Source organism: Phoenix dactylifera, chromosome 9, assembly GCF_009389715.1.
Source record: "Phoenix dactylifera cultivar Barhee BC4 chromosome 9, palm_55x_up_171113_PBpolish2nd_filt_p, whole genome shotgun sequence".
NCBI classification, from domain to species: domain Eukaryota; kingdom Viridiplantae; phylum Streptophyta; class Magnoliopsida; order Arecales; family Arecaceae; genus Phoenix; species Phoenix dactylifera.
This window is the reverse complement of record NC_052400.1, coordinates 17,883,642-17,938,224: the sequence shown is the minus strand read 5'-3', so window position 1 is coordinate 17,938,224 and position 54,583 is coordinate 17,883,642. Positions and strand designations below refer to the sequence as shown.

The 54,583-nt window shown below is 37.8% G+C and overlaps 3 protein-coding genes and 1 long non-coding RNA gene across 13 annotated transcripts; 1 reads left to right on the top strand and 3 right to left on the bottom strand.

Annotated features, from left to right (window-relative positions):
* Window positions 1-1,316: 1,316 nt before the first annotated feature.
* On the bottom strand, window positions 1,317-10,753 carry LOC103708524. Of its 5 annotated transcripts, none has more exons than XR_005513409.1 (6): window positions 10,506-10,753; window positions 9,973-10,201; window positions 9,527-9,695; window positions 4,638-5,299; window positions 4,260-4,368; window positions 2,120-4,010 (listed from the first exon to the last, which is right to left on the bottom strand). It is a non-coding gene; the product is annotated as an uncharacterized LOC103708524 (long non-coding RNA). The 5 variants fall into 5 exon arrangements; XR_005513411.1 differs by having other exon boundaries at window positions 4,638-4,883; window positions 4,949-5,299; window positions 9,973-10,685; XR_005513410.1 differs by having other exon boundaries at window positions 9,973-10,171; window positions 10,506-10,682.
* Window positions 10,754-15,776: 5,023 nt separating this feature from the next.
* On the bottom strand, window positions 15,777-23,122 carry LOC103708705 (jasmonoyl--L-amino acid synthetase GH3.5-like). 4 transcript variants are annotated; one of them, XM_026806212.2, is made up of 5 exons: window positions 21,867-23,122; window positions 21,430-21,784; window positions 21,226-21,327; window positions 18,858-19,681; window positions 15,777-16,482 (listed from the first exon to the last, which is right to left on the bottom strand). In XM_026806212.2, the coding sequence occupies exons 2-5, from the start codon at window positions 21,720-21,722 to the stop codon at window positions 15,938-15,940; spliced, it is 1,764 nt and encodes a 587-aa protein (XP_026662013.2). In that variant the 5' UTR covers window positions 21,723-21,784; window positions 21,867-23,122; the 3' UTR covers window positions 15,777-15,937. The 4 variants fall into 4 exon arrangements, with proteins under 4 accessions (XP_026662013.2, XP_026662029.2, XP_008792017.2 ...); XM_026806228.2 differs by having other exon boundaries at window positions 22,808-23,122; XM_008793795.4 differs by having other exon boundaries at window positions 22,817-23,122.
* A 15,998-nt stretch (window positions 23,123-39,120) lies between these two features.
* On the bottom strand, window positions 39,121-48,818 carry LOC103708791 (crooked neck-like protein 1). 3 transcript variants are annotated; one of them, XR_604364.4, is made up of 9 exons: window positions 47,510-48,818; window positions 47,353-47,418; window positions 45,975-46,119; window positions 45,650-45,868; window positions 40,896-41,118; window positions 40,612-40,810; window positions 40,251-40,485; window positions 40,079-40,150; window positions 39,121-39,974 (listed from the first exon to the last, which is right to left on the bottom strand). XR_604364.4 is itself a non-coding variant. In XM_008793981.4 (7 exons), exons 1-7 carry the CDS (start codon window positions 48,664-48,666, stop codon window positions 40,368-40,370), a joined length of 2,127 nt encoding a protein of 708 aa, XP_008792203.2. In that variant the 5' UTR covers window positions 48,667-48,818; the 3' UTR covers window positions 40,188-40,367. The 3 variants fall into 3 exon arrangements, 1 of the variants encoding a protein (XP_008792203.2); XR_604360.4 differs by having other exon boundaries at window positions 40,366-40,485; XM_008793981.4 differs by lacking the exons at window positions 39,121-39,974; window positions 40,079-40,150 and having other exon boundaries at window positions 40,188-40,485.
* Window positions 48,819-50,313: 1,495 nt separating this feature from the next.
* LOC103708939 lies at window positions 50,314-54,357 on the top strand. The gene is made up of 2 exons (XM_008794093.3): window positions 50,314-52,105; window positions 53,894-54,357. Exons 1-2 carry the CDS (start codon window positions 50,793-50,795, stop codon window positions 54,078-54,080), a joined length of 1,500 nt encoding a protein of 499 aa, XP_008792315.2. The 5' UTR covers window positions 50,314-50,792; the 3' UTR covers window positions 54,081-54,357.
* The last annotated feature ends 226 nt before the right edge of the window (window positions 54,358-54,583 follow it).

Below are 54,583 nucleotides of genomic sequence, written 5' to 3'. Positions count from 1 at the left end.
TGGAAAAAGACTTGTAGGAGCTGCTTGTTCTTCATTACACTTTGCAAGATGGAACCAGCCCATCCTTGTATTTAAGATCAAGATGTTACTGTCCAAATGGGCCCCTCACGATCCAATTCGAAGATAACGGGTTCAAGTTAAAAAAAAAAGAAGAAAATATTATGAGGGGAGACAGCTCATGCTAGCCTAGCCGAAAAAGCGCGGTCAATCGGCGATCTTTTCCTTTCCTTTTTTTTTTTCCCTCTTTTTTTTTAACAAATCGATAAAGTACGGTTTTGGCAGTTGAGTTCTTCTGAACGACATGAAGAGCTGAGAAGCGGGGCGGGAATCGTGTCCTACTTCCGAGGAGTCGGACTTGAAAAAGAAAAGGTCCGAATCCTACCAATTCTCGACTTTATGTCCCGTTACCGGGCCCGGTCCAGACCAGGCCCAATCTACCCTTCTTTCGAAGACAGACGTTCGTTCCGTGTCTGATCTTGCGAGGAAGTTGCATTAAAGAGAGCGAGGACGAAGGGTGTTTTAGGGAATTGGGCCAGGATGGGCAGGACAGGCTGCTGCACGTGGCAATGCCAGGCTTTACACGTGTCGGTATCTGGTCTCGCTGCTTCATCTGATGCAAATGCAGGACAGGGTAGCAGCGGGAAACACGGTCAAAGAAGAAGAGGGCGCGGTACACGAGATAATGGTTGTCAGTACCGAGGATCGAGTTGGCAGCCTACGGTTTTGGGCGAACCCCGCCAAATACAGGCTGCTTCCGGAGTCCGGCGTAGGGCCAGCTAGGCGTAGATCCTATGGTTGAACAGTCGCAGCAACGGAACAGTTGATATGGGTCCAATTATTTGAAGCCAATCATGCAACCATTCTATAACAAGTATTATAAATATAATTGTAAAAAGAAAAACCTCAACTTTTCCTCATAAAAAAGTAAAAAAAAAAAAAAAAAAACGAATGTAAGTGTAAAGTTCATTGTTTTACTTAATATATCTAATTGTCAAGTTCGAATGTTCAATATGGCATAGGCTCGGTCCGACCTTAGGAAAGTTTCTTTCTGCGTACCCATAAGATTTATCTCATGGTATATGAGCTTTTTTCGTATTTATCTAGAGAGATATCTGCAAAGACTTAATGCATGATGTTTTACATTGTTTTTAATTTTTTAAAAAAATTAAAGGTTAAAAAAACAATTGCGGAGGATAGTTTTTTTTTTTTTTCCTTTGATGTAGTATATGCCTGTTCCAACAAAATGATGAATAGAATGATGCACTCCCTTTCCAAGTTCAGACTTCAGAGGGGTTCAAAATAGTGTTTGATTATAAAAAAAGTAAACTTTTGGAGATATGTCCCCCACTGTACCAAATAGGACCCTATGCATTTATTTGGAATCCATACTCGATTCAAGAAGGCTATAGATCTCAGTTGAGTCTAAATATGTTCTGAATCTGCAAGCCTCAATACCGGTCCAACTGGTTTTTGCATTTGATCCTTCAAGATCATTTGTCAAAGGAAATCGCTAAATTAAGTCTTGATACTAACTATGATCAATATTTATTGAATGCAGGGTGGTTGCTCCCGTGCTCTTGCATCCAAATTTTCACATGTACCAGTATGCAGGCGGACAGCGGCACTTTGGCACTGGATAAATAGATGGCGATACCAATTTCAGGCAAAAGTGGGCTTGTGATGAGGGTTTAAATAGGAAAACTGCTCCTTTTAGAGGTGCAGGCCGAAGCCATATTATTTCATGCAATGCGCCATTCTTCTGCTATCTTGTGCCTCGTTGCTGATTCGTTTCGGTTCGCAGTGATGCCCGGATCATTCATCTGCCTGAGTTGACCCCTATTTGCGAGGCTTTATTTTTTTCCTCTTTTTCGACCCACTACTGCAACCTTTGCAGAAGTAAAGAGAGACATGGGATCTGCTGAGAAATTTCATCATATAAAGGGAACACATTTAAGGAACCGCATAAGGAGCAAGCCATGGTGGTCTCAAAAGCAGAGGAAATGGAAAAGACCAAATCTTTCTTTGATCCTTTAACTTTAATCAGCTTTGTTTAAAGCTAGTACTGGAACACCAACTTTAAGACCGGACGGGAATTTCCTACATCCGCTTCATTCTCCCATTAAAGGACGAAGAGAGATCAGCTTGTATTTTATTACTAAGAAATGGCGACCACAAGGTTGTATGCTGTCCCATTAACCACAAGGTCTGTTATACATAAGCAATAACTTTTAATGACGACCAAGTACAAATTTCTATCATTAGTACTAGCATCATTGATAGCAGCTTTCACATAGCAATTGAGAGCTCTACATAAGCTTAGCCTAGTTTAGAAACTCTCATCATTAATATGGATGCCATTGATCCAAAACCATGTAATGTGATTTTTCCTCTTTTTACTAACTATTTTCAATATGCCATACGACAGTGCAACAAATATAACAAATATGACGTCTAAATAGTCAAATTTCTGCTGTATATTAAATAATGGAATTCAATAATGATTGGAGATATTAATATCTGCATCATTAATATCCATTGTATAATAAAAAATAAAATTTAACAATGACCAACAAATTAATGCTAACATCCATACAACGAATAGAGACCTCTACAGAAATTAAGCCACCAAGTATAAATTCTCATTATTAATACTGACATCCAAAGTATGCTGCCTCGGTATCGAATCCTATAGTGATGCCATTCTATTACTATGCCGGTACACCCAGTGTAGAGCTAATTCAGTATACCGACACTTGGTACACCTCTTGTATCGCATACTGGTTCGGTATCCCTTCTATATCGTATACCGATAGCGTCAATATGCATTGATACCAACCGGTACGACAAACTTTGTCGTCATCATTGATATCAGTGTCCATATGGCAAATGAAGAACTCTACATAAGCAAGCTTTTATGTAAATACTCTCGTCATTAATTCTGGTGTCTTTAATTCTGGCGTCATATAATGAGTACAATTTTTTTAATTTTTTTATCTATTCTTGAAAATATAATAATATAATATAGTATATTATAATAAATAAAAGGCTTCAATGTCGCATAGTAAGTAATAATTTTTAGTGATAGATAAGTACACTAATATCATCATCATTAATATTCATTGCATATTAAGTAATGAACTTTAATAATGGCTAGCATATTAATATTAACATCATTAATACGGGAGTCTACATGATGAAAAAGAACTAAGCCTCCATTATATACATGTAGGATGCATGCACCGTGCATCCATTCATCCATCCATCCACACACACACACACACATATATATATGCGCGTGCGCGCGTGTGAGATTATGTATATATACGCACATGTATATACGCATGTGTGTAAGCAGGTACGTATGCAGCAAATAATTCAAGCTTTGATTGTCCTCATGGAAATATCAACTGTACCCTTGAACTTTATTATATAAATTAGTTTATTTAATCACAAATTAAAGTTGCGTTCTGTTATGCAATTCAGAGGCGAATAATGTCCACCGTTGATAAACAAATGCATGATATTTTTTTATAGTTTAGCATGTTTCATCTGGTTAATAATAGAGTCGTAATTGATGGATGAATTATTTCTACCATAACACATATTAAAGGACCTTTGTTCACAGTCATTGGTAGGGGTAGGCTATGACTCTTAGCTATTTGTAATGACATTTTTTTATTCCGAGCAAGCATTGGCTGGAGACTGGCAAGGACGAAGTATGAGTTTAGAGAGAACAGATAATTATTAGATGGTGGTGGTGAGCAAGACCAACACTTATATAACCAAATAGGACAAATATAGCCAAAAAAGTCAAAGAACGTGACAGTATCAGTTCGTGCCTTCTTGGAGCCATGCCCCTTGCAATGATACTAAGTCCTTGGCCTTCCTACCCATGGTGACATCACCACCCTTGGAATCCATAACTATGGTAATAATGATGTCTTCCCTCCTCTCCCCTCCGATGCTATGTTCCAAATTACCAACACCATTGTTTGATCCATCCATGTCCCCTGTTAAGATTAGGTGAGTCATATATCTTCCCACAGTCGAGCTCAATTTCTTTTTCCTATGTTTTTAATATTCATTATTAATTTGCACAGGTTTTTATGGTGGGATATAATTGGGAATTGTTTATGGCATGGATTTAAGCATCTTTTGGATGAATAAAGTGCTAGTTTTGGTGAAGTTAAACATTGTCTCTGGTCTTGAAATTTAGTTAGAAGTCTAAAAAAATATTAGGCTCTTTAAGGTAAAGCTACCTGTGATTTACCGCCATCTCAGAGACTTTCGGGAATAAACATCTTTCCTTCCTTGGAAGCTTGTACTCGAGTACAAGAAATGGTGTGCTCCAACAAGCCATGCATATACCTGCACATGTAAGGATAAATTAAGTTCTGCAATACTTGTTGGAGAGGTATAAATTCTCCACCGACCAGAATCAGTTCCTCAGTGTATGGAGTCAGCACCATTTCTGTCTAAGCTTGGAAATTAATGCGGCATGAACTTGCGGAAAAAACAACCATACATTGACACCAAAACTTTAGAAAAATAATGCAGGTCTGAAATGTGAATATGAGACTAAGATACCAGCTTAATCAGTAGAGTTTTCAAAGCTAACCAGTTTTCTATTCAACTACCTTGAGTGGATCGTGAATCAGGCAAAACCTTTCGCAGCTTGGAGGGTTCCAGATTCAGTATTTTTTTGTCCATTCCAAAGAATTTGGACTCCATAATTTCCTTGGGCAGGTTCAGAGTCTTGACTTGTCCATAATGCGTGAATCACTATCATACTACACTCAGAATGATCTTCTTCATGCAATCATGTGGAGTTGGCATAACCAAGTTTCAATCAAACAAGCACAGAGGTCGATAACACCCCATGTCTACTATTCCAATAATCAAGACTAGAGCATTATGCATGTCTCAGAAACTGATCAGTGGTGCATACCTGCTGATGCAGCCGAAACTATATGCAGGAAGCCAGTAGCAACAATTACACTGCGCTTTTCACCTACCCTGGACTTGAGCAACCGAGCAGCAACCTTAATTGAATCACTTACAGATGAAATATGACACATAACCAACATTGCTGGGTTGTGATCTGATGATCCTCGTGAATCACTGGGATGACCCTCAAGAGTCTTCCTATCATCAATCATCCCCAATATCCAAAAAAAATCCATTCCTAAATCTAATGTAGTTCTGATCCAGACATCTTTTAATGTCGAAGCTGAAGCGACATGAGATTTTCCTCCTGCAATGCTGACCTCTGTCAACAACCGAATCTCTGGCATTCGACCTGTAAAGAAAAGTAGAGCGGGCATAATCTTAAAAAAAAAAAAAAACCATGTTCACTTGTCATTCTGATTACCTAAGAGATATAGAACCAACCAACTTTCAATTTGTTCTCAATCTCTAATGTCCTTAAATACACACACGAAAGGATGAAGATGAGAATTTTAGCAATTCACTTGTGTTATCATGCTGTCAGTTTGACTTGGTATAACACTTCCTCAGAATAAAAGATAATATTGAAAATTGTTATGTATTATCAGTGAGGAAGTGTGGTTCATATGTTAGATTTAAAATGCATCTGAAAGAAGAATAGAAAATTAAAATACTTGGTTTCACAGCTAAGGCAAAAGAAAAGCACCTAAAGAGAAAAACCATTAGAAAAAGAAAATAATACAATTAAAAAAATAACAAAAAACATCAGCATTGCATCAAAAGAGCAGACAAAAAAGAAAATGTACAATGGATAATACAATATGGGATAGCCTACCAGAAGAGTTCCTGAAAGTTATCTATCATTATGTAGTGAGTCACAGTCTTTTTTTCAGAGTTATGAGAGATTCAACCATACTTCATTCGCTAATAAAAGAAAAATATTCTTTAAATTACCAGATCACCCTAACCTTTATAATTGAAAAAGAAATTAGAAACAAAATGTATATGAAGGATTAACAGAGGAAATTGAAGTTTTTAAAATAATTTTAATGTCAATATTGATGACTTCTCTTTTATGTCTAGAATGAAAGCTCCATCCTATTTCACTTACAAGAAATAAAAGAGCAATTAGAAAATTAGATAGAGTAACATGACTAAGACAACTGAAAAAATTTATGAGCTAGAAATTTACAATATAGAATATAAAGTAGTTTAAGACAAATACATTGTAAAAAGACTAAATAATAAAATATGCCTTGTTTCTATAATCCTATGGATATGCATGTACTGCAAAAATCCTAATAATTTGTGGTCCAAAAGTAGGAGAATATTTAACATGTATATACAAAAGTTTGTGGATCTAAGAAAGGTGAGAAAAAGAAAACAAATAGAGATGAAAGGAGATAAAACAAATATAGAAGAACAAAAAAAAGAAAGATCCTTATTGATTCGTGCTAAAGGTCTACGAAGTCGTTTCTTTTCATTTTACTCTTTCCTTTTGAAAGCCCAAGCTGGCTCGCTCACTCTCTCTGACTCTCCCTCCCCCCCTCCTCTCTCTTCTCTTTCCTTCAATAGTTCCCAAAATTGGTATTGGAAGTCAAACAGGACCCTCTGTGGCAGGCATAAAAGGAATTCTCGATGCTCGGGGGGTCCATGGCCCCTCCCCTGAGATCGACCATTGGATTATATAAATATTTGGGTGGCCAGGAATACCATATTAGCCCCTATTACCAATGTATCTAATGAATTATGGCAAAGAGTATAACAATAATTTTATGAATATTTTGGTTGTGATTATCGAAAAGCTAAACTGGAATGGAGGTCAGATGAACAGTTCTATCATCCTTGGCACTCTCGTCCTGCCTAGACAGCCCACTAAGTGAGCACTTTCTTACGGAACTAGGCACCTGTTTAGGCAATGGGCCGTCACCTCGACCATCCATTTCTATCAAGTGCTCACCCAACCCAGCCCAAATATACAGGACCTGCATGACTCAATGTCCAACCCAGTTGAGCATAGGTTCAGTCAACCCATTAAGCAAAACCTTTTTTTTAAAAAAAAAAAATTGCAGCATTTTTCATTACCTTTTCCCCCATTTTGGAGTTACAATTGATGTTATCAAGAGGATATTTCTCTTCAATATTTGTTGGTGATTCCTCTTTGCAGTTTTTTCAAACAATATGCTATTTCCAGTCGGCAGTTGAAGTCAAAATTTGTGATTTGCATAAAATTGAGTTTATATTTGTTGTTATCTTTATCTGATTGTGCTTCGTAATGATTCTTCCATAGGTCAAGCAGCCTAAGGCAATTTCTTTCTGTTCTCTTTTTTGGGAATATGTTAACTTACTTGTTTTCATTTTCCTATTGCTTCTCTTGTATTGTGCTCTGTTTTCATGTTTTTTATAGTGTATATGATTGATAGCAGTAAAATACCAGCCTTACTACTGTTATCGTAGTATAAACGTCATGTATATCATATATGAACCCATATTCCACATCCAAAAAGAATGTGCTCTACAAGTGGAGCCAAAACAACATTGAAGTTGAATACTTCTATTCCTTAAGATTAGTACAAACAATAGTTTCATGATAGACTTGGAAGTCTTCTTTCTTTTTTTTTTCCTTTATAAAAAAAGGTAGATTTCATGCATTAATTATTATCAATGTACCCTAAAATCACACAATATGGATAGCTTATTGAAACAATGCAAGCTTCGACCAACATTTGAAATACATGAAGAAATTTTTGTATAAAGTCTGTTGCCCTGGTGGTTGCCTAATTGCCATTTCAATTTTATATGCAATCAAAGGGTACATTGCCTAGGGTCTTCTCCTGGGCTATTTGACAACTAGGGTGGCACTATTTTCAATTTGTTCATTTCAAAAATGCCATGCAAATGATGCCTGTCAGTTAGACAAAATGTTTTGCATCAGATCTTGTCTCACTTTTGCAAAATCTAAAACTGCCCGATATCAATGAGATAACCCAGTTTGGACTCATGATAATATGCACCAAACTTTTCGCATAGGATGCAAAGAAGACCACTATAGAACTATTAAAGTCTTATATTGTGACAACTTAAATTTGAAGAACATGAAATAGAAAACTGAATGATATATAAGCTTGCATTTTGGAGCCTGTACCACACAAATTCTATCAGTTTTATATGTTGAAAATACATGCAAGAGAGAACTAGATTAGCATTCGAGAAAAAATTGTGGATTTCAAAGTTTTACATTATGGTGAGTCAGAGACAAGGACCCAGTGAAAAATCTGCCTCCTCCAACTACCCCCCAAAGAGAAAGGGGTTCAGCACAAGACCTTACCAATACATACTTCTCAGGGGTAAAGCAGCCATCAAAAGTCAGGATAAAGCTTCACAAAAGCAGATTTTATTTGATGAGATTGTAGAGAGGTGAAAACTGAATCAGATTTCAGCAGCACTTTATAGGATAAAGGAATAATGATCAGATTAACAAAGTAGGAATGTAGAATTGCTGTATTATCATGAAATATCAATTGGTGTTGGCTTTTACTTAAAAGAGATTCATCCAGATACAGATAAAAGGTATACAACAACCTCAAATAGGACTCTTTGGATTTAGCATGAATCTGCAAGCAAACATTGTGACAGTATGGCTGGCTCTATTCTACTTGCAACTGAAGCATATTTGGACTTGGTTCATAAGTCCTCTTTTTCCTGTTTTTTTTCTTTCTTTGCTTTTTTGAGTACAATGGTTCAAAGGTCCTTCACTAGAGAAGTAAAATGGTGGATATGATATATCAGTGTTATCCCATTATCAATGTTGTAAGCCAATAAAAGTCACCAAAAGAAGGGAAACAGAAAAACAACATTCATGTCTCAAAGGTCAGACTTTAGTCAAATGAAAAAGTCAGCTCTCTTGGTCGAAACGGAGATAAGTCAGGTAAAATACCTTCAAACAGTCCATAAGTCCCCAACCTCTCATTGAAATCTAAGAATTTTAGAATTCCTCTTTCATATTTCCCACCAACTGGCACCAAGAATGACTCTTCTAGCATTCTAGACCAAGTCAAGTACAAAATCTTAATTATATGCAAATGAGAGTTGCTTGGACTAAGAAATAAGACAGGATCAGGATCTTAAGTTTCATATATCACACACATATGCAGACCTGCTTGACCAAAATCTGAAAAATTGACCAAGATCATGATCTTGGTGTATAATTGGATTAGGTCTTAGCTAAGCCTAAGACAACAAATGATCTATTGATGTTCTTAAAGCAAAAGTTGCCTTTGCATACAACAAACAGATAATATATATATATTGGTGTCTATAGTAGATAAAGTAGAGCAGATAATTGTTGGTACGCCCCTTCATGCTGTTGCATTTGTCTCCTGAAAGAAAATTTACTTATGAAGGCAACAAAGACTCAGATATGCTATGTAAATTATGCAGCTGAATTTAGAGCACCAAAGATACACCAGTTATAGGAAGAGCAGTTGTCAACATGAACCCATCAACCCATCCGAAAACATACCCGAAAAAGAGAAGGCAGGGCGTTAAGCCAAAAGATTCAAATTACTCTGAAACCAACCTGTTCATTAGTGGACTGGCTTCAAATTGAATTCCTACACGATCGGGTCAATATGGGCAGGTGGAGAGAGAAAGCAAGGGGGGAGGGCGGCTGCCACCCTCAATCTCCAGAGCCAACAAGCCCTCCTTTGAAACATCTCCTCTTGTTCCTACTCTTCTTGGCTTTGGCCCTATTATTGCCAAAATCATGAAGAAATGGGGTTTAATTTTTATTTATTTTATAAACTAGTATTTAGGACACGCACTGACATGAAAAAGATATATGATCTATAATATCTCGCCATTATACAACTTCTAAAGTAGTATATGAACAAATTCTCTCTTTCTCTCTCGTGATGGGATTCATCTAGTGATGCTTTGATAAAACCATAAACATAAAAAAGATTCAGCAGTCGGTACAGAGAAATAAATCAAAAAAAGAATTCTTTCCCAAAGATTCTTGCACACCTTAAATTGGGCGTGGGGGTTGCCAAGTCGTTGCAGCAGCTGCTTCATCCTCCCAAGATCCAAATCATCATCAGTATCCGTTCCAGTCCCTTTAAGCACACCCAATCGCTCATAATTCTTGAGCTTCTCCATGTAATCCAAGAAATCGCCGAGCTCCGGATCCTCCGACATTGCCGACCGCATCGTCGATCGCAAGAATCTCGCAACCAATCAAGAAACTTCAGTCCCACTATCAGATGGAAACACGGGAAAATCAATCCGGCAAGGCATTGCCTCTCTATTTTCACCGCATCAAAACTAATCACGAAGTTATTATCGAAATCAAAAGAAACCAAAAGTGGCTGTCCCGATCAAGAACTCGAATAGCGGGTTTCTTGGATAATTTAGAAATTTGAATGGCATCCGATGGAGACAATAAAACTCTAGAAGAGACGGGTAAAACAACGATATCCAATAAAAAAAAATTTTATCGAAAAGAAAAAGAATAGAAATTGGGCATCGAATGGAAGAAAGAAAGACAAATACGCGCAAACCTCTTCATCTCCACAACGACTGCTCTCTTACTCCATCATGGAACGCCTTATCGCCTCTCAATTCAGAAACGGAAGAAGATCAAAGATGAGCGAGAGTGGGTTGCAATGAAGGGGCTCTAGCGGGCCTCTCATGGGAATCAAGATTGCTTTCATAACAAATGCGGGTTTTAAATTGACGCGACCCGCTAATGATCTTGGGTGATGGGCCCGATCAACCTGCCGGGCTTGCGAAACGCCAATCGATCCAAGAACCAAGAGCGGGCTGTTCATCTAAGGATTGAGGAATCAGGAGAGTATTAACCGAAACTGGGCCAAGTAGCGTATCCTTCAAGCATCCAGCTGGCTTCGCGTGGTGTGCGTATGCGTGTTGACCAATCTATGGGCCGTCTTGGGTCGTGCAAGCACCGGTCCAATAGTTAAACAACGACCCACCTACGGTTGGAGACAAAATTTGGACCTTCGGATGGGCCTGCTTGACATGCTGGGCTTAGGTTATACCGCCATAGTTGACTGAAAAGCCCAATATATACCCCCTTTTTTTTGGTTAAGGCAGTTAAAGACATATCCATCTAGTATAAGTATATCCAACACAATCAGAGATAGAATGTCCCAAAAATGAACCCTGGATCCTCTTATGTGATGCATCCAAAGTAATCAGCTATGTAAAATGCCATCCAATCGGTAGCTCTATTCATCTCTTTATATATGTGGGTGGCCTAGATGGAGCTGCAGTTACTAACTATCCTCTAAACAGTGAACACCAACGGACTGGTGCTGCCTTGATATCCACCAAATCATCATCGCTCAGTCTCCCTCTAAAATAATATAGCTCACTCGTAAGATTAGCCGTGCATTCCTTATGTTTTTCCATGCCGCTCTTAGCTTTACTTTAGAATAGAAATATCAAAAATTTGACACCACCTGTAGCTACGAACCCGGAATCCTGTCCTCTGATCATAAATCAGGATCGACCTCTCCTACCTCCATCTACTACGCTACTGCCGAAATTTATCTTGAGAAAAGCCATCCGAAGGCGAACAGTAAACATAGAAATTTTCTTATATAAAAATGGGAAAAAGAAAAAGGAGGGAAGACCATGAACTTCTCCTAGCATGTTAGGATGGCCGCTTCAGTTAACCGCGAATAAACTGCCCAAACGAAAGGGAAAGTAGCTACCAGCTTTGACTTGTGAAGCCCATGCCAAAGGTTTGAGACCAATCAGCCATCCAAACATGGAGCTCCACCTCGGATTTCTTCTCAAATGTGGTTGTCAACATTCCCATTTTATTAAAATTTTATGATCTAAAGTTTCCCTAATAGGTAAAGACCTCTCCTACCATGACCGTCTACTTCTCATCAACAACCATTGGTGGAATATTCTTGCAGTTCCTTAATGATGCAATGCCTTCTTTTCCCCGAATCACCCGGCAAGATATGCACCAGAACGACCAGACCTCCGCTTAGCATGATTATGTGAGAAGAGGCCTTCAGGTAAAAGTCAAGATGCAACCAAACTTTGCCAATGCAATAACATTCAGGAGATTTCATTAGGTGCAAGTGGATTGTTCATAGAATGAAGATAGCATTCGTAAAAAAGAGCCAAAGGTGACTTATTTGTACATAGATTACTTGAATATACATCACATGCAAAGAGTCCTATAGTCTAGGGAAACATTATTTACACTATGTAAGAAAGCTTTTTTCACCAAATATCAAGTGTAGCTACCTTGGGGAGTAGGATTACCAAAGTGACAGCGAAACCAATTTATTGGATAAAAAATTCTGATAAGGATACTTTTGTTTTAGAATAACATTATTTGAGCATTCCAAACATTGCCTTATAAGAGTGCAGTTCATTTTCAGTTGTTATAGTTCAAGGTGGCCTGCTACATGGTTAGCTATTCGCTCTACATGGATGGGGGCACCACCCTGATCCCGTATCATTTGTCTTGCTATCTCACTTGCCATAGAAGATAACCTCAATGTGCATTCTTCTAAGTATCTTACGAAGTTGCAACTGAAAAAGATTCGATGGCTAGTCGAACCTTCAATTTGTTTGCTGTTGATGAATTGAGAACTATTGAATACTACTAAAGCAACAAAAAAAATCACATAAAAAAAAGTTAATATGATTGATATGTAACCTTTTGATAATCCAACAACCAAGTGCTTGTATTTAGTACCATACAGTGATTTTGTAAATAGATCAACCAAAAAACTACATATCTAGTAAGAACTTCTTTGCATGAGATTTCTGTATTTCCCCGGAGGCTCAAGCCAAATTAACGGGAAAAGGCCGTGTTTCGATTATGCAGCGGGCCACGTAAGTGGTCCTAGCTGTGTTCAAACCATAGGCTTTGATCCGTGTCTCATGCAAATAAAGTCTCATTTGGTTAGTGGGGAGGGGAGAAAGAAAAATATAGTGACCAAAAAATTGAGGAGTACTTTATATTTAGTTAGAGTTGTCAAATAAGAGAGATAGAAAAGTAGCTTTTCCATAATAATAAGATTCTTATATTTTATGAAAAAGAAAAATCTATATAGACATGAAAAGGTCCAATTTCTACTAGCTGAAAATTAAAAAAAAATTTTCTAGAAGTGCCTTCAAGCTTTTAGATAGAATGAGGTAAACTATTTTTTTTTATCAAGTGCATAACAAGTATTTTATATAACTTTTCTAGAAAAGTAGACGCTCGGCCAAATATAAACCAATCTGTAATGTGATACATTTTTATGGTCAACCAAATATACAAAAACCAATCAAACACACAAAAACTACTTTTTTAGACATCATAAACCCAAGCACTAGTTTTTCAGAACCAAATGAGTCATACTTATTTTCCATTGGATGGATGTAGATAAAAACAAGCCAAACTCATTACTATTTACAGATGAAATAAGCCAAAAGTCTATTATTGTTTGAATTCTTCCAAATAGTAAGCGACAAGGCATCCTATTTTTTATTTAGAAAGAGATAGGACTCATTTTGAGATTGAATATTTGTATGAGATTGAATCTTCTTCCATCTAAATTAATTTTCTACCCCTGATTGGACCGCTATTTAATGATTAGGGCCTAAATATTACTTTACACCATATTCAGATCAATGATTGCAATCTAAATATTGATTAATAGCAGATATTGGAAGGTTAGCCGGTATAGATAGTAATAAATCTTTAAAAAGAATATTTTATGCAAGCCAAATAAAAGATTTTAAAAGGACGCTAATCTTCAATTAAGTACCAAGTTGTAGATTAAGAATTTGGTCAAGAGGCTGAAGTGCTCGATTAATAAACCAAAATTATAGTCAGCCAGTAGGCCAAGTTGTCCTTGATACTTAGTCATTAAACCAAAGTACTCGGCTAGTAGGCCTAAGCATACAACTACCAGGTTGAATACTATTAGAAGAATACCAATCTTGGACCAAGTACTAGAGAAGTAGGTAAAAACACGACCAAAATACTAAGGGTACAAGTCGAAGTATTAGAGTGTAGGTCAAAAAAGTATTAAGGGTGGAGGTCGAAAGACCAAGGATGCAGGCTAAAACATCAAGAGCTATCTATCTAGAATGAGGTTTTTAGTGGAATGCAACCCAAAGAGAGTGGCTGATCGGTAGTTACCACTCCCTAAAATATTGGAGAATAGGTAACACTATGTAGAATATAGGAATAGTTGATGGAAGATAACTACCATGTATGGTACGTAACAGTGGCCCACATGATGCAAACTAGTAATGATGAGTGTCAAAATTAGATAGTAATATTTATCCTAACAATTAATAGGAGCTACTTATAAATATCAAGCTATAGCTATGGAAGGAAAAGCATCAACAAATATTTTTCCTCTTTATCTTTTTATTATCTTTTTATTAGTTTCTAGTCCTCAATAGCTTTGGTAGCATTTTGATAGTTGAAGTTCTTGAAGTTCAATATAATCAAACCTATCTACTGCCCTTCTTTGTTCTGATAATCATGGGTGGCATGCATGCAATTATCCAATTCAATAATGGACATGTTCTTTTTTCCATCCCATCTCGAGAGAAAGGAAACAGTTTTTTTTAAAAAAAGTTGTTGGTTCAATCTATATACGGCTTGTGATGCTTATCCTTTTTCTCCGCAAAAGAAAGCTAATGCTTTTTCTTGTTTTTAAACATAGGTTGGGGAAATGTTAAATTGAACTCGGAATTAGAGACTAGATGAGAACTTTTTGTCAGAAGGTCTTAATATGGACATATGTTTAATCTTATATCGGTTATTTATTGAGTAGATTTTGGGTACTTATACCGGATCAAGAAACCCAAATAATTTATTGCGGCTAGTATTTTTGGGTAAGGCCCTGGGTTATTACAAAGAATATTAAAATGAACTGGCCCATGACCTATGTGGACCAAAAAATGATGCACTATGAGTATATTTGAGCTGATCGTGGTATTAGTGATTGGATTGGAATGGATTTGGATTCTTAACTTGTCGATGACACTAGGGCTTAAACGGGAGAAGTATGCGAGGATCCATATAGGCATGTTTTTAGTTCCATCTTGGTTATTTATTAAATAGATTTTGCGTATTTATATAGAATCAAAAAATTCAAATAATACCATTCGGTTAACTTTTTTGGTCGAGGCCTTGCGTTATATACCATGATTAATTTAACTCGCTCTAACTGGCAAACAACTTACCATTGATAAAGCTCTCGAAGTCAGAGCTGCTTGGGAGGAGGGAGTTTGTTTAGCCAGTACGGTGCTCCCAAGTACCAATCATGGGTTGACCATAATCTCATCTCGCCCGAGCCCTCATTCTCCTACCCATAATATATTGCTTCGTGATATTTGGGCTAGCTGCGGCAATCTTTTCACACTTCCATGCTTCCTATGCTCTCTGTGGGGGAAATCAATTGGTGGGTTGGTTGGCTCCTGCAGCATCTCAGGCGACCAGGATTTTGTTGGTCACGCTCAATGCCTCTACAAGCTGATGAACTTGATAGTTGCTGATTGCCACGGCTGTCTTTCTATCAGAAGTTAATTTGTTTCTTTGCTCCTTCCTTGCGTACCTTGTTAAGGTTTGACCACCTCCCTCTTACAGCAGCTAGCTGCACCATATATATGTGATGCTTTAATTATTCATTCCCCAATCCTCTCTAGCATACTCAACACTAACTAATCCTCGATGAAGAACGTTCATTAAAGATTAGTGACAGTCTTCATTGAAGGCTATCTCTTCAACCACTCAGCATATTGTGTCCATATATCAAATGCACCACAAGAACAAGAACTCGAGAAAGTTGCCAATTCTTCCTCTCATTTCTTATATGACAGTATAACAATGGGGAAAGTTGAGGAACACTGCACCACTTGCAAGCTCAAGATACAAAGGAAAAACTAAACAAGAGATGCAGCAGCCTTATTACAGGATAAATACATGGCAAAATTGCTATCAGCCATATGCAGTGCTAAAATAGCTCTTCATAGTATTGCTGCACAGGATCTGCAGGACCTCGCTGTTAGATGTTCCCACGCAGCGCGGTGTCTTGAACTGGCTCACTGCAGCCCCAAGGCACAGGTAGTGGTCCAGAATCTTCTGGAAGGTTCCTCTTTCCACGACTCGTAGCTCGAGCGGTCCAATGGCCTGTGCCTTCCTTGAACTAATGTAGCCAGCGTCGACAAAGGATCGGTCCAAGCGGTCACAGCAGCTGTGCAGCACATCGTCGCTGCAGGCGTCGGCATTCAACTCCCAGAAGATCACGTAGCGACCAGGGTCTGCCGACATGTCAGCATGGCTTGTGAAGTCCACCAGCTCGAGCTTCTCTTCTGCTAAGAGCTCAGTGGCTTCTTCAACTGCTGATTGGAGGTCCTTCTCAGTGTTTTTATCAATGTTGACTGTAAGAAGTAGGCCTCTCCGGCACACAAACTTAAGCTTTGGAGTGGAGTTGTGGAAGCCTGCTACTTTCACGACATCGCCGAGCCTGTACCGGTATAAACCTGCCATTTCCACAAGAACCATGCATCTGAAAGATAATGGCTGAACATGTCCACAGCAAGAAATGATTCAAGGAGGATTGTCAATGTGCTAAGTCTTGGCTAGCCCATTATTGATAAGCTTTCTAGAGCAAGTGTGATTAAATACTTCATTCATGGTCAAAATGTAGGGCAAGAAGAAGAAGAAGAAATTACAGGATGGCTGGAAGAGGAGGAGGGATTTTCAAATGATCTTATTGCCACATATTTGAAGAAATTTATCAACACTACAACAATGTTTGGGTGGCATGCTCATGAAAAAACAATAAAACCAAATTTGCAAGGTTAAAGAGGGTTGCAGGTCAGGTATTTATGCCACCGGCACTTTGTGAGCTTGTATTTTTTGATTTTCTTGGATGTATTCGTACATTATTGTAAAATATTGCAGGCTGTACGAATTCAATTCAAGGCAGCAAGACCACAATTTAGAACTCTGTAGTAACCTAGGAAATTGTGGGAAACCATCTCGACTAACACCAACCCTCAGGTTGGTTGTCCTAGTGAAAGATGACCATCTCCTTTGACAGCAGGCCTACTCAGTTGATTTTTTCTATTATAATAGCTAATTAAGCATGCCCAGTATTTTAAATTCATATGATAAAATAATGCAAAATGCGTATTTGCATGTGGTTGGTTCTAGTTTCAACTTAGCGTTGCATAATTGATATTTATACTTACATTAAACAAGTTTATAAATGCAGCAAAACCAAGGTACAACAGGTTTTTATGACATAAACTTGCTGGTTGTAACATTTCAATGCATGGTAAACCTAACTTTATGCAATTTAGAATCATAACAAGGATAATTAAAACGATAGAAGGATGCTAGCTAGATTAGTTAGCCAATAAACTCATAACAAATAATGAAAACACTCACTAACCGACCATCCTCTAAACAATAACTTTCTGCTCCATACCTAACACAACATAAACCACGGTCTTAATAACTTAATTGACTTGCCAAACACATCGCTCCAGACTTCGAAAAAAAACCAAAAAGGCTAGATGACATGTGGCAAGTTAACCGACTACTAAAAGATCACCATCATAATCTTTCTAGCACGCAGAATTGTTTTACCATGTTCTTGATAGTTGCATGCTTGTAGCCTAATTTATAAAAATCTATTCAATAGATCGGCTGAAAAATCAAGAGTAAACTATCCACTTCAACAAACTAATTCCTTCAAAGTTTATCAATTATCACATTAGTGATTAGAAAGTTACATGCTCTACATCCAAGCCGGAGAATGTGGCTCGGTGAGCTGGTAGTCCAGTCCACTCCTAAACCAGAATAAGACTTACCTCTTTCTGGTCTCAACTTCATGTGATTTAATCTAACTTGTTCAGATCAACTTCGCATATATTTGATACTCGTTCTTGATAACAAAGTCAATAATTTCACTAGGGCTATTGAACATTTTGCTTATGACAATATCTACTTAAAAGCCCTGGCTCTTATCTAAGAACCAAAGCCACACCTATCTTAATCTCATGCTCAATTAAGTAGTAAATTAACAGATTTTTTTGAGCAAAGTAAATCAACAGAATAATATTATATTATGTAGTATGCATTTGCATGCCTCTATGTGACTTACTTGGTTGACATGTTTGATGCATCTCATTATGGGTGCGTCAAACAAGAAGCTACCTTCTAGAAATAACGTACCATGCTCCGCCACCAACAACTACAGCAATCTATGGTTTAGATGACCAAATTGACCCAAAAATTAAAGAACCAACTTTCAAAATAAAGCCTTGTTTTCCTTGCAGTAGTTAAGAAAGGCTTCCAGCCACTTTCTTTCTCGCGGAAAAGGCTCTTCCTATCACCTTTTTCTCCCTCGTAGTTCACACTACGAAGTGCCTCTGCAGTTGAACAGAGACGGCAAAAACAGGTCCCAAGAAAGAGGTGAGGCCTTGCGAAAGAAGCAGTCAATAGTCAATAAGCGCAACTATAAAAGTCTATCATGCTTAGTTCAAGAGGAGAAATAAAGAAACCAGCAACTGCATGCTTTCCCAAGCAAATGATAGAATTTAGAAAACTGAAGGGCCACTTTTAGGAAAATTAAAAAGATAGTAAAGCTCCAGCATCTCTGGATTTTTTTTTTTTTTTTTTTTTTTGATGCAATCTGCATCTCTGTTGTTATGCTGAAGTCGGTAATCAATTTCAGATTAGATAACAACACACGCAACATTGTGAATTTATGGTGCCATATTATCTGTCAAAGTTGTGCGTTAATTTCATTATCTTATACTGCACCTAAAAGTATGGAAAAAGAAGACGCTGGAGGGGGGCGCACACACACACATATATATATATATATATCAAGCAAGCATAGTACCTGCGAAATTTGTGATGATGATTTCATACTCTTCACCAACCTTGACTTCTGTGAGACCCACTGGCTCTGATTCTGTATAGTGGATAGTTGGAGCACTTCTCTCCAACTCCTGCTCCCTTGGCTTCTCCCTGAGAGGAATAAATTCAAAATAGCCAATATCAGGGAGAACAGCAAAGGTTGCAGATTCAGGAGGCAGTCCAGGGTCGGCATTAGCGCCTATCCACCCTTCAGAAGATCCATATTCAGCACTGATCAATGGTAGATTTCCTGCATAATGTCTTAATTTCTTCAAGTAAGGCTCCATGGATCCTGTCATGATCCCATACACATATTTGGCATTTGGCCAAAGCTCTGGAATCACACCATACCAGTTACTTAGACCCACGCATTTCTCGTATATCGAATCAGCCAGATCAGGATTGGGGCTTAAGAGTCCAGAAACTGATTCACGGATAGATGGAACAGTAATCCTGCTGGAGAGAACTCCCTCCCTGACGTCTGCACAAAGCTCTTCCCAGACCTGCTCGAATGTACGGAATGCATGAACGATGCTGTGGGCGAAGGTGGAAGAAATGAACTGGACTTCATCTGAGTAGATTAGCCCGCATAAAAGGTGGCAGTACAAGGACTGGTGGAAGTCGGGACCAAATATAACTGCATCAGGGCTGCAACATTGTGACTGGATATCGTTCATGGTGGATTTGAATTGTTCGCTGCGATATACATTTGTAGTGGCCGTTGTAGCGATGAGACCCCCTTTCGTTTTGAACTGTTTGCTGCTATAGATGAATTGTAGAGCTTTTCCATTCCCAATGGGAAACTCTCTTCAAGATTCAGAGCATCTCATTGTTAGTCGCACAACACCATGAAGCTAAATGAAGGTTAGCGTCACAAATGCAAGGCCTTGGTTTGAGTAGAATTGCTAGTTCCCATATCAGGAAAAAGCAAGGAAGGGATCAGCCTCCCTAATTTTGCACAATAAACATGCATCTAAAATTTTGTTTGCGAGTTGTCCCAGGAGGAATTCCAGGGTTCAAATCCTGAGTATTGCCCATAAATATAAATATATATATATATATATATATATATATATATATATATATATATATATATATATATATATATATATATATATATATATATATATATGTATGTATGTATGTATTGAAAAATAGCAAGAGAAAGCCACCAAGGTGGTAGCCCAGTTGGAACGGGGCGTTTGCTTCCAACCAAGTGGTTCCAGGTTCGAAACGCACGGACGTCGATTAAATTCGGGGACCGGATGCCCCATGCCTGGACACGGGGTCTGGAAGCGCTACTGGTCGGCTGGTAGCCTGGGTGGTGCCAGGTGTGACGTACTCATACGGAGGGTCGGGTCGGATAACTGAGCCGGCCCACGGGTGGGGATGGTATGAGTAAAATAGGTCGGGGTGCCCAACACACGACTCGGTCTACCCGCATCGAACATTCTCCTGGCGGGGTGGGGGCCCAGTGGTCGGGGCTGCTACGCGGGGGTGGGCTTGTCCCTTCCTCCCCCCTTCCCCTTTTTTTCAGCAAAAAAAAAAAAAAAAAAACAAGAGAAAGTGCTTCTCAGGAATTGACTTGCAATTTCATTCTAAAACTCCGAGAATGCATGCTTGGCTTGGTTTGGTTACTGGAAAACTGAGGGAATAAAAAAAAAATCAATATTGAATTTAAACTTGGGTTTCCTGTCCCTTGTTTTCACAGCATTCAAAAATCCAATTATACAGAAGAGAACATAGATCAATAGCCATTGGTATACCAGAAAACTAGAGAAGAGTAACCGAAAGGACCACTGAATGTGGACATCCAAACTTAGTTTCCTCCAGGTATAAAACATGGGACTGGGAAGCATGTTAAAGGTCTTGATAAACTGAAAAGAAATTGTTTTCAGCATGGAAAGGATAAAAGTGTCTAAACGTAAGTCGCAAAAACTAGGATTAATAAAGGCATCTAGCAGAAAAAAAAACCAACACATAGGTGGGGCAAAAAAAGAAAAAATCATTTTGCAACAACAATTACACATAAAATCAACATGATGCTTGCTTTCGAAGACATGCCCATGAATGGAACTCTAAACTGAAGGAATATGAGAACTTCCAATTACACAGTCGAGCCCTCAGTTTGGTATCGAAAATAGCAAGACCCATGATACTTCCATAATAAAACAGTTACAGGAAATAAATAGAAATGGCAGCTGAAAAGATAAAATATGTATTTTGAAAGAACATTGCATTAGAATAGCCGATGTAAATACCCTTATATCCTTAAGGACAGACAGATGCTTCATAACAATGTAATGAATGAAGTAAACTACAACCCATGTTCAAGAAGATTAACTCGGTACCTGTTTCTGAAAGCAAATGATAACCGATATATCTGCATTGTGGAATAGACCAATTCCTCATTGAACAGCAGAAGTTTGGGCTTTCCTTGTGTAGTGCCAGAACTATAGTGAGGGAAAATAGGGGGGTTAAAAAGACTAAGAATTATTAGCATGCCAGGCATACATCTTATAGGGAGTAGGCCAAAGGAAGTATCCAAAAGGTACCTCAATGATATAGATGTTACCGGCTTTCCTGTGAGAATGGGTGAAGCATCTCCATCAGCAATTCTCTGGATGTAAGGTTCGAGATCTTTGTGAGTAACCAATGGAACACAGGCTTTAAAAGTCTCAGGATCAGTTCTCCCTCCAAGACCCAGATTTTGCAAGTACTCTGCCTCGCCATTCTCCTCGAGAATCCTTCGAAGGGTCTCTCTCTGAACCCTCCCAGCATCCTTTGTCAAGGCTTCAAATTCCTCAATCACACCATCAATATTGAATTCCCTATTCTTCTCCGGCATCCTAAAGCTTATGGATTACCGTACCAGAAGTTACACCCAGCCGAAGCTAGACCTTTAAAATCCTGTGAAGGAAAAGGGAAGACTTCAATCGATGAGCATAGCCAAATATAAAAATAACTGTAACTGACATCACCAATAAACTACCGGGTGGGTCACACCTCCCGCTTTCATCATCAAAAAAGAAAAAAAACAAAACTGTAGTTGGCGTGAAGATACTGACAAAGGCATCATAGAGGGAAAAAAAGAGGTGATTTTCTAAGTTTTACAAGAAGCATTTCATCAAAATTTTTTTACAGGAAGCATTATAGTTAAAGAAAGTAATGGGTCGGACAGAAAAAGGTAGAAACACCATAAAATAAGGCTGAAGTCATCCTAATCAAGTCAAATATGAATAAAATTCGAAAATAAAATGAAAAAAGCAGCAAGAGGTGCTTACTTAGAAAATGAGAACAAAATCGGAGAGAAAAGTAGAGCGTTGTAAGTCCTCACTGAGGATCCAAGACCCAAAGAAAACTTTATACTGCAAAGAAGAAAAATACGTCGTAGATCTTTTGAAGTGTGAGCAAGTGGATGGCAGAATCGGAACAGACAGGAAGGGAGGAAAAGAAAACAGAATTATGGGTGCAAATCTGCAAAATTCTGCTACGATACGAGATTCCACCAAAAATCATCAAACAGAAACGGAGAGCTGCGAATCGTTAAACAGAAACCACATCGTCCCTCAATGAGAGAACAAATTCACTAGAAGAAAATATTGCTACCCAGATCAACAGAGAAACAAAGCATGCACTTTTTTGTTTTGATGTAAAAAGGATGTAATCTTTTACACAGCAACCACGACGTCTTTTAAAGAAAGAAAGAAAGAATCTACTCGTGAAAGATGTAATCTTTTACACAGCAACCACGACGTCTTTTAAAGAAAGAAATAAAGAATCTACTCGTGAAAGATGTAATCTTTTACACAGCAACCACGACGGCTTTTAAAGAAAGAAACAAAGAATCTACTCGCGAAAATAATGATATGATTCGAAATCCTTGAAAAGAAAAACGATGAGAAAAGTTTGTCTCTTGTGAATGCTTAGTACGAAGCGAACAGGAATCGAGCCGTCCGCTCCATCTTGACTGCGAGCAATCCGAGGCACCGAGAGGTGCGCTCCGTGAGCTGAGCTCTCTCAGGTCGTACTCGTATTATCCGGATTGGAGTCGGGGAGGAGCAACAGGGACCTCTCGATTCTATGCCGGCTTCCTTCCAAAAGGAGTCGAAACAGAGAACAAGACAAGGAGCAGCATCTACTGTTTGTTCGCGTGGGACTGGAACTCGGAACTCAACACACGCACGCAGAGAGAGAGAGAGCGAGCGAGCTTGCTTCTCCGATTTGGTGAAGGATTTCTGTGTTTTGGGGGAAGATTTGAGGAGGGAAGCGCCAATATATGGCCGCGGGACGGAGATCCGTGACGGCCGTTAACCTTCATCCGGAAATGCCTCTGCTTATTACTAGAATTGCGAGAATACCATTGTTCGGTTGGGGGCAATTGAGGTGTCGGGCGACGTGGACGTTTTTTTAATCGCCGGTTGGAAATCATGGATACCAGCCCCCGTTCGCGGTGGGATAGTTACCGGATAGCGTTATCCCCACCAGGGATAGCGTGAGCCGGAATATGCAGCTTTTCTTTCCGTTGGAGTTGGATTCTCCTCTTCCGGCAATAAAGACGCCGCACATCCGAGTAGACTGACCCAGATATGGGGTGTTGTGGTTCAAATTTGGCCCGAGGGTGACCACGCCGGTGGAGCCGAGGGAGCCGCCGGTGCTGAAAAGGGAAAGATGGAAGCCATCTCCTACGCGACGGCCGCGAACTTGCACAAAGCCTCACCGATGTTCTCGGTAAGGACCCTCCGACGGTTAAGTTAGAGTGGGTAAATTTGGTCTAGCCAAAGATTCCTTAGAAATTACCTGACCGAGCTATTTATAGCCTCAGTGGAGTGGCCCAGATGGCGGAGGTACTGTTAGCCCTCATCATGAGGGGACGTGGCTCTGAGCCGGACGGCGCGCAGCTCAGGCTGGCTGGTGGCGTGCGGTACAGCTCGTTCTTGAAAACAGTAGGATGTTGATAGTCACAGCAGGGTATGGCCGGAGTAGTCAAGGTACTGTCTGACTGCTGTTGACCGGTTATGGTGACATGACACGGTAGTATGGTGAAGTACGGCCATGTAGGTGGGCGTAGGCCCGCACATGGGTGTGGTCATTGGCGAGGCCGAGCTCGTTAAGTAGTCGCGTCATGCGTTTGACGAGGTCGGCTTGGCGGGTGCTAGGAGTAGCTCGACTTCCCGGATTCCGAGATGTGCTCGGTGGAGCGCCCCGAGCTCGAGAGTTGGAGCGTATTGCTGGGGTTGGCGCCCCGAGCTTAGTCGGGGCGGGTCGGTAATTGTCTGGAGTACCCCGAATTTGGTCGGGGGAGTCGGCGAATATCCGGAGTTGGTGGAATTTTCGGCGGAGTTCCAAGGACGAGCGGGCCCTGGACCGAAATGAAGATTCAGCCGATTGTCGTTGATGTTTACCGGACCGAAACTGGACGGCCTTTTAGTTGTGGGCTGGACGATCCATTTTTCTTTCTATCATAGGGATATTGTAATTTGTGATTGGCCATTGATGAGAGATGAATGTAATTATATTCTTATTTAATTTATGCAATAATAAACAATAAATTATCGAGAATTATTAAATAATAAATTATTTAATATTTGAGAGCTAGCTTTCTGTGGGATTTATACTCAGGTTACCTTATCGAACGGTTAGTTTCAAATGATTTGAAAAGGAGGTTATGTTGGCCCTTTAGTTTCAGATCAAACCACGCAAGGGAATGAATAGTTTCGATAGCACGAGGGAATAGGAGTTTCTGTTTGGCTAAGATAAAATATGCCATTTGACGGAGTTGTGTAAAGGCTGCAATGATTGGGATCTACCCAATTTTCTCCAAGAAAAGTTTGACATCGAACTTGCCAATTATGATACGTATGAGGCTAGACATGTGAATAAGGATACTAGTTTGCAGGATATCTATATAGGTTTGGGTGTTGTTTTTTTTTTCGTTATAATCCCAGCTTTATTTTTCCAACTATTAAGGAGTTAGATAGAAAGCGACTATATTTAATGCTGGGTGTGATGATTACAAAAGAAGGTTGTGGGTGCTAGTCAGCATTAACGTCTTTCCACAGCTACTAAATGATCAGACTCTCACTCAAACAAGGATTAGTTGTCTATGGAGGGAAAAAAAAAAAGGTTTTTTTAAGAAAAAAGAACTCCGACGAACAAATGTCGAATGTATTTTCTGAAAACAGAGAAATTTATACATGAATTTTATTTTTCAGACAAGCATTTCTAAACATTTGCGAAGAGTCCTCTCTAGGGATTCTTAGTGGAGGAAGGGAAACAAAGTAGTAGGAGTCAATGGAAGTTGACGTACACTTCTCTCATTTTTTAGATTTTCAAGATATAGCGTACTTGAAAGGAAGTCTTTAGAGTTTTGATAATGTAGGATTTATGGACTTCATAAGCACTTTAATTTTCTGGAGGTGTCGGATTTATGATTAAAAATTTTTTTGGCACACTAGTAGCAGCTGACGGTCGTCGTACGCCAGAATTTACCGTTGTTAGGGTAGAGCTCCGGGCAGCGTGGGAAGGCTTATCTTATACGAGGCAGGTACTTGATGCTGAGCGGATGCATCTGGAGGGAGATTCATCAATGGTGATCAACTGGATACGGGAAGCAAACAGGTATGACGATGGTCATCCTCTCATCCGCGAGATCCATAGACTGGCTCGGGAGATGGACGATTTTCAGATAGCATGTAACAAACCAGGACCTCACCCAAAATGGCTAGCCGGAAGGTATTATTTGGGTTTCTTGATCCTGTATAAGTATCCAAGATCTATCCAGCGAATAACCGATGTGGGGCTAAACACACGCCCGCACGGATCCTCACATACTCCTTCCGTTCAAGCCCTAACGTCCTCGTCAGGCTAAGGGTTCAAATCCATTCAAATCTAATCACAAACACTATGATCGTTTCATGGTTAGCCTCAATGGATCCGTGCTGCAGTGTCCCCTAGTCCATATAGATTATGGGCCGGGTCCGCTCTAATACCATTTGTAACAACCCAGGACCTCACCCAAAATGGCTAGCCGGAAGATATTATTTGGGTTCCTTGATCCTGTATAAGTACCCAAGATCTATCCAGCGAATAACTGATGTGGGACTAAGCACACGCCTACACGGGTCCTCACATACTCCCCCCGTTTAAGCCCCGACATCCTCGTCACGCTAAGGGTTCAAATCTATTCAAATCTACTCACAAACATCACGATCGGTCCGTGGTTAACCCCAATGGATCTGTGCTGCAGTGTCTCCTAGTCCACATAAGTTATGGGCCGGGTCTGCCCTGATACCATTTGTAACAACCCAGGACCTCATCCAAAATGGCTAGCCGGAAGGTATTATTTGGACTTCTTGATCCTGTATAAGTATCCAAGATCTATCCAGCGAATAACCAAAGTGGGGGTAAACACACGCCCGCACGGATCCTCACACAGTACATATGTTTAGGGAGGCGAACCGGCCTGCAGACTGGGTCGCCTTCTTTATTGGCCGGCATGCTGGGGAGGTCCTTTGGACTTTAGCAGTAGACGCTCCTCTCTTCTCTATGTTCTTTACTTTCTCGTAATTTGGCAGGATGTACTCACATTAGAGCTTTATAAATTGCCGTCTTCACCACAAAAAAAAACAAAAAGGGTGATGGCAGACCTTATTATCTCCCCCTCCCTCCTACACACCCCCCCCCCCCCCCCCCCCCCTTCTCTCACACAGGCAACATTAAAGGTATTTTCAATATTTTGCAAAAACAATGAAAGTATTATTAATGTCAAACATTTGAAAGCACCTTCTTTCATTCAAACATGCAGGTGGTGGAATTGCATACACATATATAAGCTAATCGGCAGTCCAGGCATGTCTTAGATTTGATATGATGTGCAGTGTTCTAAGTATCATGTTGAAATATTTAACAGTAGTGCTAAAGTGAAATATAGACTTTAGCTGCAATCTTCGCAATAGGAATAAAAAAAAATACTTTTACTATTGGAATCTTGCAATGGTTACAAAAATTTTTAAAAAATTCATATTGGTATTTTGATGGATAAACACCCATTCTAACTTTTGGTATCGATACAAAAAAAACTATAGACTATAGTCTTCATGCACCTTGTTGAAAGCAACTTTATTTGTCGTGCATCTATTTTTTTGATAAATATTTGTCATGCAGCTAATTAGTTTGAATGTTACAGGCCTTGTTTTTGAATACATATTTGTCATGTATATAACAAGTTTGAATTTTACGAGACCAATGTAGCAACAGTCTTAGTTGGCGTTTATCACAAGCTGTAATATTAGTGGAAGTGAGGTCGTGATGAATGGAGCCAAGGGTCAAAGCTCTTTGAATTGCGTCACTTTAGAGGCCATGTTTCACATTTGTTTGTATCGATCATACTCCGCTGGATACGGCTAATAATCCCAGCCCGTCATCAAATACCGATACTATCTTTCATTTTATTTTTATTAGATAGAATAATAGATTCTTTGGACCGTATAATCATTTTTATGAGAAATTTTGAAGGAATAAATAAAATTTTAAAATATTATTTTATTCAAAGGGAAGTACAAGTGAAAGTGGTAGCCGTTATCTATCCTATCCTGGCAGGCGTAATTTTTTTCAATACAATGTTCAAAATATTCATTTTTATGAAAAAATTAAAAAAAAATCTTTTCTTCATTGTTATTTCCAATTGTAGAGAGAAACAGTGATAGTTGCTCCCACTATTCTTTTAAATCCACCAATACTATTTTTAGAGACTTTGAGATTTTGAGATAGAGCTGAAATCAGATTGGATATGGATTGGATACTACCACATCCATGTCCATATATGTTTTACTTGAATATAAATACAGGTGAGGATGTTAGTCGGATGCAAAAATTCATTTCCATATTATTTTAAATAGATATGGATACAAATCGAATACTAAAAGTATGGATATAAATCAGATAATTAAACTTTATGACAATAGAATCAATGATATTACTAAGTGAATGATAAATTAAGTTAATAGTATGTTAATATGGTTATTTATATTTTAAAAAAAATTATAAATTTTATATAAAATTAAATAAAGTTACAAATGAAATTGGATATTCGGATACGAATCAAATAGTTGTCTATCCATACCCATATCCATTTTTTTTTACATATATGGTTACAGATATGAATATTAGTTGGATACTTAAATTTCTATTGATATTCGAATAGACTCGGATACAAAAGTGGATTCGAACGAATATTATTCTATCCACTTTCGCCCTTAGTTTGAGACAAATAATGACTATTGAAATTGTTAGAGAGTAATATCTTGTGAAGCTAGTAAGTTTTGCTGGTGTTGATATTGCGATGATCCGTGCGGCTAAGTACTTATGCAAGACTAAGAAATTCAAAAAAATATCTTTCGGGTAGTCAATTTGGGCGAAGTCCTGAGTTGTTACAAATGGTATCAAAACGGATTCGGTCCATGGCCTTTGTGGACTAGAGGATGCTGTAGCATGTGCTCGTTAGGGTTAACCACAGGCTAACTATGGTGCTTGTAATTAAATTTGAATAGATTTAGATCTTTAGCCTTGCGATGACATCAGGGCTTAAACAGGAAAGTATAGGAGGATCCATGCGGTTGTATATTTAGTCCTACATCGGCTATACACTAAGTAGATCTTGGGTATTTATACAGAATCGAGAATTCCAAAAAATACCTTTCAACTAGCTATTTTGGACAAGATCCTGAATTGTTGCAGATATAAAAGATCTCATATCTAATCTTATCTTTACTACATTTAAATTTTCTCTATTTTTTGAAAAACCAAAAATTGCTTTATAGTTATTGTAATAGTAATCCGATTGCATGTGATTATACCGTCCCTGGGCAATGCAAAAAAAAAAAAAAAAAAAAAATCCACCGAATAGGACTATTTAATTAGTTATTAATTTGCGAAAATAGGCTATGTTATTTATAAATAGTGGGTACCTACACTTGGAGGCATCGATTGAAGTGACAGCCCCATGCACCATGCTTGTGAGGAGTGCTGTTCATGCTGTTTTCTGTTCTAGGTTGATCTGAGAAATCCCATCCCTTGTGATGGTGGAAACGCTAGCTCGCTCTAGAAAAAAGGAGCCCGTTAGCTTGGTGTAAATGGGATTTAAACTAGAGGAATTGGGCAGCAGCAGAGGCCAACGACTTGGCGCACAAACCATGCAAGTTTTTTAATTACTTACGATCCATGCATGTATAATTATGAAAGGTTATTATGTGCAAGTGAAACCTTCCTAAGTATGCTCAAACATTGCAATGATTGCAATTTTATGAATTTAAGATCAAACATCTGTAGCACAGTGTCTTGTGTCCCAAAGCATATCTATGAGAGGAGCAAGCAGTGGAGTTCAATGAAATCGCAGAAGAAGTTGAAATGCCCTGTGAAGTATTGTGGGCTCCATGTTTCCCGTCGGTTACCACAAAAGAAAAGTGGAGCCGGCTGACTCGTACCAAGTGGAAGAGCCGTCGTTTAATGAATAAAGGTTACTTTAAGAGTAAGAGGTTAATCGATCTCCTCTAACAATTCACCTCGGCATCTCGATGTCAGGCTCTTTGCCACCTAGAACTATAGCATGTTCCAAAAGTTGAATTGTTTGCTCATTAAAATGGTATGTGAGCTGATTTAAAATGTCGTGAGACGGGTCGGTCTATATCCAGTATGGGTGTTAGAGCATTGAGAGAATCTTTCTCTAGTACGAGAGGATTGAAAAGGACGCACCTCTTATGCGCCTGTTATTGTGCCCATAGTAAATATTGGGTAGCTAAGTACGAAGTGGATAACAACTAAGTATGTTGTGCGGAACACTTTTAGATTATGTAATATTTAAATTATATTAATAACAAAACATCAATGCTATGCTAATAGGAAGTTTTTAATATTTAAATTAGATGCAACAATTGGAATTCAGCATGTATGTGTGTTTTTTTTGAGTTTTTTTTTTTTGCAGTATGCCCTTCAAAATATACAAAATTATATAAATACCCTCATAAAATTATTATTTGCACATATATCTTCATAGAATACTTATTTTGCATATATACTCTTCTTTTTCTTTTTCTTTTTATGTATGTACCCATGTCATCTCACATCGTTAAAAATAAACGATTTAAATTTAAAATGACTGAAATATCTTTACCGGTAGATGCACAAAAACCAAACTTTATAAGGATATGCATGCAAATAGTAACTTTGCAAAGATATTTTTAACGCATATTTAGGAGGGTATATACTTAAAAAAATTCAATAAAAATGATCAAAATTCAAAAACGATAATTTAGTTATTCTTAATAAAAAAGGTGGCCAAAAAAAGATTAGCATTATTATGTCACGTGATCTCATTTTAATATCAACTATTATAGAATGAATTATGTTACTTTTACAAAATTTTTGCCTCAAAAATAAACAACTCAACATTTATAAATCACTAAAAAATATTTTACTAATCTAAGCATCAATAATTAATTTAAATTTGATATGATTTAATCTTTTAAAAATAATGAAGAATATATAAATGCTATAGATTTAATAATGATAATTATATCAAAATCAAATGAAAAATAGCATTGCCAAAATAATTACCTAATATTCTAACTTGACCGAGTCATGATCTTTAAAAAAAAAAAGACAATGTGACTCAATCTTTTTTTGACTTGTAGATCCAATTGAATCATAAGAAACTTAGCAAATTTCTCCAATTTTTGGTTTTTTAATAAATTTTTTGAATATATACCCTTCTAAATATAAAAAAATTACATTAATGTCCCCATACAGTTGCTATTTGCATCCATTGTAAAGTTGTTATTTGCATGTATACTTTTATAACTTTTTTTGCATATCTACCTATAAGGATATTTCCATTATTTTAGTTTATATGCATATAGTAATTTTATGAAGATATTCATATAATTTTATATATTTAAAAGGTTATACATGCAAAAAAAAAAAAAAGAAGAAAAAATTAAGTCAATTCAAGATTTTAGCCGTGAATTCTGCTGCTTCTCAAGTGTGCTTGATACTAATGTTTTTCCACCAAATCAAAGACAAGATAAAGACAACTTTAAATTACAGTCATTTGTAAGGAATACGGAGCGCAGGAGCATGGTCAGAGCTCGTTTGGAATTTTCCTACTTCCCAGGCGAGCAGGGCCAGCACATTGAGACATCAACGCCACGGAATCGTATCCATCGGCCTTTTCACTGACGACTTTCGACGTTTATCCGCTTGAAACTGGACCCTCTCAGACTTGGCATTCGCCATCTTCTGCCCTGTCCTTGGTCTCATACTATTTATCAGCAAATCTCTTCCTCTTTCTCGGTCACCATGCAGTGGATGTCTCTGGCATCTCGGTTTGTGCCCAAAATCTCCGTCGTAATAAATTGATTCTGAGAATTGGTCGATGTAATATTAAAGTATTCTAATGATTAAGTATTATAACTGACATTTTAGGATAATAAATAATTATAATCATATTATACATCATAATTTTCCCCCTTTTTTTTTGATTCCCATATATTGATTGAGATCCCAAAATATTTTTCCCCATATTTTCAGAACTTCACATCTCAGTCAAGCGATCTCATTTAGTTTTTTCCCATATGTTACATGTAGCTCGTTTTTTTTGATAGGCCTTCCTGCCGACAACTCCAACATACATTGTCCAATAGAAATGGCGTTACATTGTCCACATCTTTCGAAGTGTGAGCGTCCATTAAGATTAAAAACTAATCATAATTAAAGACTGCCCATCATTGGAAATTAAAACTATACCATCCATCTTGAGATAGCCTTGTGAACCTATGTTGGGATTGGATCCAATCCACCACACCCCCTATGAATTGCATTCCCATGCACATATATATGAGTGTGACTCACAAAATCCCTTAATTGTCCTCCCTAGCGGTTAAGGGAGGTTTATAAGTTTCTAGGAACTCGACAACTAAAACAACCCTCTAGTATGAGTCTACCCCTAGGCCTCTTTTAGTAGGATTTAGCAGTATTGATCCTCAATGCTCTTCACTCTATAGTTATGTCGGATAGCGACACTGAAACAAACTGATTCGCCAAATCTCCATCAACTTAGTAAGAATTCATGCAAATCCTCTATGATTATAAAGGATCAAAATGATTTTCCAAATCTTATTAAACTTGGAAATGATTCTTCAAATTTTCACAAGAAGTCAAACAAATCTTCTATGATTTCGTGACTATTATAGCAACATAAGAGATTCTTTCCTCTTATATCGAAAAGATTTTTCTATTATTTCTTATTTAAATTTTAAATATAATATTTTTTGTAATTTTGATGATATATAGGGCCATTTACTGTTATTATAAATATAATGACATGCATACTCAATTCTTACATTGAGATTGAGTCACCAAAAGTTTATTATCTTTCACTTTTGTCTATGCCCAACCTCTCATATTTATCAAGAAAGGAAAAAACATTCTCTGGGATGCAATGATAGCCGAATAGAGGAGCCATTCCACTCTTTTTTTCCCCTTCCAGTGCAAGATGAGCTATTCTACTTGGGATCCTACTCATAGACCGAGGAACCATGGCTATGCTCGATGGCTGCCCATTCCTCAGCACTGTCATATATGACACCTAAGGATACCTTATTTGATGACCATCCATCTTCTAATAGTACCCGTCGAGCACTGCATCGGCGTGCTAACCGCACACAACAGTGGATCTATTCTTCTACTCATATTGCTTTTATTTTAATTTTTTTTTCTATATAGAAATTAAGGATCCAAATGCCTAGTGAGTCAAAGCCTTGCTAGCATGGTAGCCAGATCCGCAAAATCCGTCCAAATTGCTAGCAGAAAGGCTTTGGCTTTATATAATGTCATCACGAGGGATCAGGAGTCAACATATTTTACCCTAATTTGTAAAAAATTATAAACTAAGGTTGTTGCTTGGTTAATTAATAGTTTGCAAGGTGGATGTAGGCTTGGTCAACCACATGAATTTGAGTGATAGGGACCTCATGGCGGCTAGGACATGAAATTCTATAGATATCACGAAGATTAAATACTTAACACCAGCAAAAAAATATTGCTTCATGCTATGGATGTGAGCCGCCCTTCTTGAAGATTCAATTAAAAACCTAACAACTCGCTCATATAGTCATATGGAAAAAATACAAAAAAAAGGAACCATAGGAATGTATATATAGGTCATATCCCATTAAGCCATGTGCCATCAACCGTGATTGTCATTTTGGGAGACCTAAAGAATACTAGTAATAAGTTGAGGGACTGAAAATTACTGATAATAAATTTGAAAGCATCCCTTTAACATGCAATAACATATGAACCTAGTTACCATACTTTTTGGAGGTTTTGAGCTTGCATTTTGAATTGTATGTTTCTGAGGACTGAAATCTAGATAATTAAAGCATGAATGAGTCATCTTCTCTTCCTCTCAAAAAAAATTATTTCATAAGATCTTGAAAAGCTATAAGAAGCGGATTCTTTAACAAAACCAATTATCGATAGTTAATTCTCTGCTACTACTTCGTAGCTTTTAAATTGTCACGCATTGCTTGCTATTTTCCTTTCTTATGTTCTGCAGTTGCCACCACCTTCCTCTTATGTTTTGTAATTGCCACCACTTTAATTCTGTCTAAAATAAATAACCTAGTTTTTCTATAACTAGAACTCTTTGAAAAGCTTTAGTTAGTAAAGTAATTAACAAGTTACGACGGATTTCATAATTGAAATCCTTCACAACCGTGGCCGCTAGTGCTAAGTTGGCATGCCATGATATGTTGGGATTTTTTAGATGGGAGGTGAGCATAAATTTATATCGCCATCCATTTGAGGACCTATTGATTTCAAGAGAAGAGTGATTCAGTAATCATACCGTCTAGGTGGATGGTGCTCCCTAGTTATTTTAACAACATGAAGAAGGGAAACAAAACCTCGCTTGAGTATATGAAAACTAATCATGCAATAGCTTTATTTGCAAACGATCTATAACCTTTCTTCTAGTGCAGTCGAAAATCCTACCGACCAGCCCTTTTTGATAGACAGATGTGATTGAATGCCACATCCATATGGCAAAAAATTCCTTTCACTCCATATAATTTTTCTTAACAAGAATTGCATCAAGAAATTCTTGCGCTCTTTCCGCATATTGATTAAAAAAAAATACTGTAGCAGTATAGAAATCTCACATGAAAATGTCATACATATAGTACGAAACTGTTCAATGGAACCCATAGTTACTGTGTTAAATTTTGACTGCAACTGACGTACCGATGAAAGAGTTAGATATCCGCCGTATGATTTTTGATATGCTGCCATACATGCATGCACGCATCTTGATATGTTCATCTCCCGACCACCTTTGGCCTTTGCAGAGGGCAAGACGCCAGGGAGTGCACGTAAGCGTGGAATGCTCCATATGCATGCATCTTATCAACGTCTTCGCAGTTGCTGGTCTTGTCGGAGGCAGTCGAATATTAAATTGCTGGGATTGGAATGGCAATTGGATATAGAATTATAGATGACAAGGAAGCACAGCGGCCATTGTTGAGAGGCATGGCCCCCCAGGCCTCGGTACCTTCGCCAAAGCCTATCAAAATCTGACGACCATACATTAAACTAAAATCTCATGCAATGCAATTCACGCGGCAGAATAGAGTGACAAAAATGTAGTTGTTTTCAGTTCACATGGTTTGCAAGAATAAAGACCTACAAGATCTATATTTTTCTGAATTTATTCAAAAAGGCGTCCATATATGGATCATGAGGTTGAAGGATGGGTCCAATGCTCCTCGAATCATTTGGTCGTCTAACGCGGCATTTGATCATTTGTTTTCTCGCAAAATACTCAGGATAAAGGGCACACATGTAGATTGTAGATTTGTCATCATCGGTTCAATCACTTATATCATGCTTGTTAAAGCATCACTCATGGTTCATAGAATGTTGAATGATTAAAGAATTTAGCATGCATCAAGTCTGTCCTGTTTTCGTTAGGTCAAACACCCCGTTGATGACAGATTTCATGCATCCATAGATATGACGACAAGGGCCGCGCGCGCGTTGTTCCATCGGTTTCACTTTTGAGATGGAATGTGGCCAAATTCCACAGCCTACTTCAGTAGGAGATGGACCATTCATCCCTGGCTAGCCTCATGGTGGTCCTACAGAGATGGGTTAAAAAAGGCAAATAGGACGCCCTTCGTTGATGAGATCTGCCTTGGTATGATGAAAGGAAATCACGACAGTTTCTGCCAATCTTCCGCCATCTTCCACTGCCTTTTGAGTTTGCCTAATGAGAGTACCTATAGCTTGTTACATGAGCTTAATATTTTTTGAGAACCCATGTGGATGAATATTTAGTTCCACATCAACTATGTACTAATTAACATCTTCTAGCTAGTATGTATGAGTAAAGTTCTAAATTGTTACAAATAGTATTAAAGTGGATCCATTCCCTAACCTATATAGATTAGAAGATACTGCAACACAGGCATATTTAAACTGGTCAAAATTAATTGTAGTATTTGAATATATTTGGATTCTTAACTGGGTGAAGATGGCAGATCTTAAATAGAAGGAGCATTTAAGGATCTGTGCAAGTGAATGTTTAGTCCTACATCGATTATGTACTGATTAGATTTATTGGTGAAGTTTTAGATTATTACAAATGTTTGTTAATTAGCTATGTGATTATTTGCGGCATGTTAATAGTCAAATTTAACTCTATTTGTGAAATCTTTGTTCGCCGCATACATTTGTTTTCTTCGTACCACGGCCCATGCAATCTCTCTTTTTTCTTTTTTTTCTTTTTTTTTGGTATATAAAAGAAGGAAGAGGGAAACTAATCCCACCCGCGTAGCAGCCCTCACTGAGCCCCTTTCCACCAGAAAATGTTCCATGTGAGTAGAAAGTTTCTCATAGACCCGTGGGTTGTTCAATATGTGAGTAAGTCATCCAGCACCACCTCAGTATTCAGAGGACTAGTAGTGCTTCCAACGGACAAGCCAGATGGAAGGCATCCAATTCTCATATTTAGTCGTCGTCCATGCGTTTGGCATATGGAAAAAAAAAAAAAGTCTCATTCTACCATCTCGTAGTGTGCAATCTCTCTTTCACATGCGCAGACAACCACCGTTGCAGCCTTGAGTACAACAACTGTTATTATTAATGCAAAACAGCTATTGTGACCTTTCGAGGTACCCTGAGGACATGCACATAATCTATTATTTGTCTTTGTTTGAACCATCACGTCTGTCTTTTCTTACGAGGAGCCACTTCTTTCATTTCTGTGGGAAGATGGCGGTTCTTGCGGTTGTCTTTTTGAATCTTTTGATAAGAGTGCTGCTGCAATGCAGATATCTTCTTCATTACGGTTTATAGGTCTGGCCTTAATGCTGGTAGTTTAGGTCAAGACAGTCTAATAAAAAAAAAGATAGATCTTGATCGAAATAAGCTATGGTCAATCATTGGTTATCACCCACCTACCCCCGTCCCCGCAAAACAAGAAGCGAAAAAAGGCAGGGGGTCACCCTAGCATCAGTGATTAGGTGACAATATTTGTAAGGTTCTATATAATTTATATGATCATATTTTTTAAGCAAATTTAGACTTGCTTACCTAGTTAAGAGATTGTCAGTTTTGTTATTCTTCTTTACTTCATGCCAAGAAGGTATTGGAAGAACAATCTAGAACAGTTATTTTCTGGATTAAAGTCAACAAATTGTTTATGGATGGATACACATCCATTACTGTTGGACATTTGGAGATTAATAGTATGTAGCTAAATATATTTTAAGAGAGGTTAATAGGATAGTTGATTGGATGGCATTCTTTAGTGCTGATTTTAAGAGGTCATCGGTTTTGTTTTTCCTCTTTCTTTTATGTGAGGAAGGTATAAAAAATAAAAATATATTTAAAATATTTTTGAAAACTAGAATAGAAGAAATCTTGGCCGAAATCATGATGGACGCAAGATTCAGCATCAACCCTAAAAGGCTTCACCAATTACACTAGCTGGCATCCCCAATATATATCTAAAATATTGTATCATTCATATGAGATGCTCTGGCGTAAATTCTTTGCACTGCATAAATTTTTCATAAAATTGAGACTATGGATGTACAGAGTTACATCATCTTTATGCAAGGTTTCTAACTTGGCACACATAAAATCTAGGTCTGACGGTGAAAAGTCACTGATTTCATACACTAAACATTAGTTGTAATAGAAGTGATTAGTGGCCATAAACCTCCAAGACTAATAAGTGAAAGGAGTCATGCATATAATTCATGTGCAATGGTGCTATTGCCATGGAGATCAATTTTATTTTTCTTATATGTTCGTCCATTTGTCCTCATCCCCTTGATTTAGAATTAAGAATTATGTTTTGTATCTTTTCTAGGCAACTTCAGCATCCTTATGCATATCACAGTTACTTACACCCTAAATGCATAGTGACTGATTTAGGTTAATGATTGAAACCACGCATCATGTTTCACGTCCCAATACATTTGTTGGCTAATGGTAGAATGAGTATATAGTTTCCAATCATTGGTAAACGCATTTTACTCTCCAAATATTGAAATGCATCGACATTGTGATCACTTGATGTATAGTTTAAAATAGTCTTTAAAACATGTAAAAATTTATTTGTTGAAATTTTTATGATATAATATACTGATGTGTGATCATGAAACAAATGTTTTACCATGCATTTTGGCATTCAAAGTTGGAAAAAATAATCATGCCTTGAGAAGCTACAACCATCCATTAATCTGTCGATAGCATTTTTTTTTCTTTTTCTTTTTTGCTTTTTCTGAGAGCAGGGAGGGGTAGCATAGAGAAACATATATAGGTTACACTTGATAACAACAAACTCACTAAAGGAATGCATTAGCTTAAGGTATGAAAGGTACCTTTTCCTTCCGTCTAAAGAAGATTAAAGGAGGGTGAAGGTGTGGGGTAAAAAATATAGGTTACATTTGATACAACAAACTCCCCTGTAGGGATGGATTAGCTTAAGGTACCATAGGTACCTCTTCCTTCGGTTTAAAGAAGAATAAAGAAGAGCAAGTAGATAGTTTAGAACAATTTGTAAACAGTCAATGCCCTACTACCCACTTAACCTGATTAATCCGAATAAAACTATCAAAAAGATGGAATGACCTAATTTTGGAATGGCCATTCTTTTTGAAAAAATGATGGAAATGACAGCTCTTGCATTGAAACCTGGAGTCCCTTCCATGGTCGAGGAGATGCCAAGTAGTTTCACGATCCCGAGACCAAATATAACCAATATTTATCCTTATTTCATAGAATAAAAATATCTATGTAGTGCTTCAGTTTCCAAATTGACACCTTTGTCATTAGGGCCGAGAGTATCTTCTATGCGTGGTATATTCGAGGTATATACTAGGTGCAGATTTTCTAGAAAATGTAGCTCCTTCCGAGCTACCTATATTTATCAGAAGACAAACAGTGTGATTGACTAAATAGCCTCCTTTGCAGTATATCACTGAGAAGAATTTCTTCGAAAGAACCAAATGAATGTTTCTTATTCTTTTCACCAACTTCTGATTTCTGATTTTATTGACTACACTCATATATATATATATATATATATATATATATATATATATATATATATATATATATATATATATATATATATATCCTATGAGACGCTATTGTACCAAAAAAAAAAAAAAATATTATTGAGCCGTTATATATATATATATATATATATATATATATATATATATCCTATGAGACGCTATTGTACCAAAAAAAAAAAAAAAAACATTATTGAGCCGTTCATTGCTCGTGCCTTGTGTTGAACTTTAGAATGTCCAAGTTAAAACTTGGTTCCATCCTTTTTTTCCCGGAGAAAGGGAGGGATCTACCCACATTATCCAATTATCGAAGTCCAAAGAGGAAGCACTGTTTAAAACAAGAACCCAAATCTCAGGCCCAAAGAGTATGACCATTAAAGCAATCTCCAATTCACGGATTAAATGTTATAATCCAAATTGGGCTGAACTTAGCAAGGCATGCACTAAATGTTATAATAAAAAAATCAGTTTTATAAATTTTCGCTGAAATCTCTCATAAATATGTTCAGATAAGTATGATGCACTATTATATAAACTGAATTACATAAATTGAGGAGACTTAGCCTGGAACAAGTCATGCTTAATTGGTGGAACACACGAGCGCCAGAGGAACTAGAGCGTTAACCTTTGATTAGTTACACACGATTCGAGCAAGAGATACATCATGTTCATAAACAAAGGATCCATGAAAAAAATAGCAAACACACAAGCCGCATGCATACAAGTCAATGAGAGAATATCTTCGATTTCCATTACCACTTCACTACAAAGCCTCAGATATTTTCTTTATTTTTTGATAAAATAATATTTAAGCGAACTTGACCCCGTCAATCTCATTCAGCTCAACTTGTTGGCATTTCTCTTTCTAAGTTTCAATGGGAGGGGTAGCAGCACACCCACCGTATTTCTCACAAAGACGTCATTATAGCTTGCACAACAAAATCAGAACCCGGCAACAAGAAAAGGTTGATCTTTACCACTTAATTTATAAAATGAAGTGGTTATGCTCCGCAACTGCGTTTTCAATGCCCAAAGAGATCAGCAGAAAGTAATCTATTATATCACGCCTGTCCTGAGAGCTCCCGTGAAATAAAAGAAACCCTTCTCTCGCAAAACACTTCAAACACATCCATCAGCACGACTTCTTTCCCTTCGAAACAAATATTATCACCATCATCTATTCACATAAAGTATATAAGGCATCTTGATGACGTTACTGGTTATTCCAAGTGACTGGAAAGCATCAAGGGAAGCTTCGTTCTTTTGTCATGGTTGCGAAACAAGAGAACCTCTTAATAAGGATCGCCTAATCTATTAGGAAATCATGCTCAACCATTCCGAAAATTTCAGTTCAAGGACTGGAACCGATGGGGGGAGAGAGCCACCAACACCAACAATCAGACCAGCCTACGGCTATAATGGACACCACCAACAACGCCGTTACAAGCATCCGTCAACTTGATGACAAAAAAAAAGAGATTAGACAGGTGCAGATTGAAAATCACCAGATAATCAATCACGAAAATAGTAAATAAATAGAAAAGGACAATGCACTGCATACCTTCATAGTCAATTCAGAGACTGCAAATGATGGCAGAGAAAATGGATGGCTAGGGATATATGCTTACCAACCCTGAACATTTAAAAAAGGATGTAAGTGTCACAGAAAGTTGAGAGATGAATTGAAGAAAAGAACATTGCTGGACACGAATCAATCCATTATCTTTGCATACAAGTTTCTGATCTCACTATACATTGGTAAAGAAAGACACCGAACAGCTACGCTATCATCTCAATCCAAAGTAAAAAAATGATTTGACACATATCAACCCATTATATATGCATTACATTCAATCCTCATCAGAATCCACTTTCTGCTTTTTCCATTTGTATGCAGCTTCCAATATTTTCAGATTTGGAGCTATTGCCACTTCATCAGGGAATATGTAGTCAATATATTCCTCAAAACTGCATAAAATTCAACTAATGTCAGCTCAATCTTCTTATGGAGGAAAAACGGAAAAGATACAAGCCAAAATTTCACAAGCAATTATGAATCAAAAGTAATTTAAAAACAGAAGACAATAAGCATACCCTGCAGGAGTCCCATCTTCAGTAGATATGGCCCTCTTCCTCTTTACCTTCCTGGGTAACTTCTTTTGGACTGAACTGACATCCCCAAGATTTCCAAAACTACTCTCAAAATTCAACCACTCCTCCAAGAGCATCCCCCTTTCCTCCTTTAACTCAGGGGCAGCCGTTCTGAAGTAGTCGAATGCCCTCTCAAAAACACCTGGTAGAAGGGAGAAAGTTGAAGTTATCTCCATCTTAGAATTACAAACAAAGCAAACTTTAATTTCATTTTTCATCTAATGTACCTCGGCATCGTTGGATGCACTCCAATTGCTGCTCATGACGAGAGATATCATCACTGCTTTCCTGAGCCTCCCCATCCACCTCTTCATCTTCCATACCAGCTGAAGCCTCAAACTTGGCATAACTAATCCATACCTTCAAGTGTTTTGTTCGATCAAGTAACCTCTCATAGAGTTGCCTTGTTCTCTCGTATTCACCCTCTGATATCTCGAAGTCAATGTAAGCCTGCAATGCAAGGTGAGAAACAGATGATGCTGCATCAAGCTATGGATGGCAGTATTGGCAATACAGATATATCATATCCTCACTTGAGATAGATTTCCATATTCACTTGATTATGTAATTAACTACAGAAACCCATTGAATGCATGGTTGACAAGGCTTGTACATCACTAAAGCAGCGCTCAAGTTTCAACTCCATAGAAAAAACAAAGTTGGATGATATTATTTGCATGATGCATTAAAGAACCCAATAATGGAATGAATAGAGATTTTACATGCAATCAATAATTCACTGAGGCTGACGCTGAAAATAAATAACAGAGAAATCAAAGTAAGAAAACTAAACGAGACACGATCTAAAAAGGACCAGTACCTAGTAGGTTGTGCTTGTCCAACATTGTTATATGCAAAGTTATTAAGGATTTTTCGCCTGTGTCTCTTCGTCCGGCAATGATGCACCACCATTGAGGCCTTTGTGCCTTTAGCCAAATGTAACAAGTGAAGAGATTCTCTACATTTGTTAGGTTAGGTCGAGGCAGACACCAAGTCACCAGGTGGTGTCATTCAACCCTCTCAAAGACCAAAAGCCACCTATATCGAATGATACTATGCCTTTGGAGTTGTGGTTAGGTAAAAGTTACCCTATCAACCTCTATCTCCAAGGTGATCTCCTCTTCTTTATTAGGGAATACTTAAAATCTAAGGAGCTTAGACTTCCACCAAACATATGTTAGGAATACATACTACTATTACTATTACTAGAAAATGATCTAGAAAAAGATAAAGGGAAAATAGAAGACTCCAAGAATCTCTTTTTTTCCCAGAAATTATAAGATGAACTTCAGATCATATAATTTAGAAATTTAAACTCTGCAATCATCGTAATTTTTTTCTGATACACTGAACTTATCAACACCTTCTTATCATATATTATATTAGACAAAGCCACAATTCATAAGCACAAAAGAAAGCTCCAAGTCCTTATGGCTAATTTTGGGTCATTGGGAGGCTGGACAGTGATGAGAAGTAGAACATACACCCAAAAAATGAAAAAGGTTTCCTTCGTCACAAGATATTTGACACTCAAGAATTAGAACACAGTTACTTATAAGAATGCTAAAGATGAATAACAAACCAGAGATATATATATAGAAACAAAGTGGGCCCACATAGGTACAGGAATCGCGAACAAAGGATATTATTGAACCAAGAGGTTATACTATGAGACAGTAATGACCTTATATAAATTGGCAAGTATATCGGAACGAAAATATTGGTCCATCTAATTTTTTATATCTGATTTAGATCATTTTTAACACTCAAGCACCCAATTTCTTTTGGAAGATCAAACACAAGAATAAGTGGAGGTATGTGTTCAAAAATCCATCAATCTAACTCAACCCATCCAATTTAAATTGATAAGGTGTACTCAAAAGGAATAGCTCCAATATGATATGACTTCAAAAATAAATAGAGAATCTGCAGATCCCAACTTTGATTTAATTAGCGGAGGGTTGACAGTCATGATCCCAACTTTGATTTAATTAGTGGAGAGTTGACAGTCATGACCCCAACCTTGATTTAATTAGTGGAGCTGACGATCCCAAGCCCAGATGAGAAATGTGGAGGGGTGACACCACCTATTATATGCGATAAAAAGTGGGCAAGAGTTGGGTAGGTCATTGTCCATAAGCGATCCGCTACAACATGACATGTTTGTAGTGACAAATGAGCACGGTCTGGTTAGCTTGTCTATAAAGGACCAGCTATAACGTGGCATAGTTTCAGAGACAAATGAGTAAAGGCTGGTTAGGTCATTGACCAAAAACAACCAGCCACATGTAGAAAAAACAATATTCCTTGCTTACAAGAAAATAAATAGAAAGGTAGTAAATCCAAAGATATAGAGGATGGTTATAAACTAGTATATGTATGCAAGGATAATAAAAGAAATAGTGTAGGAATGGTAGCAGACAAAGAAATGAAAGATAAAATTGCAGATATAAAATAGATAACTTATATGTTAATAGTTATTAAATTAGCTTTAGATGAGAAGATTATTAATGTAGTTAGTACTTATGCACCACAAGTAAGCCTAATGGCGAAGACTAAACAACAATTTTGGAAAGAAATGAACAGATTGATGCGAAGTATTCTTGAAGGACAAATGGTACTTGTAGGTAGTGACTTAAATAGGAATATAAGGAAGAGCAACATAGGATATGAGAGAGTACATGAAGGATTTAATTTTATGGATAGAAATTTAATGGGCGATTCAATTCTTGAGTTTGCAATAGCTTATAACCTAGCAATTGCAAACGCATTTTAAGAAGAGAGATGTGCATTTAGTAACCTTTAAGAGTGGATCAAATTTACTACAAATAGATTATTTTTTTATCAAGTGGAGAGAAAGATCAACATGTAAAAAGTATACGGCAATACCAAGAGAAGACGGGAAAAAAAGAAATTAATAATTGACCAAAGATAAGAGAGTGAAACTTAAATTTAAAAAAAAAAGAGGATATTCTATATAGATAAATTACTAAAGGAGAGAAATTGAAACTTAAAGATGGAACCAAATAACATATAGGATCAAATGGTCAATTGTACCAATAGGGTAGTTAAAGGTGTTATAGAAGAGCCAAAAGCGAAAAGAGAGACAAAACTTGGTGGTAGAATAATGGCATACAAGAGGCAATTAGAATAAAATGAATCTGCTTTAAACAATGGCGAAAAAACAAATAATGATTAATGACAAAGATTTTATGATATATAAGGAGGCTAAAAAGACGCAAAAATGCTAGTAAGACTAAAGATATAGTGTATGATATTTATATGATAGATTTGGCTCAAAAAAATATAAGAATAATATTTGTAAAATATCTAAAGCTAGAGAGAGAGAATCTAAAGACACTGATCAAGTTAGATGCATTAAAAGTAAGGATAATAAGATATTAGTGAAAAGATAAAGAAATTAAAGAAAGATGGAGATATCATTTTAAAAATTACTAAATGAGGATTCTGCCTGGAATATTATGTGATAGATGAAGATATACATAATCTAATTTTAGTTGGTTGGATGAAGTAGATAGGTCCAAGTAGATAGGTCCACTTGGAATGTTATGTGAGATGTGCATATATTGAAAATTTAAAGAAAAATTTAATAAAACATTAGCATGCCAACATTGTATGGTTCAGAGTATTGATTGAAAGTAATGGGAAATTGATTGAGAGGGTGGGCACATATACAACAAAGATCTGGCCGGGTTCTAGAAATGAGAGGTACTTTGCTTTGTGTTGAAAGTGATAAGAAAAGAAGAGGAAAACCTAAGGTGACACGAATAGAAGTTACAAGAAAGGACATGGAGAAACTTGGAATAACATTAGCGATAGGCCTAAATAGGAATAGCAAATGAGGATCCATAAAGCCAATCCTAAATAATTAAGAAAAGGCTAGATGGCCATGGTTTGATTTAATTAGTGGATTTACAGGACTAAGTCACACTTAACATGGTTACAGGAGTTTAAAAAGGACTTTCAGATCCTTCCATGGCTTCAAGTATCTGTGGTAAGAGTGAGACAATTGTCCAAGGTGAACAACTTCACTCTCGACTTGCACCCATGGCAACCACAATGTAGAATAATGGTTTAAAGTGTCTAAATTCAATCCATCGTTTACTACGCCCCTAATCAACCATCGTGGTAACCCTCTTTTCTTTCCTAACATATTTTTGCAGAGCATGCAATTATCTCAATGGTTTATCAACCCACCGATGCCCAACAACACAAGGGCCATAACACATACTTATTTAGCTCCCTCCATTCTTCCATCTAGATGAAATAATCGACCATTGTGTTAGACCATTTTTTCTTTCCTAACAAATTTTTGCGCAGCATGGAAATAACTCAATGATTTATTAACTCATCAATGCTCAACAACACAAAAATGGGGCCATAACACATACTTATTTAAAGATGTTAGGTAAAATGGGATGAAAATTCTAGCTTGGTAAATTAAGGCCCGAATAGACAAAATTAGAAATTCTCTCAACTACAGATGGTAAGATTCTATCTGGATTATAGAGTAGGAATCAAAGATGTTATTATAGAATGATGTTATTATAGAAGGATAATTTGCCGTTTGTAAATAAAAACGTATGCTACGAGGACTCTTAACCAAAAAAGAGTAAAGGTAACATTATCCTAATCATAAACAACCAAAAAGATGTAGCCTCTTTACTATTTCAGGTCTATTTCATTGTCCAAGTGTCTGGTAGGAATTGATTTTTTGTTAGAATCGACAACTTACTTTGGTGAAATTCTTTTTCTAGCTTCTCTTGATGGCCATTTTCAAGACATTCATTTTCCGCATATTTTTCACTTGGATTACATTTTATATGCCATTTTACACCACCATATTAAAATATGGTTATGATACATTACAGACTAGAACTTCAAATCGATTCGTGACGGCTCAAACAGTACAATACATGAAAGGAAGGCAACAACAAATAAGGTTAGAAAAACTACATACCTTCCACAACAACTCCGGCATGTCCAATGCAGGTTGAGCAATCGCAAGTTCAAATATTGATCGAGCACGCTCTGTCTCACTTAATGATCTTTCCAATTCAGCATACTTGCTCCAAGCATAGCAGTTTGCAGGAGCCCACTCAAGATACTTCTCATATAGGGTTCTGCAGCGGTTGATATTTCCTAGCTGGAGCTCAATCTCAATGTACTTCTTAAAGATCTAAGGAAAGTAGAGCATTAGGCCAAGAACCAATGGTAATATCATGAAGCATTACACACTCTCTTCATAACAGTACCATAACAAGAAGGAAAAATATGATACATACCTTATCTTTTGGAGCCATTCCAATTGCATTGCCTAGGATTCGGCGTGCAGCCTTAAGATTTTTTTGCCTTATCTCAAACTGGGCTGCCAGGAGCCAAATTTTCGCAAATGAAAATTTCTTGTGAGGAATCAATTTAATGCATTCCCTATGGAAGCAAAATAAATTGACATTATTTAATGTCTGAGCATCAAAAAAACAAATAACAAAATGTATTTATTCCTAAATAAATGAAAAAGAGAATTCTACACATAGCAACATAACAAAGTAATAATTAATAGTTATCATGCATACAAAGTTCCACAAGCAGATAAAAAGTTGTTCTACAAATACAAGAAATTGATAACGCATATATTGCAAATAAATAGTCGAGTTAATAATTAGTTGTTCTAGTGAAGAGCAATTAAGCCTTCTTCCTAGATATTGTACCAAAATCTTACTAACCACAAACCTTTATAAAAAAGTAGATGCACTGTGAACCCTCTCCTTTACATTTTTCATAATTTCTTCGAAAAATATGTTTACACCACTCCCTTTCCTACAACAATCACTTACAAATGTATCAAGGTTAAAACTAGAGAATCAAACAAAAAATAAAAGCAATTGAGCTACTCACAATCTGCATATTTTTAAGAATATTTTGGTCATGCAATTGTCTTCAGCCTTCATCTCAGTTCTCATTCCAAAAAACTTACAGCTGTTGACAATGCCTTCCATCTTGTTGTGGTATTTACAGCAAAAGCAGAATCACAGTCAACCCTCCAGTTGAAACACATTACACCTATTTTAACTACGATCTCCTTGCTATCACATTCTAAAGCCATTCACACAATAAATAGACTTTTCATCAAATCCCAACCCAACTTATACCCCATGTAACAAGATGTAAAGCCTCATATATTCAGCAAAACTCTACCTACCCTCCAATAAAAATTATGCCAACTACTCTTCAATCTAATTAGCATAAAGCTAAATTGCTTATAAACCAATAAAAAGTAACATGTGGATGTTAGGCACATAGCATCAACTCAAGTACTCACCTCTCCGACCATGCCTACTCCTACGTTTCTACAGGTATTATAGCTCAATCAGATGTGAATGAACAATGACTAAAGTTGTTCCCTAAGTGGAACTAAGCATGGATGCTTTTCCTATAATATATATGGGCTTTGTTTTAAAGCTATTTTTTTTATAAAAAAAAGAAAATATAAGGATCTAGTATTTACATATATGTAGAGATTGTTTCCAAACTAATTGAGAGGATAGCCTCTACTTCAATCCTTTCATACATATGCTAACACCATGTCAGGGAAAAAAAACTCTAATTTTTAATATTTTAGAATAGATGTATGTTTATCCAATAAAGGTAGGAATTTTTAACCTGTAAACCTCTCTAGTCCTCTCCATATCTCCAGCATCAAGCTCTTCATACAACGCATAATTTATCCTGTATAGAATGATTCAACAAAATAAACCATTGAAATACACCAATCATCAGCAAAATCTTTTTATATAAAACAAAATCCTATCATTCTTACCACAAATAGATGTATCGCTGCCAGTACCGCTTCTCTGCTGCTGGAGGCACATTAGCAATCGCCCTCTCATAAACTTCCCTAACCATCTCCTTATTCCCGACACTCTCCTCCAGCCTAATATAATCGAACCACGAGTCATAATTTAGTGGATTTTTCCTTACCTCCTCCTCGTACTGGAACCTCCTTTTTCCCACGATGGCATCCTCAATCCCTTCCCTGTCCCCATACTGCTTCTCGAATGCAACGAATTTTTTGTACAAGTCCTCAGCGCGGCCCTTGGGGATGTGGTCGAGTGAGAACTTGTAGATGCATCGGGCACGCTCCACCTCCTTGCACCGTTCCTCAAACTCAGCGAAAGCAACGAAGAGCTGCTCAACTTCTTCGTCCTCGGAGAGGAGGTCAACAGCACGCTCATATACAGCACGGGCCCGTGGAACCTCGCCGTTCTTCATCTCGAACTTGGCAAAGCGGATGAACGCGTGGGGGCGGGGGTGGCAGGCGACAAACCGCTCGTAGATGGCGCGGGCGCGGTCGACCTCGCCGTATCGCAGCTCAAATTTGATGTACGAGAGCCAGCCCTGGGCATCAGGCTGCCAGGACATCCAGCGCTCAAAAACCTGGCGGGCGCCGGCGACGTTGCCGAGCATCTCCTCCATGTGGATGTACTTGTACCAGAGCTGGTCGACACGGGGGAGAAGGGAGACGGCGCGGTCCCAGACGTTGCGGGCATGGTTGACGAAGCGGTTGCGCATCTCGAACTCGGCGTACTTGAGCCAGAGCGTGTGGTTGCGGTAGTCGACCTCGAGGGCGCGCTCCCAGACGGAGCGGGTGCGGGCGAAGTCCTTCTGGGACTCCTCCCAGGCGGCGTACTTCACCCAGACGCCGGTGTGCCATCGGACGCGGCGGATTTGGTCCTCGAACTCCTTGCGCTTGCGGAGTCGGTAATCGGAGAGCTCATAGACGTCCGTGATCTTCTGCTTGGGAGGGCGGATCTCGGGCTCCTGCCGCTCCCGGGCCTCCCGGAGGATCTGCTCGGCGGTGATCTGGATGGGGGCCGGAGTCTTGTTCTTCACGCGGGTCGGACGGGGGAGCTTCACCTCCGTGTCGCGCTTCGTCAGGAACCCAAGGTTCGGATCCGCGTCCTTCGCCGATGCCATCCTTGTTTCGTCGATCTGTCTCCCTCTGTCTCTGTTTTCTCTGCTCAATGCAGGAGAAGTATAAGAGATTAGGGATTGGGTCACGGGCAGCAGGGAAGGAGGTCGAGAAGACGAGGGCAAGGAGGGTTTCGGGGAGGGTCCGAATTAAGTGGGACGCAGGATATCAAAACCTAGGGTTTTGCTAAGTCCTAGTCGTTGGTTTGTGAGGGGCATAAAAGGAAATCAATTTACAACCGGTTACTGTAATTATTTTTTAACTAAATCACAATTTTCTTTTTTGAAACTCTATATAAATTATAATTACATACAATAATATAAAAAACTATGCTTAACCTACAAAATTTATTTTTATTCAATACTCCAATCCATAACTTACTAAAATGTTAGTCAAATCATTAACTTTTAATAGGACCCAAATGCTACATCAAAAAAAAAATAAAGATGACAAAAATAATTTTACAAAAATCTTTCTAAAATTTATGTTTATTACACGTATACCCAATATTTTATAAAAGTCTACACTTACCTTCTTTAAATTGACAGTATTGGTGAAACCATTTATCTACTGTAAAAAATCAAAATTACCTTCATAAGAAAATAAGTCTCATTTTTCAATTTTCCAACTCTCGGAACTCTTTGAAGTACTACGTCTTCAAAAGTCTTCTTCTCTTTAAGATTAAGTGTCTACGAGTTCTTTTTCATTTCACCAACCCACCAAGAGTGACTAAAGACAAACTTCCTTCCCAACCGATATCCAACGATGAGTATCCTTTCCGACCAACCTCTGTCCTTTCTAATCAAATTTTTTTCTCGCTTTTCCGCCCACCATATCATAGAGATCGGGGATGCCAGTATATTATTTATTGATTTTAAGTTCTACTTGTCAAATACTATAGACATGATTTGCTAACATTATTGCGGTAAATAAGAATTCCTATATCTACGTATGGAGCTATGATAGCTTTAGGGATCTATCATCAAAATGATCCAATTAGTACATGCGTGAAACTCTTCTTTTTGGAGGGTGCATCAGTTGCAGTTCTATAACTTGGCTTGAACCATGCACAAGCTAGCTCGAGTGATAAACTCCTGATATTAGTTTTCTATAAGAAAAAATTCTAGAAGCATCTGCTTATTTGAGAGATATATATTATTTTTTCTCAACACACGATTTTTTTTGATAATTTATCAAGATCAAGCTCAAACTCATGGCACCTCACAACTGTTGTTTTCCTTATTGGATCGGTGTTATATCACTTAAGTCCAGTTTGATCATTTTCTAAATTTTTTTTTGACGCGGCATTTAGATCTCATTTAAGTTAATGATTTGGCTAATATTTTATTAAGTTATGAATTAAAGTATTAGATAAAAACAAATTTTAGCTTATTTTTTTTAATTATTAGATATAGATATAATTTATTCTTAATTTTAGGATTTTTTTTTTAAATTTACTCGTCATTTAAGAATAATTTTGGCTTTTTATATAAGATTAATAAATTTACTGACACCTGTCAATTTAACTAATTATAAGTGTGGGTACAATTGTAATAAGTGTAAAGTAGAGCTTTTTGTAATTTACTTTATTTTTTATATTATAATGTGAGCTACGGCCATTCGATTGGTTTTTTGTTTTAACCAGTTAAACGTACGGGAAAAGGGGAGAAAGAAAGAGGGGATGATTGAAACCCCTCCCATTCTCATCCTTCCCAAACCCTCCTCCGCAACCGCGCTCAAACGGGCATTGGCACGCTCCGCGGATGCCTCTACTGCACCAGGGAGGAGCAGTCCTCCGCCAGCGCGGTTGAAAAGCCGAGCCTCTGCACGAAAGGTTGGGTTTTGGTAGTGATCGAACGACGAGTAGGAAGCGGAGCCGACGGTGGAAGGGGAGGAGGAGGCAAAAAAGAGGGTTGGAAGCGGAGAAGAACCGACGGTGGAGCGGAAGGAGGAGACGGAGGAGAGGGTTGGAATTCTCATCCCGGCGCCACAACGAGGAGTCGGAGTGTCGGGAGATGGAGGATCTCAGCATCCGCAACTCGTTGCCTTCCTAAAGTCATCTTTGCGGAAGTCGGAATCGGAGACTCTGGAGAAAATTTTCATCTCGAGGGAGGAAACCCTCAAGGCCGAGATGGAGAGCAAGTTCTCGGAAGACTTGATCGCGAAGGAAGTCGAGAAAACGGAAGGGGAAAGAAAAATCCATAGCCTCGAAAGAGAATTGGGTGCTCTCAGAAGCCGGTGCTCCGAGCTGGAAGGGCAAACCAAGAAAGTAGAGGGTTTTCATGTCCAGAAGGAGAAGTCGGAGCTGGAGAATCAGATAGCTCGATTAAAAGAAGATTTTAGGGTTGTGAGCGAGAGAGAGCACAGAGCTCAAGAAAGGATCATGAGTTTGTTAGTTCTTCAGAAGAAGTGTAACGAAGTTGATGTCTGGAAGAGGAAGTGTGCAGAGTTGGAAGCACGGGTGTCGCGGCTGGAGGAAGAAAACTCGAGTCTGAGAGGAATTAAGCAAGATAAATTCCAAGCTGCTTCTGTTGGAAAGCCTGTATTAGGAGTAGTTATCGAAATAAGTGACAGCGAAGAGGAAAAGATTGGTAAAGATCAGGGTGCAGAGGAACATGCAAAGACGGGAAGTTTTGATTTCAAGACTGAACTAAGTCCTAAAAAGAGTTCTAACATGATGCATTTCGACCAAAGAAATATTTACGGAGTGGAAGATGATGGCGAGGGACATGCCGAGAATTCTCTGCCAACTCCAACGCCCAAAAGAAAGCGTGCTGTGAGAGTAGTTACTAGTGACAGTGAGAGCGATGACAATGATGATAATATTCCAATTGCCAAACTAAAGATGAGATTTGGGGCCATGGCGCAGGGTATTAAACAACAATGTGATGCTATCCAAGAGGCTGTAACCCCTTCTAGGAGGCGTTTAGTTCCACTAAGAGTGCGTGACAAAAGAGATGCTGGGGCAAAAGAAAGCTCTTCTGGAGATCTAGCAGCTCAGAGAGTAACTCCTGATAAGAAGGACAAGATTTCGGGGAATAGGGGAATTGCATGCCGCAAACTTGGATACTCAGACATTGAAGATGACAAAGAGGATGAATCATATGATGGCAGATCAGAGAGTGAGGGTGGAAGTCTGGGTGGATTCATAGTAAGTGGATCTGATAGTCTGGAAGCTGAATCTAATTCTGATGACTTTTCTTCTGAAGAGCAAGCACCAAGTAGTGATGTAGACCTTGATGATGTTTTGTCTAATATCCGCCGGGAAAGGAATGCCAAACAATGGGAATATGAAGCAGATATGTTAGCCTCATTTGGAAAAGACTATCAGCTCTGCATGAAAGCTGTTTGTGCTATTTATCGACAACAAACATTAGAAGAGAAGTCAATAAAGGAGACAATTTTACTGAACAGCCGGGGGTTTAACACAATTGATGCAAAGAGGTATGATTTATGGTAGCTATTCGGATCCATGCGCCTGTTTTTTATATCCAATTTTGTGACATAGGCCTAGGTTTGTAAATTGACCAGGGAAAGTATGACAAAATAGATAAATACTGGCAGTAAATGCATAATGCATTTAATATATGATTAAATATTGCCTTGTCTCTCAATGCCTGCACTCTTATGATAGAGCACAAAAACATCAATGGAAACCAAGGTTTCATACATGCACTACTAGTTGCTAGAGATTAAAATACATCAGTGTATGCAGGGAAAGCAATTATCCCATATGTAGAATACATATTACACGACATGGCTAGAGATTAAAATACCAGAATATAAATCTCTATGACAATGTATGTTTTGTGATTTTAATAATGACTTGAAATGTTTAACAAATCATAAAATCAGGCAATTAGGCTGCTGAAGCATGAAAACTTAGCATTGCGGATTTGAAGAAAAACCATTAAGGTGGAATTTCTGTCAACCATTAAAAAATAATAGAAAAAGGGTATGTTAAGAAGCTTGGGAGTTGCACAGATGATCGAGTCCTTTTTGATGAAATCTGGAAGAGGCCCATTTACATCGGGGTTCAATTTATGTTGAGGACCAGAAGACAATTGGGGAAACTGATAAGTTGCTAGGAAAAATATTCAGAGGTGTGCTTTTACTTCAACCAAAATCTCAAGTTAGATCAAGGAAGAGAGAAATGTATAGATTATAGATACAGGCTTTTTCTTCTTGTAATTATTTACTCTGAATTTATGAGGCTAGATTTACCTAAACCAGAAGTGTATAAGGTGTTTAAAAATTAAATCCCTTTAAATGGAGATATAAGACATCTATAAACTGAAATTTTGCAGTATCACGTTTCCACTTATATTTATGATCACAATTGATGGTTAACTTTTTTGAAAGAAGAAAAAATGTTCGTCCATGCCATGCTTATTCTGTTCAGCAAAATCTGGAGGAGGCCCATATGGATTGGGGGATTCAGATTTATGTTGAAGGATCTAAAGACAAAGGGGTGCAAGTAACATCACAAGTTAGTAGGAAAGATATACATAAGCACACTTTTACTTTCTTCCACAATATATGATATTTGTTTTGGTGTGAATTTATGAGGTTATCTTTTTTAAAACTTGGAAGTGGATGAGCTGTTCAAAAACAAATCATCTTTAAATGGAAATATAAGGTGATTTCCACAAACAGAAATAGTACAGTATATATTTATGGTTGTAATTATAATTACAACCAATGATCGACTTTTTTTCATCCGTGCCATGCATATTCTGTTTAGTGAAGTCTGGAGGAGGCCTGGCTAGGTTGGGGATTCAGATTTGTATTTGAGAACAGAAAGGCAAAGGCGAAAATAGTAAGTTGCTAGGAAGGATATGCAGAGGCATGCTTTTATTTTGTCCCACTGCAGTCCCAAGTTACCTAAAAGAAGAGCAAAATATATGGAAATAGGTATGTTGGTTATTATCATTTTTTATGCGAATTTTTGAGGCTAAATATTCCTAAACATGGAAGTGGATAAGGTGTTCGAAATGAAATGATCCCAAGTGGAAATATAAAGCCTCTGCAGACGGAAATGGCATAGTATAATGTATCCCATCATGTTTATGATCATAACTGATTGTTGACTTGTCTTTTTCTTGGGTCCATGCCATGCTTATTTTAGTGATTTCAGTTATTTGTTTTGATATTTCCTTACTGTGTCGGCTGTAAGATTCCCTGCCATAACATAACGTTCTTGATTAATGGATAGTTTTACTGTTGGTCCAGGGGATCTTTGATGGCAGAGTTTCTTTTGGATGGTGATCCACATGGGCCACTCAAGAAGTCTGCCCAGGAATTAGAGAGGTATGATCCCCAGGGGCTTGACTACTGCTACAAATTGGCCACACGTTACTCCAAGCAGCTTTTCACGATCTATCAGAACAAAGAGGATCCTTACTTCCTGCCATCCTAACACCGCTAGTTGTCGCTGCTGTTTAATGCCAGCATAGACTTTTTGAGACCTTATCATTCGTGCTCAACCTTTTTGTTCCATATCCATGTTTATATGTACAGTCAAGCATATTATGATAGGAACAGCCTTGCCTTTTTCTAAAACTAATAGTTGTTGTAACTCTACTAATATGCTATAGAAGTTAGACATGATGCGCAGCAGCTTATTTTCATAGATAAATGTGAAATTTGGAATGAAGCAGCAATGCCAGTACTTTGCTGGTGAGATCTCTGATCAAGTATAAAATTTGTTGGTCCCTCATTTTTGTAAATCATTATATTTCTATGCTTTTGTCTCCCAAGCTACAGTGATTAACAGCAACTGTTCATGCTTAAAACATGTGGTGATTGGAAGAAAGGACTGGAGGGTTTTTGCCATTCTCTTGGCTTTTCAATTTGAGAAAACTGGATTATTGAGTTGCACAGCTTTTTGGAATTTTGTTAAAGGAAATTCAGATCTTTATC

Excerpts from the sequence above, each read along its gene's own strand:
- LOC103708705 (XM_026806212.2), bottom strand. The coding sequence starts at position 21,722 with ATGCCGGAGAAGAATAGGGAATTCAATATTGATGGTGTGATTGAGGAA. Across the intron at positions 21,328-21,429 it reads GTAACATCTATATCATTGAG|TTCTGGCACTACACAAGGAA; the intron begins GTACCTTTTGGA and ends CCCTCACTATAG. Across the intron at positions 16,483-18,857 it reads CATCATCACAAATTTCGCAG|GTTTATACCGGTACAGGCTC; the intron begins GTACTATGCTTG and ends TGGAAATGGCAG.
- LOC103708791 (XM_008793981.4), bottom strand. The coding sequence starts at position 48,666 with ATGGCATCGGCGAAGGACGCGGATCCGAACCTTGGGTTCCTGACGAAG. Across the intron at positions 45,869-45,974 it reads GAATGGCTCCAAAAGATAAG|ATCTTTAAGAAGTACATTGA; the intron begins GTATGTATCATA and ends TACTTTCCTTAG. Across the intron at positions 40,811-40,895 it reads GTGCATCCAACGATGCCGAG|GTGTTTTTGAGAGGGCATTC; the intron begins GTACATTAGATG and ends CCCTTCTACCAG.
- LOC103708939 (XM_008794093.3), top strand. The coding sequence starts at position 50,793 with ATGGAGAGCAAGTTCTCGGAAGACTTGATCGCGAAGGAAGTCGAGAAA. Across the intron at positions 52,106-53,893 it reads AACACAATTGATGCAAAGAG|GGGATCTTTGATGGCAGAGT; the intron begins GTATGATTTATG and ends CTGTTGGTCCAG.